The 70570-nt window shown below is 47.6% G+C and overlaps 5 protein-coding genes across 6 annotated transcripts; 4 read left to right on the forward strand and 1 right to left on the reverse strand.

Moving 5' to 3' along the window:
• The first annotated feature begins 11348 nt into the window (after nucleotides 1-11348).
• Nucleotides 11349-19443, forward strand: LOC136497007 (serine/threonine-protein kinase GRIK1-like). Its single transcript, XM_066492792.1, has 12 exons — nucleotides 11349-11641; nucleotides 12227-12641; nucleotides 13442-13516; nucleotides 13593-13637; nucleotides 13977-14062; nucleotides 14993-15081; nucleotides 15194-15303; nucleotides 17388-17483; nucleotides 18285-18351; nucleotides 18626-18741; nucleotides 18822-18900; nucleotides 19025-19443. The coding sequence occupies exons 2-12, from the start codon at nucleotides 12252-12254 to the stop codon at nucleotides 19162-19164; spliced, it is 1293 nt and encodes a 430-aa protein (XP_066348889.1). The 5' UTR covers nucleotides 11349-11641; nucleotides 12227-12251; the 3' UTR covers nucleotides 19165-19443.
• Nucleotides 19444-31265: 11822 nt separating this feature from the next.
• On the forward strand, nucleotides 31266-32096 carry LOC136497428 (indole-3-acetic acid-induced protein ARG7-like). Its single transcript, XM_066493224.1, has one exon. It carries the CDS (start codon nucleotides 31447-31449, stop codon nucleotides 31945-31947), a length of 501 nt encoding a protein of 166 aa, XP_066349321.1. The 5' UTR covers nucleotides 31266-31446; the 3' UTR covers nucleotides 31948-32096.
• Nucleotides 32097-42037: 9941 nt separating this feature from the next.
• Nucleotides 42038-46877, forward strand: LOC136496756 (plasmodesmata-located protein 8-like). Its single transcript, XM_066492517.1, has 3 exons — nucleotides 42038-43102; nucleotides 46502-46603; nucleotides 46699-46877. Exons 1-3 carry the CDS (start codon nucleotides 42352-42354, stop codon nucleotides 46701-46703), a joined length of 858 nt encoding a protein of 285 aa, XP_066348614.1. The 5' UTR covers nucleotides 42038-42351; the 3' UTR covers nucleotides 46704-46877.
• An 82-nt stretch (nucleotides 46878-46959) lies between these two features.
• LOC136496757 (vacuolar-processing enzyme beta-isozyme 1-like) lies at nucleotides 46960-49840 on the reverse strand. Of its 2 annotated transcripts, XM_066492518.1 has the most exons (4): nucleotides 49122-49840; nucleotides 48813-49019; nucleotides 47431-47637; nucleotides 46960-47305 (listed from the first exon to the last, which is right to left on the reverse strand). In XM_066492518.1, exons 2-4 carry the CDS (start codon nucleotides 48966-48968, stop codon nucleotides 47123-47125), a joined length of 546 nt encoding a protein of 181 aa, XP_066348615.1. In that variant the 5' UTR covers nucleotides 48969-49019; nucleotides 49122-49840; the 3' UTR covers nucleotides 46960-47122. The 2 variants fall into 2 exon arrangements, with proteins under 2 accessions (XP_066348615.1, XP_066348616.1); XM_066492519.1 differs by lacking the exons at nucleotides 48813-49019; nucleotides 49122-49840 and adding an exon at nucleotides 47769-48427.
• A 10846-nt stretch (nucleotides 49841-60686) lies between these two features.
• Nucleotides 60687-61603, forward strand: LOC136497260 (indole-3-acetic acid-induced protein ARG7-like). The gene has a single exon (XM_066493058.1). The coding sequence runs from the start codon at nucleotides 60868-60870 to the stop codon at nucleotides 61366-61368; it is 501 nt and encodes a 166-aa protein (XP_066349155.1). The 5' UTR covers nucleotides 60687-60867; the 3' UTR covers nucleotides 61369-61603.
• Nucleotides 61604-70570: the final 8967 nt, after the last annotated feature.

A 70570-nucleotide genomic window follows, 5' to 3' on the forward strand; every position in this document is an offset into this window, starting at 1 on the left:
ACTGGTTCAAGCAATCGGTGCCCTACGTCCAGTCTGAGAGATCGAACTTGTATTCCTTGCACCGAAGTGCTCGTAGTAGGGGGTTACAAGCTAAGGGAGAGAAGGAACTAGTCCCAGGTCTCGGCAGGGTGTCATGTGGGCCGTCGGAGACGTTGCTCTCAAGCGGCTAGAATGTATGCGTGTGTGTGTTCCCAGGTCCTCTTCGTCGTTTTTTTCCTCTCTCTCTAAGTGGCCTAAGTCTTCTCCTTTTATAGTTGAAGGGAGGACAAGGACAGTACATATATTACTATGCAGCATCGTGCCAATAGGGGTGGCACGTCCGAGCCCTGTGGCCTGTTCCTATGGTGGCGTGGTCGTAGGAGTGGTCCGTCCTTGGAGTACTGGGGCGGCATGGTTGTCCCATCAGATCCTGTGCGTCGTGGGAGCCCCGGGAATGCCTCGGAGTGGACGCGGCGGCAAACGTGCAAGCCACTATGGACGGACTATGCGTGAGGCCGAGACTTGGTCGGTGCCGAGGCTTGCACTGCGGTGGGGGGGTCTCGGTAGGCACGAACCCCAAGATCGCCGAGGCCCTGGTGTACAGTGTTGAGGCTTTGAGCAGGCCGCTGATCGTGGGTACAGCGTTAGGACACAGTGGCCGGTAATCCCCATCGTACCCTGTCCTAGCCGGTATGGCGCTGATCGTGGACACAGTGTTAGGACACAGTGGTTGGTAATCCCCGCCGTGCCCTGTCCCAACCGGTATGGCGCTGATGCGACCTCGGGTTGTGTCGGCCATTCTGTGGCATTGAGCCACCATCCGACTGAGATTGCGGGAGTGGTTGAAGTATTAATGAGACGTGACGCGCTGTCGGGAGGGTCGACTGAGGCGGGGGGCGACGGGCTGCAGATGAGCCAGCCTCGAGCGACATGGAGAATGAGGCCTCGCGCGAGACGGAAATCAGGCTCCTTGCCGAGGCCTCGCGCGAGAGGCCTCGCACGATACGGAGAATGCACCTCCTGCCGAGGCCTTCTGTGGAGAGCCTCGGGTGAGGCGGAGACGGCGTTCCCTACCGAGGCCTTCCCTGGAGAGCCTCGGGCGAAGTGGAGTTTGCGTCAGGATGCCGAGACCTCCTGCTCGAGGCTCGAGGCGAGGAGGAGGTGGACCCAGTGGGCTCGGTCGTGGCGGGTGAGGGGCCCATGACTTACCTTCTAGTTTTTATTTTTTTAGATGGGACTTTAGCACCCCTTTTGATGTTTGCTTGGGGTACCCCATTCTAAGGTACCCGATAGCAGTGAGCTCGACGCTAGTCACTCTAGCACCGAGCTCGGCATAGTAGATCTTGGCGCCGAGCTCGGCGCTAGAGTGACTGGCGCCGAGCCTTTAATACCTATGGCCCGTGCCTCTCTTACTTTCTTCCTCTCCCTCTCTCGCCCTAGCATAGCCGAGCTCCACACCACCGCCATCGCCTGCGCCCTTCCTCCACCGGCCGTCCTCGCCCGCGCAGCGCCCGCTCGTGCTCCCTGAGCCCCGCGGCCGCCCAAGGCCACCCCGCATCGTGCCCCAGCAGATGGCCCACACCCCGCCTTGCCGTGGCCCCCTTGCCGCCCTCCACCATCGCCCTCGGTCGTGGCCGCAGTGCCTCCCACGCCCATCAAGCCAGACTCGCCATGTGGAGCCCTGGGCATCCCGCGCCCGCCGCGCGCCACTGCTGTCGTCGGTCACGCCATCGCTGACCTCGCCACCTGCAGCGGCCAGCCGTGCCACCATCGGCCTGACCCACACCCTTCGTCCGCTGCGACTCCATCGACGTCCTTGGATCAGTTGTTGGAAAGGTAAAAATTATGAATATGCAATGTACCTACTTAGTTGGCATTTATTATTTACTAGTTAATGTGATGACTCAGGTAGTTGATTTAGTTAGTGATCTAGTGAGATATATATGTCGATAGATAGAAACATAGATACATAGGTACATAGATATAGTTAGATAGCTACTTAGATATGTAGTTACATATTTAGTTAACTACATATGATCTAGCTATTTAATTAGTACACTGTATATATATACGTAGTTATTATCTTATTTACTTAGTTTGTAGTTAGAAAGTACTTGTTAGGTAATATCTATCGTCTAATTTGGACTAAATAACATGTGTTTCATTACGTGTTTGAACTAGATGGACAACCTAGTTACCATATATCATGGAGGCACTATTGAAAGCGATCGCTATAGATATGTTGAGTTTGTTGACATGCAAAGCATGTCTGTGCTATTCAATGATAGGCCTTCATTTAGTAAGATGGTTGTAAGGGCTCGGGAGGAGCTGCATTGCCTTGGAGATGATGGCATTGCAGTTGATGGTGTACTGCACCTAGGTTCTCCTCTCAACATATTCAGGCGAATGATCTCAATTGGTTGTGCGGATCAGTGGGAGAACTATGTGAGATCAGCTATGAAGAGCCAGCTGCAATGTTTGGACGTAGTTATGCGTCGGGTGTTAGTCGATCCCATCCCTCATGGGTTTACCCTAGCAATGGATCATTAGGCACACATCGACCCTCCTGTTCTGGAACCTTATCTGCATGTGCAGACTGCACCTACGGTTCTCGATGCTCAATCTACGCCTAATGTGGTAGTTGGAGATGGTTGTTAGACTCATGTTTCTATGGCAGATCCTCCTTATGAGATTCCTTTGACACATAATCATCCGAGTAAGTGTTTTGACCACATGGTTTTGGGAGCTTACCCCATTCCTTACATCTATTTCTTTCATTCTTTCCGCATTTCTCTACTGATGTTGTAGGAGACATTCCTGAGAATGTGGATGTGCCCCCTATTGTTGCGCAAGTGCACTTTGGAGATGGATTCCATAGCTCCAATAGTGTTGAAATTATGTATGATTCGGAGCCATATGAGATGGCTAGGGCTCTTGATTCTGATGATGATCGCCCTGCTGGAGAGCTGACGGAGAGTGATGTTGAGATGATGAGGCATATCTTTCCCAGCCGCCGTGATCCTAGAGTTCACGAGTTTAGCGATCTTGCTCATTCTGATCATGCGTTTGTAGAAGGATGTGATGATGAGCTCCTAGAAGCTCCTGAGGCTGGTCCTAACATGGTAATTGAGAATGGGAGGGTGTTCAATGACCTCCCTACTTTGAAGAGGTGGTTGCAGGCTTTTGTAGTGATACAAAAGAGGACTTATAGGGTATTACATTCATATGCAGAGCATCGTTACACAGTTGTGTGTGACAAGGAACGCTGCCCATGGAGGGTTTGTGTAAGGAAGCAATAGGTAACTGGAAAATGGAAGATCACAAAAGTTGTCGGGCCACACAATTGTGCTGACCATGAGCTGACACTGAGGCATTGGCAGTTCACAACTACCCTTATTGTTAAGCGGTTGATGGGAATTTTGCAGGGAGAACCCAACATGAAGGTGAGGATAATTATCAGGACCGTAGAGGCGTTGTATAGAGGATATGTAATAACTTATGGTAAAGCATGGAGGGCTAAGCAGCGAGCATGGAAGATGATATATGGGGACTGGGAGGATGGGTATGAGCAGCTGCCAATTCTTTTCAATGCAATCAAAGTGGTGAATCCAGGCATGCATTATGAGTACATTCCAAAACCTAATGCATGGAAGGATGGGAGGCAGATATTCTTCCATGCCTTCTGGTGCTTGTTGCGTGGTTCAATGATAGACACGCTCATGCATTGCAGTTGCGGAGTGATGGAGAGATATGGGCTCCAAAACCAAAGGCACACCTAGAGAAGGCAAGAGAAAGGGCTGGCGCACATGAGGTTACATGCTTTGACCATGCCATAGGGACTTATCAGGTCGAGCATAGGGGCAGTACAACGTCCGATGGCAAGGTCCAAGAGTCGAGGATACATGTGGTTGTCCTCCAAGATTTCAAGTGCACTTGTGGTAAAACAAGGCAGTACTACTTTCTATGTTCTCATTTGGTGGTAGCAGCTAGGCATCACAACTATAATATCGAGAGGAGGATACCTCATGAGTTCAGTGTCGACACGCTTATGCACGCATGGAGCCCCCGCTTCGTGCCTTTCTGGGACCCTAGAGAGTGGCCTCCATATGATGGGCCAAAGTACATTGCGGACCTAGCTTACCATTGGAACAAGCGTGGATCAAGGCAGAGGACGAGGCATAGGATGGTTATGGATCAGATACCTGGAAGAACGAGGCATAGGAGAGGAACTCCATTTGTTACTGACCCCGAGCAGTATGAGTGCGGCAAGTGCGGTAGACTTGGCCACAATTCACGAAGTTGCCATTAGCAGATTAGTGAGGTGGGACTATTGGTTGATTTTATTATTTTATATTTGTTGTATTCATTTAATTAATTATGCATGTCTCAATTTATGCTTGTACATTTCTAAGTTCATGTTTCATTGTATATTGAAATTCTAATTCATTCACTTTTTTTTCTAGGATGGAGCAATTCCACCTGCTCGACCCGACGTACGAGGCGACCCACCGAGGACGTCTCATAGCGCTGGGGTAGGTAATAATCTTTAAGTTTTGTTCAAAATTTGGTGAGCGTACATGTGTTCATGAAATAACAGGAGACTATGTTTTATTCGATGCAGGACCTTCTGCTCCTTCGTCCTACAACCCACAATGGGTTCTTGGACATGCGGTACAACGATAGGTACACTCCTTTCCTGTAAAGAGCTGGCCTGGATGTCATCTCTTTTTAGGTCCGTCGTGGGTTGCCCAAGTTCAACTCAATGGCCATAACTACGTTGGTTGACAGGTATTAAATTGAATCATTGCCTCCATTCATGGCCATTTGTTCATGCGATTGACTTTTTGACAAGTAATCTTTCTTTGTCTTTAATATAGGTGGTGGCCAGAGACTCACAGCTTCCACCTACCTTTTAGGGAGATGACAGTCACGCTCTAGGACTGTTAGAAGATGCTAGGCCTAAGGATTCATGACAACCCAGTCACTGGGCAGTGCAGGTCAGAGGGTTGGAGAGCACGAGTGGAGGCCTTCCTTGGGCGTGAGCTTGGCGAGCAAGGGGCTCGCACTTCTAGAGTTCCCATCTCCTAGCTACCAGAAGAGTTCGCACAGTGCCCTGAGGAGGCAGATGAGGAGACAGTTGGGTACTACTATAGGGCATGGATCCTATACCTGTTTGCCTGCGTTCTCTTCCCCGACACCACGGGTGACAGTGCATCCTGGATGTGGATCCACTGCCTCAGTGACTGGGACCAGGCGGGTCACTATAGCTGGGGCTCTGTAGTCTTGTGTTTTTTATACCGGCAGCTGTGCAAGGGGTGTCGTCGATCTTTGTCCAACCCATCACTTGGTGGATGCGTGTACCTGTTATAGCTGTGGATGTGGGCTTGTCTTCTAGTTGGTCATCTAGAGGTTCTAGCTCGTCGTGAGTGGTTCCAAGGTCAGCCTCCAAGTCGATAGCCAATGTGGACGTACCTTTGGGACCAGGTCAGGGTTCCATACGTGAGGTTAGACCAGGCGTACATTGAGTTCACGAATGAGCTAGACACGCTGACGGTGTCTAGTGTAAGTAAATTTTATTTTCTATGCTGCTTTGAAAATTATTAGTATACCATCTAACATCCTTTTTGGACATGTTGCAGGTGGAGTGGGAGCCGTACCGTGGAGAGGGCGCACTTCCTTTTCAGTTGAGCAACATTTGTGGGTTCGATGATGACTTCTATAGGATGAGGTGCCCTCTAATCTGCTTCTATGCTGTCGAGTTTCACCTGCCAGATAGAGTTGCACGCCAATTTGGAGTGAGACAGCTTTGGCCTACGGCTCTGTTCTCGACTGGTGTTGACTTACACAAGTAAGTGTTTTGATATTTCAAATGTCTCATGATGGTCCATTTCTATTAATATGGTGACATGTACATGAATTCAAGTAACGATGACATATGTGTAGGTTGGATCATCAGAAGAACAAGAAGATTTTTGACTAGGAGAGGCACCACCAGTCCTTCATTGAGCAATGGGAGGAGATGCACGACAACGTGAATGGCAACAATGAGCCGCACACGAATCGTGAGTTTAGACGGTACCAAGCTTGGTACCAGCGTGCGACACGTTGTAGGCTGAGGGTACAATGGACAGAAGATGACTACATCAACATCGAGTCCTCCGACGATGAAGACACGATGTACGACCAATCGACTAGTGCAGGAAGGCAGGTGGAGGCAGGACCGGTCTTGGACAGAGTGGTAAGCCAATTGCCTTATTTTTCTACGTTAAGTTGCACAACAGTACATTAGATGTTCTTGGAGCGACATTAGGAGTTATCTATTTTAGTTAGTGCCACCTTCGAGCCGTATCACCCTTATAATACGTTAGATTCTTGCACAAAAGAAAACAAAACCTATTGCTATCTGTTCAAAAGTATTATTACTGAGAACTTTGTTGCAGGGCAATACACTCAAATGCTCAGTTGAAGAGATTGAGCGCATTCAGACGAGAGTCAGTGACGACTACATACTTGGCTTCCTAGATGTAAAATTAAAAATATTCTTTCAAACATATCATTAATACGTTAGATTCTTTCAGTTAACATAGTTTTGTACAATAAAGGCTGTCACGTCGTCTATGCCATGCGGCTGGTCATTGTGGTTGTAGGATAGACACGACGCAAGATGTGTACGTTCCTTCCACGCGTAGAGGAGGCTTGGGTTCCTCTAGCCAAGCAGCTACAGGGGACGGGGACGAGGACGAGGAAGATGACGATGATGACGTGGACAAGAGGCACGAGGAGCTTGGCCCCTCTCAGCTCCATGACGCTCCCTCGACTCATTCTACACCGCCTCTAGGCACTAGGCGACGCCGTCCGCGTGACCCTTACACTCTAGGTACGAGCGCTCTGGGTCACAAGGGTAAGGGCAAGAGTAGGAGGCAGTGAGGAATTTGGTACCTATTAGTATGCGCTATTATGGATTTTGTATTTACTTTTCTATAGCTATTTAGGACTGTATGGACTGTGCAGGACATATTATGTTAGTTGTGATGTTCGTTGTGGTTGCATTTTGCTCCTTAGATGATTAAATGTTTGGAATATATAATGATGTCTCTGTTTGTAACTGTGGATGCTCATAAAACAAGGGAAACTCTTGCGAATTTTTTCCGTGAAACATTAATCATACTATACTGCTACAAAGGCATAAATATAGTACACAGATTAACTATAAATTTATTAGAACGTGTATAATCCAAACATACCATACATACGCTTTGTAGATGAATCTAGGGTTACCAAGCAACAGTGAACGAATCTATGCTTTTCAAATAATAAAAATAGACTTTTCAAATACAAGGACAACAGCGATTTATCACATCACTGACATAGTACTGGCATGCAAGGAAGCACAACTCCACTCTATCTCCACCATCCATCTTATGACTGTTTGATCCAAGGGCCGAGGTGAAGAGGCACATGGATCGCTGACATTGCACATTGAGAGGCCTCCATTCCTCCTTTCAACCTATAAATAACCACTCACTCCCTCTCGTTCACACACACAACAAGGAAGAAGAACACTCCTTAGCATTTTCTTTCGTTGCGGTGTCAATGTTTGGAGGGTCATCTAGAGGAAGAGGAAAGAGAAAGGGAACTACCATTAGGTGGGAGGGTCTTCTTGGTCCTGATTTTTTTAAGGAAGCTTTTTATGATAGGTTCCTAGTTGAGAGCAAAAGTGATTTTACCAAAGAGGCACCACTGAGAGGATACGATGAACAGAAAGAAGAGTGACCAAAATGCATGCATGGTGAGGACTGCCTAGTGCAGATGTTCACCGAGGGAATAGATAGAGGTCGTCGTTTCTTCAAATGCCCACGAGCATGGGTAATTGCTATTACTATTAGTTTCTTCAATATGTTCCTCTTGTATATAACTTACACGACATACTTATTGTAGTCTTCCTTGGCCGAAGACAACTATGGGGTTAGTAGGTGGGTCGATCCTTGACCTATTTATCCGCATGCAGAGTATATCTACTACCTGCAGGACCGTATCTTCAATCTAGAAAGGGAAGTTAGCAGCGGTTACAAGGACGACGGACAGGACGACAACAATAATGGTGCCGATTCATAGGAGGCACTCTGCAATGATCTATATTGCACCTGTCCTAACCACAAGAACAAGGGGCCTCCCCCGTCACCCCCGCCACCACCACCAACAACAATGGGAGGCTACTATAGAGAAGGTGCAACACAATTTGCTATGTGGCCACACTACTAGGGCGGCTTTATGTTATTCACATGCCACATCTAGGTGCTTGTTGCTTGGTTTAATTACCTAAGGCATGTTAGGTTTAGTCGAAGAAAACTCTGTACCCAAGTTCGGTACATGTTCTCACATGCCATTTTATTTGTTTCGTGTGTTGAATTATATAATATCGTACGTCGTTAGGTTTTATTTGCAGCACGTGTTCACATTTCAATACGTCCGTATCATTAAGCGGAATATTAAGACCATAAATAATAAAAACAACCACATAATGAAAAGTTTAGTACTATGCCACATTACACAACATAATAATACTAGAAGTACGTGCCAACAGTAGATATAGGGGCAAATGCACTTTCAAATCCTCAGTCTGAAACGTACTGAGTAAGCAACTCATCATCCGAGTACCAGTCCTCTACTACAACCCTGTTGCCGTAGCTTGGCTCACTTGCGTTGCTTTGACCTGCCTGTTGCCTGTAGTAAGCGGTCTCTGCTTTATTTGTGGCCGCTACGGCCTGAGTGAAGAACGCGTCGTCATCCTCCTTCGCCTGTAAGCTCGCCTCTGCTAGACTGATGAGCTCGCTCAGTCTGCCAGTGTCTTCCTCTGCCTGCTCCACCTGCAACCTCGCCTCTGCTAGAGCAATGAACTCGCTCAGTCTGCTAGTATCGTCCTTAGCCTCCTGCGCCTGTAAGCCCGCCTCTACTAGAGCAATGAGCTCACTGAGTCTGCCAGTGTCATCCTCATCCTCGTCCCCCTCATCAGACAACACAATCAGTGATTGAACGGTGTGATCAACTCGCGATCTATGCTCATCTAACTTCTTCTCCTCATACCTTGCACGAGCCAGCTTTGTGGCATGTTCCTCGTTGCAACCAATCCCTTCATGTATAAAATGCAATAAGTTAGCAACGCGATTATATTACATTAAAATCATGCAACGAAAAAAAATACTTTCAAGCACTCACTGCCACATAATGCAACAATATGCTCGTTCAAGACCTGCATCTGTACTCTTGTCTCCTTCCTTGCCTCATTCCTTGCCCTCTCCTCCTCTAACGTCATCCGTCTCTCTAATCCCCATTTGTTAAGCCCAACATCGATCGGGTTACAAATACCGTGTTGTCTAGCAAACTCACGCATCTTTTTTTGTGATGTTTAACGAATAGGTTGACGTAGTCTGGTCCATATCCCCTCTTCCGTGCAATTACTTGCCTCTTCTTCAGTTCATCTAAGAACTTAGCTTGACCATCATAACATTCCTACCTGCATTTCCTAGTGCTCTGTTCAAACGGAAAATTCTATCATATATGTCTTAGCAAAAGAAACAAAATACTATTTCATGTTTACCATAAAAATAACCAACCTCATCATACTCAACCATATGGCCGCAATAATAGCCTATTCCAAGCTCCGAAGGGACTAGACCATAGTTGGATTTAACACCATATTCGCACATGACAGGAGGTGCTTTGTAAATTATCCTTTCTTTCTTCTTTTCCTTAACCTTTCATGGTTCTTTCGGCCGTTGGTTCTTATGACCATATAACCACTCCTTGAAATGACACTTCGCCATTAAAAACACCTAAATAAGTAGACATTAGTACATGAACACATATAGCTCAACATTTCAACACATACACTTTGCACTTACTTCATGCTTGTTTGGACACACAAACTCCAACGTATTCTCGGGGTTTATCACAGCTCGATCTCCACAATCGCACAGAGGAGGTTCCTTGAGTTGTCTAACTATGGCTAGGTGCTTCTCCTTAGCTATCATTGGTGGAGGGTTAGGGGGGAGGAACCCACCGCTTGAAGTGCTCACGTGGATGTCTCCCTCTAAATCAATTGTCGAAAACGAGGTACCTAGGATCAAACTTGTCTGCACCGTCGATCCACTGAAAGAAAAAGCACCTCTCATGGTCCTACACAATGAGATTCCAACATAATATTAGTAGCATACTTATATAAATAAAGAAAAAAGATAGTGGAAATAGTTTCTTACATTAAAATGACTGCATGTGTAGAAGCAAGGCGCCGCTGTGTCTGGATGTTTCGATTGAAAAACATGGGCCGGAAAACCACAGTCACAGTTTGGGATAGGGAGGTTGGAAGGGACGGGGCATCTTTGGTAGACGCGTCGGGGTATAATTCTCGAGGACGACCCTGTTTTCACCAAAACTTCTCCCAAAATATTTCTTGCATCTAACAAAACGGATGTAATTTAACAAACATAAATCATAACATCATAAATAAATGTCAATGAGAACCATAACTACAATACAACCAATTTCGTTCTAAGAACCCAAAGCAGTTAAGATTAAACCATAAACCTAGTGTTTCCCATTTGATGCACAACAATGAACCATAACATAACTACATGCACCTAGGTTTGCTAGCTTTTCCACGCCTTGGCATCATCCTATGATTGTATAATACATATATTGATGGATACAATGAAACCCTAAGTGATGACGATTATTATGTTCAAAAATCTGACTAATACATACCGAATCGATGCGAAAAAACTAGGAGGGGAGCGAGGATACCTTGCTCTCGAAGATCTACGGATTAAATCAAAGTTTCCAAGGTCCAATATGCCGATTCGTGAGGTAGGGTGAAGCGGGGAGAGAAAAAACCCGAGAGGGAGGAGAAAGAAGAGAAAGAACGCTCGGGCAGGAAGGTTGGCCGGGGTTAAATGGCAGTGAGCTCGGCACCAGTCACTATGGCGTCGAGCTCACTGCCATGTCATCCACCGTGCCTAGGAGCTCGGCGCCAGAGACACTGGCGCCGAGACGTGTTAACTCGGCGCCAGCACCAATGGCGCCGAGCTAAGGGTCCATTTTCTGAATCCTTTTCGCCAGGGGTCTATTTGTGAGAAACTTTCAAAAAAAAAAAAAAGAGGTAAAATGTAAAAAAAATTCGGTTATCGAGGTGTGGTGATGGTAGTTGGCTAGTTTTATTTGGTGCTAATTTGTGTGGGAGGCAGTGGCGGGCCAAAAGGTAGTCTAGGTAGGCCCAGAAAAATCTGACCCAAAAACTTTATAGCTCATAAAATATCTGGCCCAAGAAAGATCTGAAAGAAGTCCACATCGCGGTAGCGAGGCCCTGAGGCCGCGAGTCCCAGCGCGACTGCGCGAAACCTGCCGTGTCCCCGAGGCCGCGACACTCGACCGTGAGCCGGACGGCGCCCCGGCGGACTCCACCAGCGCGAGCACTGCCGCCTCCGAGCACCGAGGCCGATTTACGTTTGCGGAGGACTGGAAACGCCATCGGCCGCCCGCCGCCGCCCCGCCTGGCGGCCTGGCGCCAGTCGCCGTTGCGGAGCCTTTGCGCCGAGACTTGCGCGTCGCAGAAGCCGGCCTCCGGGTGCGCTAAGCTGCAGAGTAGCGCGCCAGTGCCCCTGGACCGGTGAGTCAGTGAGTGTGCTTTTGAAGTTCTGAGCTTTCGCAAATCCGAAACCTCGTACCCTAGGGTTTGAAAGCGAGCACTGGACTGTAAATTTGGGCTTAGGGATTGTTTATATGTGAGATTGATGTGTGATTCAATATTATTTGTTAGGGATTTGTTTCTGTGAATGAAATCGGAGCATAGATTGAATAAAATTTCTTGTCATAGAATTGAATGAATTTTTTTGTCATAGAATTGAATGGAATCGGATCAATTTGGTTAGGTCCGCCACTGCTAGGAGGTGGAATCCCTTGACGTTGTTACCGGGCCCAAGTTTAACCCTAGTAATTTTAGGCCGATTACGTGCTGATACTCTTTGTGTTTAAGTACTTCCACCTGGTTAATCTGTGTGGGAGTGGAATGTCTGAGCCTCTGAGGTGTGCCTTTCTGGCATCAAGTTTAACTGCAACGATATTTCTGTTTCTGCATGTATGCTGTTACTGTGGTTTCATCTCATCTGCAGCCCGGTAGCCAGGAAAGTAGCAGAGAAGTGGCTTTCCAATTCCGATGTTTCTTTTAACATTGTTACCTCTGTTGTCATTCTAGGGGTTCTGGTGCCTACTCTTTCTGAATGGCGGACCTTATGGACATCGGTTGCTGCAGTTGCTTTAGCTTTTTAAGGAAGCCCAGTGTACCTATACGTCAACATCAGGATGCTGATGGCATGTTATCTGAAGATTTACTGAAGCGTCAATCAGCTAATGATCCTGATGGAAGTTTCTACACTGGAGATGATCCTGATATAAGCTTTTATAATGGGGATGATCTTGATAGAAGCTTCTATAATGGAGATGATCCTGATAGAAGCTTCTACGATAGAGATGATACTGACTATCTTGAGGGAAGTGATGATGGACCCCCGAGGAAGAGTTCTGAAGATATTATACAGTCAAGAACTCAAAATGGCTTTGCATGTAGAGAGATCCCAGTTAAAGAGACTAAAAAAGTATTTCGCTCAGAGGTACCTCTTTTAAGTTTTCAAAAAAAAAATTCAGCTGTCTGTTTACTTGCATGTCCATATTTGAAACAATGCTATTGAGATCTCACCTATTCTTTCCCAATCTATGCATGGGTTGTCCAACTCATAAGAACCTGGCTTATATAATCATATCAAGCAATTGACATGTGACATCTCCCGTTAGTTTTCGATGTTTTTTTTACCATTTGGCCTTGCATAAATTTGTTTTTTGGAAAAAAAATAAATAAACTTCAGAAAAGTCGTGCCCCCTTAGTAGTTGCACACATTCTTGTTGGAAATGAGCTGTTATTCATGCCCATCAGTAGTTACCGAATGCAGACTGGCTAAACATTTTTGCTACAAGAACTCAGAACTGTACATTGTATCATTCCTACAATCTAACCCTCTTGAAGTGAACACTTGTGATGGATTGCGATAGGTGCATCGTCTTTACATTTTTGGGTGCTGAATAAATTAACCATTTTTTTGGAACGATAAAGAAGTAATGCATCTTTTCCGGCATCCCAATCAACATGTGCATCCTTTATTGTGTGATAGGAAAAGCCTGTTTTTACTTTCTCAGCAAAATCTCACTTCATATGATCTATTTACATATACACACATAACATTTGAGAATAATTGTTCACTGTTCTGATTAGCCATCAAAGAGCTTGGCCACGTTTATTGCCTACTTAATTCTAATAACTGACTTTTGCATGCCGAGTGAAGGCAACAAGTTGTATGAGAGAATATATCTTTTGCATTAAACACTATAATAATGTTGTTACTTTTGGCATGTTAAGGATGAAAATGGTAATAAGATGGTCAATCAATATGTCCACTTGGGAAAGATTGGTTCTGGAAGCTACGGCAAAGTGGTAAGATACCTTGGATATGTTGATATTAAATTTTCCAAATGTATGTCTAAATTCCTTTTACTTTGCTGCTGAACAGGTTCTGTACAGAAACATTAAAGATGGGAAGCTGTATGCAGTGAAGGTAATGCTTTCTGCTACTCTATTTTATGATGTTATCATACATGTCTTTTTATGATACCTTTTCATCATATAAGCAGGCTTTCATGATTACAAATTGTTGTTAAATATCACAATTAGCTATTTTCTACCGGTAGCTATTAGTTATATACTTTGTTTCTTTCTAATATGTTGTACTCTATGTTTTGGCTGATAACTAATTTGCTTGCTTTAGGACTTCGTTCAGTCTCACCATTTCCTTTTCTTTGCTCTCAACACTGTTATTGTTAGCCCTTCTATATGTGCTGGGTGCATGTGCTGATGTCTCACTTATGGAATTTTAGCCTTTGCCCTTCTCTTTCAGGTTCTGAATAAGCCTTACATGATGAAAGTACGTGTTGTACGCACAGAAACCGCCATGACAGATGTTCTTCGGGAGGTGATGATTTTGTCAGCTTATCTGTCCATGCAATGCTCATATTTTCTTTTTGTCATGCATATGTGACTTAGTTTTCTTTTAAAGTTTTTGCGCATGCTTTCAAGACATCTCTCTAGGATCTATCATGCATAAGCTAGCCATTCCAAATGCTAATTGATGCTGTTCTGTCTGATACTTGAACATGTAACTGTAGGGAACTTTTTCTATTGTATCGGTACCGGGAAATCTTGTTTTAGGCTCCCAATTGTTTATGAACTTCCATTTACTTAACAAAAAACCAACTATGAGGTACCTTGCTCATTAGCATATAAGAATGTTTACCTCACATATTGGGAATGGATTTATATGATACAAAGGCGACCAACTACATTTATTTGCAGTATGGTGCTCTTACAGTGATGAATTAATGTTCAGATATTGATAAGCAGTTAACTCGGCACTTTTTGTGCAATAGGACCCCATTTAGCCTCTGAAGAGAAAAAGGACCTAGGGTAGAGTTCGTATATCTTCTGTTTACACAGAAACTATCTGCTTGCTGTCATTGTTAGTTCCTTTTCAGTTTCATTGGCCATATGATTTTTGTAGGACAAATCCTCAGCACAGTAACTACCATGAACAGATTTGTAGCTTCATTTCCTTTCCTGATTGATGAAATTCATTCATAGTCTTGAGCTGCCATAAGAGGTTAAATAGATGGCCCATCGCCAATATGTAGGTGGATTAAGGGTTGAGATATTGTTAGAATCAATGGTAATTTTCTTGTCAAAATGTAGAAGCATAGTGTATTGGTATTTGGTAACTGGCACTATGATAGCCACACTGCATGTGTAGCATACGATCCTGATTTTACATGTTAATAGGCTGCATTTTCTGTTGTGTACAGTATTCAATTGCTTGCCCCCCCCCCCCCTTCATTGTTTGTATTTTTCCTTTTGAGACAGGTATCCGATAATGAAAATGCTGAATCACCCCAACATTGTAAATCTCGTTGAAGTGATTGATGACCCAAACATAGATAAATTCTACATGGGTATGTAATTATGCTACCACTGTTAAACAATTGTTTTTATTGATGACCCATCACATTTCCATTGATGTTCTATCAATTATCATTTACATTTTTTCTTCATTTGCATTGCCAGTTCTTGAGTATGTTGAAGGAAAAATGGTTTGTGATAATGGTTTAGAAGAAGCTACTGCAAGAAATTATTTGCGAGACATAATATCTGGTCTTATGTATCTTCACTCTCATGTAAGCTCTCAGTTTTCATTTTCAATAACTAGTTTGTCAAGATGAATACTCACAGTCAAAGTTTCAAAGTTTAGTATTTAGAAACACGAATAGTATATCAGATGATCGATATTATGTTTAGAACAATTTCTAGAGTCCTGGGATTTTGAAAATTTTATTTGCAGCTCGTTGATTATGCAGCTCTCATATCCAAACGTATTTCTAGGAAGATAACTGTCACAATCCAAGTTCTGGAGAATTATTCAGATTTTGGAGTTTCTAGCTAGAGTGGAACTACAAGACGATGTGGAAGAAAGCACATCTGGTCGGCTTCTGCATCAGGAACCACCAAGTTTCAATTTCGACAAAGACTTTGGAAATCTTGGATACCACCCATAGTGAAATATTTCATTTGGTTAGCTTGTCATAACCGCTGCTGGACTTCTGTGCCGAGGCCTGCCTGAAACCACTGAGCTATTTGTGCCGTCTTTGTGATCAGGTGGACGAGACAATTAAACATTTACTTGTCCCAAATTAGTTGTCATTCTCACTTCCCAATGCACCTCTATCTCTATCTCTCTCCTTCTCGTTTCCTGTGCACTACAACATTTCCACTCCTTAATTTCCGTGCCCAGAGCTAAAACGTCATCTATCATGGGACAGAGGGAGTAAGTTTGGAGATCTTACAATCGATTGGTCTGGTCCAGGTGGTTTGAGGTTACGCTATTAGTTGATAATCATCAGTGAAAAGTATTCCACTCCGGTCATGCTAATAGCTTTGTTCTTTTGGAAACACTGTAACGGATGTGTTTGCGAGGGCAAGAATCCTAGCGTCAGTCAGCTTCTCCAAGAGTGGTTCTGCGGGTGCCTCTGAGTTGGAGTCTCTTTGGGTGCTGATCTTTGTTCGGTCTGGTGGTCGGTTGTTTGATTTGTCCTGGTGCGCTTGTAATCTTTCAGGTGTTTTTTAGTTTGAGTGCCTGCGTGTCGGCGTGTGTTCTGTTACACCCCGTTGGATATTGGCATTGAGATAGGAATCAGGGAATTGGAATTGCATATTTTCAATACCACGTGTTTGGACGTCTTGGAATTCACTCTTCGAATTTGATCTCAAATTCCACATGGTATTGCCATAATTACTAACCGGCCAGTCACAATACCGAGCTGGAGACGTCTGTATTGGTCGGAATCAGCCGAACGAAGCACGACCGCACGAGCTGCTGCCCTGCGCCGTCGTCCGCTGTCGGAGCTGCCCAACATCGCTGCCTGCCGCCGTCGAGCTGCCCAGCGCCGTCGTCCGCTGTCGGAGCTCGGCAACACTGCTTGCAGCTTGCTGCCATCGAGTTGCCCTGCGTCGTCGTCCGCCGCCCGCCGCCGGAGCTGCCCAGCGCCGCCCACCGTGGATCTCGGCAGTGCCAGACACCATGGATCTCGTCCGCGCGCGCTGCCCACCATGGATCTCGTCGTGTGCGCTGCCGCCATGGATCTCGTCGGCGCCGCCTGCCGTGGGTCCCTGCAGCGCCAACCGCCGTGAGCTCGTCGTGGTGGGTCCGCTCCTCGCCATGGACCTCGTGGATGGCTGCCGGCTCCATGAGCAATCCTCATTTTCATTTCCGTTGGACATCCAAACAGATTTTGGTATTGTGTTTGTTCTAGTTTCCACCTGGCCAATTCAGAAGACATCCAAACAACAGAAATGGAATCATAGTCCAATACCATTTCATCATGTAATTGAATTGGTGATCCAATTCTGTTGACCCAATTCAATGCCAACATCCAAACGGACCCTTAGTGATAATTCAAGTAACACCATCTGGCCGTTCCCCTGCATGGTAGCAATCGTGATGCAAACCATGTTTCCTGGCATCCTGGTCCGCATCAGGAAAACAGCACTAAACTCCCAACCATGGTTCACATTTGTGCTTACCTACAAGAGTGAATTCCACAGTTCCCAGATTTCGAGCTGATGATTCTCTACCACATTTTTGGACATATATTTCTTTATACATGTGTTTTTTATTGCCTCTTTTTTCTATGTTATTCAGTTTTGTACTATGTTGTGTGTTTCCCTTGCTTGGAACACTGATTTTTTTTCTTTTGATACACAGAACATTATTCATGGTGATATCAAACCAGACAATCTCTTGGTTACCAGTGCCGGCAATGTGAAGATAGGGGATTTCAGTGTTAGCCAGGTTTTTGAGGTGGTTTCTGTACTCCTGTAACTTCTGTATTTTAGTTATTTTTTTCTTGTTATGGAAATATTGTTTTTTCCACTTAAATGGATCCACCGTTGAAAGGGATAAATTCCTAATTTCGTCTTTCTATCATTAATTGCTCTTGCTCTGGTAAAAAATGGCTCTGTAGATATAGAGTTCCTCAAACCAGGTTTATATTTATGTAAAAAAATTAAAATATGATCTTTGCTCCCTGTCCTCATGAGTAGTTTTAAGATAACTTGAGTTGGAAACAAACTAAGATGCTTTTCTTGTTCTTGTTTTGGATATGTTCATTGTTAAGTAGGTGGCCCACAACTTTATCATTGGATGAAACTTGTTACATTCTTTTAAAAACTCGACCTGCGGGGGGTTATGACGGCCCCCGGGTTTCCCTTTTAAGAAGAAGATCTTCTCACACAGATCGAGAAAACTCCCGAACCCCCGCCCCCATCCTGACGCAGGAGGTGCCGTAACCCTGTGAGAACCGAGCCGGAGCCTTCCACTGTGCTTTGGCACTTGGGGACGGGCGAGGGGATTTTTTTAACCTCAGCCTGAAATCCGCTCCCATGGGGAGTCGAACCCAGGACCTGAGGAGTGCCGCTGGGTCACCTAACCGTTTGAGCTAGGCGCCCTTTGGCCTGTTACATTCTTTTACTCAAGTAAATCTATTCAATCTTTTCAAAGTATGTGTGTTTTTTGTGACAAATTCTTCTGGACTATAAAATTTTATATATTGGTGTTTTACTGATATATTAGTACAGTGATACTTATGTGTTTGCAACGTAGGATGATGATGATATGCTTTGGAGATCTCCTGGCACTCCTGTTTTCACTGCCCCGGAGTGCTGTCAAGGTACAACTGACTACCTTTGATGTTTTATATAAATGCTGCACGTAAAATTAGTCAATCATCAGGTTATCTATGAATATAATGGTGTTTTTTGGAAAGCAACATTTCCTGGACTGTTCCATTGTTGTAGCTATATGATCGCAGAATCACAAATTAACTAAAATGGAACAGCCCAGAGTTTTACTGCCATTAACTTAAATTACTAAATATTCTTTAGCTGCTCGGTATAGTGGACTTGCTAAATATGATAGGAGTATCTCTCTTTATTTCACTGCAGGTTCAGCCTACCATGGTCGGGCATCTGATACATGGGCAGTTGGTGTAACTTTATATTGTATGGTTTCTGGGCATTATCCATTTCTTGGGGATACATTGCAGGAAACTTATGATAAGGTGTAAAAAATGCCTTCCTTCCTTTCCTTTTGCTTTTAATTACTCTGCATTAAACTCACTTGAGTGTCTGCTACAAATAGATTGCCAATGATCCTGTGCAAATACCTGGAGACATGAACCCCCAACTTGCTGATTTGCTCCTAAGGCTTCTTTGCAAAGGTGCCTTTTTGGTCGCTTTCTCACCCTATGATTCTGATAACCTGGAGTTTGCTAAGTTTTTGTGCAAGATGTCCTCTGTTAACGCAATGTCCCTGCCCCCTCCTTCCATGTGCTTGATTTGCAGATCCAGGAGATCGCATCAGGCTGCAGGCTGCGGCTGAGCATCCTTGGGTTGCTGGGAATGAAGGGCCAGTCCCTGAATTCATCTGTAGATGTGGGTTTGGCCGCAGGAAGAGGAATGATGTCCGGGAAGAAGTACAATAACAAAGCATCCTCGGATGGTCTACAGGTCTAGTGTAGATAATTGATGAAGAATTGTCAAAGCGAAGCCCTAACGATGAGTTAGTTTGTTGTTTGGTGTTACCAATTTCCAATATGAGTGTTGGGCGCTTGACTGAACATATTTCTTTTTGGTACATACGAAATACAGAGTGTAACCCTATGCCAGTAAAACCCACCGTCTGCTCTCAATTTTTGGACAGACATTGTCACAAACCAAGGTGCATTAAACCTGCCCTGCCATTGAGATAGTAGTGTCAGAAATTGCGTTTCTGAATGCTGTGTGCATTATCTGGATGTTGGAGTGCAGTACCATTTTCGATCTCTGACGTTCATTCTGTAAATTCTACTGTTCTAATATCGTGTACTGTGCACCGCTATACTTATCGAGTACGATGGATTCATGTTGTAGCTGAAGGGAGCTCGTTAAGTACACCTGCTGCACGCCCAGGCACTGAAAAAATTCCCGAGATGCCTGTTCAGTGCTCACGTTCCTGGATGATTGGAGTGCACCTGCAAAGCAAAAAGGTGCGGCAGGAACTAATGCCAAGTGCCCTGCCCACTAGGAGAGCATCTGTCCTGATCAACGAGACAACCCCTAGATTTCCAGAGGATAATCCAAGGGTCCGAGACCCCCAATTTGCACGGCGCCACTGAATATATATGTGACTGTGAAGTCCGCGCCTGCAGATAAGCAGGGAGAGTTTTTGAGAGGCTCGGGACAAATGATGATGGACATTTCGTCGAGTTTCCATCGAAAATTCGAAAGACGGCCTCATGTTGGTTGTGCTATCCACGTTCTTGTCTCTGAAGTTTATTAAGCAACCGCCAACCGGGCGTCCGGCGTTCAGACCTCGACCAAGACAAGTTGATGTGGCACTGCCACCAACTCAACTAGATCATTCAAAGTCAGCTATCCGTACGGCTCGATCGACGGGTGGGTGAGCGTATCGACGTGCCTGCGTGGAGGTGGTGGGACTGTGGGAGCACGGGCGCCGTACGGCTCTGCCGAATCCGATGGCTCTCCGTCAACTAGCTAGATTGCTGTAGCAATTACGGTTTTTCATGAACTAATTAGGCTTAAAAGATTCGTCTCGCAATTTTATAGAAAACTGTGCAATTAGTTTTTTTCGTCTACATTTAGTACTCTATGCATATGTTCAAACATGCTCTTTTACTGTAGGAGGCAAAAAAAAAAAAATTTGGAAACTAAACAGGGCCGAGTAGCACTAGGCACTAGGCAGTGGTCCAGTGTGGCATTGCGTGGCGCACACCTCTTGCCTCTTCTGTCTGTTGCTGTCTCTCCGTGTCGACAAGAAAAATGAGAGCATCTCCGATAGTCTCCTGGTAGTCTAATATCACTTCCTACGTTTATTGGAGCAGTTGATGTAGCAGTACGTCAATATATTTCTCTTAATACCTATATAAAAGGTGGGTCCTACGGGAGTATAAGAGAAAATATAGTTGAAAAGTGATAGTTGGATGGTTTCCATGGTATTGGAGTTGTATCTCTCCCTTTCTTTGAGGGGATGAGGAGAATATTGGTGGTCACTGGAAAAAAAAAAAGAAAAGGTATTAGAAAACTACTGGAGAAGGAAAAAGCATAGCTGTCTTCGATATAATAGTTTTACGGGGGATAAAGGGAGGTACTGTGAAACTGCTCGAGATGCTCTGATTCCCTTGCTGCTGATCCACGACACTTTACACCATTCCCCAAAATCCAAACTTTAGCACTATGCAAAAAAAAGATTCCCCGTCACATCAAACTTGCGGTATATGCATAGAGTACTAAATGTTGACGAAATCAAAAACTAATTGTACAGTTTGGTTGTACTTTGCGAGACGAATGTTTTGAGCCTAATTAGTCAACGATTGGATAATTATTACCAAATACAAACGAATACTACAGTGGGCTACAATGCGCTACAGTGAATTTGCCACCTCCCATTGGGGCAACTAAACGAGGGCTCAGTATGACTGAGCATGGACCTGCATGCATGCGTTGCTCGCTATACCAGTACATGACCGTACACACAGACTGGCCTTTTATTATGAGCCTTGTGTTGGACGGGCTTGCTGTCCTGTCACATCAATGTTACGGTCCGTGCATCTTAAATGTGACGAAAGAAAAATAATTGACTTGGTGCGCGAGACGTGTTTAGTTAATAGTCATGTTGGGATCTATTTGCCAATAAAAGAATTGCTACCGTAACCCCAAATTCCAAATTTCGCGAACTAAACAATGGCTGAGTGTGACGGGCTTTGCTTTGCACACAGTTCCTGCCCTGTTCTAGTCTTGACTTGTGCCGGGTGTTGCTGTATTTAGCCCGTTCCCATTACCAATTTACCATCGAGCTGGCTTTCTCACTGTGACGTTTTTTTTGTGGTTGGTTACAGGAGCTGACTTTTATCTAAGGAAAACGAAAATTAATTACAGAAGTTGACCTTGCAGAGAGAAGAAGGCGTGTGTATGGCTGTCCGGTTTTTAAGCGGGTGCATCAGAAGCTCTGGGACGTCTGTTGACAAACAGTGGATTGATCCGGCCGCCAACCTTGGACGGTTAGACCTGGCGCCAGCGCCACGCCTGCATGATGGACAGGATGAGAGGACCGTACGGCCCGGGTACGGCCCCGTGCAACGGCTGCACGGAGAATAATCGGGGCCCTGTTGGCTGCTGCTGCGTCAGTACAGTTTCCGTGTTCTCTCCGCGTTTAGATGCCAAAAATTTTTTGGTTTGGGGTACTGTAGCCCGTTTGTTTGTATTTAGCCATTAGTGTCTAATTATGAACTAATTAGGTTCGAAAGTTTTGTCTCGCGATTTCTCTCCCAAATGTACAATTAGTTTTTTTTTCGTCTACATTTAGTACATTAGTTTTTTTTTCGTCTACATTTAGTACTCCATACATATGCCGCAAGATTCAATGTGATAGGTACTGCACAAAATTTTTTGGAAACTAAACAGGCCCAAGCGCGGCTGAATATTCTGGAGCCCAATGCAAGTGGTGCTCGTGCACTTGACAAGTTGCGGTGTGTACTGGTGAGTGGCGACTAGTCCAAGCGTCGTCAGGCACAAGTAGTATGCATATCTGATCGTGGATACGTTTTGGATTTTTCCGCTTGCCTTTTGAATAATTGAATCGCCCAAAGCCTCTCGAGACCGAAAGGGTTGGCTTATCCCGCGGGCTGCTGTTATACTATCTTTTGTACTGCGTGCAAATCTTCAGCTCCAAGTGGTCACCAAGTTGATCCCAACATTTGGGGACCATTGGACGAACATTCAATTCTGGAGCTACTAGACATAGCAGGTATCGAAACTGGGAGATGCTGTATGTGCAAGCAGTATCTAGAGAAGACGACGACCCATATATGATCGCAACTGACTTGATTGCCACTCTACCTTCGTGCATTCGAAGACACGGAACACAGACACACGCTCGGGCAGCAGAAATGCTAAACTGACAACGCCGGTTCCAAACTAGCATCAGCCAGAGTACCTACTTCTACACTGATCTGAATCTGATACGCTCAACCTGAAGAGTCTGATCTGTACTTGCGCCCATCCTCGTCAGCCTCAAAAATAAAAAAACGACTGCGTGACCCCGCCGGAGAAGACAGGAAGTGGACCAGTGCCGCGTTGTCGTTTCTCTGCCCGGGTTGCACTTGGCACAGTGGCACTTTGCCGCCCTGCAGCGAACCTTCGCCATGTTTGGTGTGTTGCGCTCCAGGCCCCGGCAAACGTACATAAAAAATAGTCTCTTCGTCCGTCACCACCACCTGATCTTGCCTCCAATGCCATGTACTCCAGCCGCGCGTAGACACGGCAGCTCTCGTTTTGTCTGCTGCTCCGTAGACCGTGCGTACCATCCACTTGGGCAGCATCCAGCCGCGCTCGCTCGCTTTGTCGGATTGCTAGCTCCGCGCCCCCCGGCGCTGCGGCCGCGGGTACTGCTTGCGGCCGTCGACATCGAGTCGCCCACCACCCCGGCCCCGCCTGATCTGCCTACCTCGGTTGTTACCTACCTCGCCGCTCTTCCCCGCCACCGCAGGAAACAGATGAGATGAGTGGAGGCCCTCCATTCCCCCTCGGTTGCCCGGATTCTGGGTGGATTCGCGGGTGGTCCGCCGTAAAATCTTGGCTCCGACCTCCCTCCGACCCGTAGCTGTAGAGCGCCGGCCCGCCGACCGCGACGCGTGCGCGCAAGGGGTGGCGGGGGCTCGAGGAAAATCGGTGTTTTCCTTCTGGCGGTGGAGCGGGAGTCGTGCGTTTCTCTATGGATATTCCTCGCGGCCGCAAACGTCCTCCGGCAAGCGTGCGGACCGTAAACATCGCGATGGGTGGATTGATGGGACTCTGGGGCGACCAGATATTTCCGTACGAGCGGAAGGGAAAAACGTACCAGCACCGATGATTGACCCAGCAGCGAGCACTGGCTGACTGAAAACGTCCTTGGTACCGGTTGCGAATGCAGAATAGGATTAAAAGGGGCTGATCTCTTCTTCTTTATATTTTTCTTTTATACTCCATCTCTTCTTCTACCTCACCCTCCCATATTTTTATTGATGCACCAGCCGTAGGCGGCTGGAGCCCCTAGCACTCCTTGTAGATCCGTCCCTGAGTACTAGCTAGTACGCACTGGTACATGCCGTGAAGTCATCTGCGTACAAGAGTGATTGTTAACGATGTTTTAATCAGCGTCCCATGTGTCGCTGATCCGTCGCTTGATCCAGCTCAGCAGGAAGACCAGAAATTTCCACCGGGATGTGGATGTGGCAGTCTGGCCCTTTCTATGTCCAGTTGTCTGCGTGACTGCGTCACCTGGACGCCGGCCTGATGGATCGATCATTCATTCAACGCAGGCATCAGATAGATCAAGGCGTTCCAGAACCCGGAACCCGGAGACAGTGGGGTTCCTTCTTCTCAGATCCCACAAAACTGTACTATGCTACGTCCGCGTCACCACGCACATCACATGTAGGAGAAAAATATATACTACCCGCTCCTAGTAGTTCTATAAATCAACGAGGCGTGTTTTTACTCGATCTGCCGACAAAGGCGATCGATCGTCTCCTCGCAATCTTTAACCGCGCGCGGGGGCAGGTGAATATGCTGCCGCCGCCCACCGCGCTCAAAACATTCAACGAGTTCGCCAGGTGGCTGGGATGACTCGCCAATCGCCATGCAGGCAGGCAACAGCTGATGCGTGCAAGTGCTTGTTTAGTTCTAAAAAATTTCTCAAAAAGTGCTACAGTGGCCATCATATCGAATCTTGCGATACGTGCATGGACCATTAAATGTAGACGAAAAAAAAGACTAATTGCACAATTTAGTTGAAAATTGCGAGACGAACGTTTTAAGCCTAATTAATCCATGATTGAACACTAATTATTAAATAAAAACGAAAGTGTTACGGTAATCAAATTCTCAAAATTCGTGAACTAAACCTGCAGTAAATTGGCACTAGCACGTGCCTAAACATGGGTGTCAGGTCAGGTGCCATCTCATTAACAAATCAAGAAATCGTCTACTCCGTACTAGTCCACAGTCCACTGAGCTCGTAGTACGGTCTTCCACGAAAGTTCCATTCCACTTCCACCGGGAGTAGGAGGAGCCGGCACAACCGGACAGGATCCACACGTGACGTGACACACCGGGTGTCTGGTTTTTCTGCCCCAGATGTGGACTACACGGCTCCCGTTTCCGAGAGTTGCGGGGCAGCAGCCCGCAGGCCGTGCTGGGGCAATCTGTGACAACACTTCAGATCTGGGCGATACGGACCATCGACCATCGTATCCAGCCGATGTATCCTTTTGCTACCTGCGCGAGCTGACTGTCCTGTTGCTTCGTAGCAGATTCAGAGCACCTGTGTGCGTGGAATCCGTGGATGCACCCGGATAAGGTCCGTGTGTCCGGTGTCCCTGGTTCCAGAGCAAAAAACGCCACGATTTTCCCCAGGTGAGCTGCTCCAACTCCAAGCCAGTAGTGTGAGTTCACTGCACTCAGTAATCGATTAGTACCTTTTTTTTTCCTTCCGAATGCGGCCAAAAAGTGATTGTCATGCCAGGGAAATGACATTGCAGGCTGGAGAGTGACACCCTGTTCTGCTCATCTAAACACTATTGAGTTCCTATGACGGGCCGCACGAAAATGAGGTGGATTTGGATTCGAGGTTGGGGTTAAATTCTGTGACGTAAGTGTGCTCCGTTTTGTACCACCTACTTTACTGTATAGATTAACTGCTTCCAGGTTACACTTACTCCAAAGAAAACGGTAGCACTAAACAATCTCCACTCCATAGTGAAAAACAACCCGAGCCAGTCAAACAGTCGATTTACCTGATTAAAAATAAGAGACTTTTCCCTGTGTGCCATTATAAAAGATCGTAATCCCCTGTGTGCCCCTGAAAAAATTCAGCGGTCTTCAGCGCCACTACTCCAACTTTTTCGTGTCATCTATGCCACTTCCGTCAGTTTTGGCTCTAACGCCGTTAAACTGCAGGGGTGAAAAGACGAAAATGCCCTTAAGTTCAAATATGTTATTAATTTTTTTTGAGCATCTTAACGACTTCAAATGAAAAAACTCAAAACTAGAAAGTTGTAGATCTCGTCGAGATCTATAATTTTCATATAATTTTTTTTTTCATTTAATTTCGCAAAAAAAATAATATGATTTTTCTAAGATATATTAATCATATCAAATCATTTTTTTTTTGCGAAATTAAATGAAAAAAAAATTTATATGAAAATTATAGATCTCGACGAGATCTACAACTTTCTAGTTTTGAGTTTTTTCATTTGAAGTCGTTAAGATGCTCAAAAAAAATTAATAACATATTTGAACTTAAGGGCATTTTCGTCTTTTCACACCTGCAGTTTAACGGCGTTAGAGCCAAAACTGACGGAAGTGGCATAGATGACACGAAAAAGTTGGAGTAGTGGCGCTGAAGACCGCTGAATTTTTTCAGGGGCACACAGGGGATTACGATCTTTTATAATGGCACACAGGGAAAAGTCTCTAAAAATAACATAAGTACAGCAGGCAGCTTCGACAATGTCATACAAACGTTTTTTCTTCTAGCAAGAACAGGCTGCTTGGAGAACTAGCAATATCAGCATCCGCCGCATTCAGCCATGCGTTTGGAGAGAAAAAAAAAAAGTCAAAAACAAAGTTGTTCGAGAAAACAAATCAGAAAAGCCATTTAGTCCACTGAGTTCGTACGGTCTTCGACGAAAGTTCGACTGGGAGGAGATGCACCCGGTGCAGCTCGGACTGGGAGCGGCGTGCAGCCGGACAGGGCGTGCAGCCGGACAGGATCCACACGTCGTGTCTCTGGCATTCTGCCCCACCCCACATGTGGCCAACACGGTTCTGGTTTCGAACGGAGTCGAAGGTGTTTGATAAATCTGCGACAACAGTTCAGACCTGCTCCATGAATACTTGACATCATTCAGGTCATGGGATGGATAGATCACAACAGCTTGTAGCTCCCCTGTTGCCAGATCTCAGATGCCGCAGATTCGCGGCAACCTGGTCACACGTACGTGTGCCAGATGTCTGCGTATCCCAGGTCCCCAGCAAACGCCGTGATTTTTTTTTCACAGTCGGGCTGATCCGAGGCACCGAATTTTTTTATTTTTTTAGCTTTTTTTTTAAAAAAATTCACAAATATGTCCTTCGATGTATGATTTTAAAATCTAGACCCTTAGCTCGGCGTCCGCTGGCGCCAAGCTTACACTGCTCGACGTCATTGTTGCTGGCGTCGAGGTTTTGGGCTCGACGCAGACGTGACGATGACTTGGCAGGCAGCCCGGCGCCACAGATCCTGGCACCAAGCTTGGTGCCGAGCTCGGCGCCATAGATCTTGGCGCCGAGCTTGGCGTCATGATCTATAGCGTCGAGGTGATGTTTTAACCCCGGCCCCAACCTTCCTGCCCGAGCCTTCTTCCTCTTCTTTCTCCTCCCTCTCGGGTTTTTTCTCTCCCCACTTCGTCCTACCTCACGAATCGGCATATTGGATCTTGGAAACTTTGATTTGATCCGTAGATCTTTGAGAGCAAGGTATCATCGCTCCCCTCCTAGTTTTTTTCGCATCGATTCGGTATATTAGTCGGATTTTTCAACCTAAGAATCGTCATGACTTAGGGTTTCATGCAATTTTTAATATTTGTATTATATAACCGTAGGATGATGCCAAGACATGGAAAAGCTAGCAACCCTAGGTAACCGCAGCGCATGTTGTTATGTTATGGGTTCATTGTTGTGCATCAAATGGGAAACCCTAGGTTTATGGTTAATGTTAATTGCTTTCAGTTCTTAAAACGAAATTGGTTGTATTGTAGTTATGGTTCTCATTGACATTAATTAGTGATGTTTTGATTTTGGTTTGTTAAATTACAACCATTTTGTTAGATGCAAGAAATGTATCGGGAGGAGTTTTGACGAAAACGGGGTCGTCCTCGAGAATTATACCCTCGACGCGTCTAGCAAAGATGCCCCGTCCCTCCTGACCTCCATGTCCCTAACTGCGACTGTGGTTTTCCGACCGACGTGTTTCAATCGAGACATCCAAACACAGCGGACGCGTTGCTTCTACACATGCAGTTGTTTTAATGTAAGTAATTATTTCTACTATCTTTTTTTTATTTATGTAAGTAGGCTACTAATATTTTATTGGAATCTTGTTGTGTAGGACGATGAGAGGTGTTTTTTCTTTAAGTGGATCGATGGTGCAGAGAAGTTTGACCCTAGGTACCTCCTTTTCGACGATTGGTGTGGAGGGAGACATCCACATGAGCACTTCCAGCGTTGGGTTCCACTCCCCCTAACCCTCCGCCAATGACGGCTAAGGAGAAGCACCTAACTGCAGTTAGACTGACTTGAGGAACCTCCTCTGTGCGAATACGGAGAGGGCAAGGAATGAGCCAAGGGAGGAGACAAGATACAGATGCAGGTCTTGAACGAGCATGTTGTTGCATTATATGTCAGTGAGTGCTTAAAAGCCTTTTTTTCGTTGCCTGATTTTAAATGTAATATAATCGCGTTGCTAATTGATTGTATTTTATACATGAAGGGATTAGATGCAGCGAGGACCATGCCGCAGAGGTGGCTCATACAAGGTATGAGGAAAAGAAGTTAGATGAGCACAAAACACGAGCTGGTCGCGCTATTCAATCACCGATTGTGTTGTCTGATGAGGGGAACGAGGATGAGGACAACACTGCCAGGTTGAGCGATCTCATCGCTCTTGTTGAGGCGGGCTTGCAGACGGAGGAGGCAGAGGACGACACTGGCAGACTGAGTGAGCTCATCACTCTAGTAGAGGTGGGCTTCTAGGCGGAGGAGGCTGAGGACGACACTGGCAGACTGAGCGAGCTCATCGCTCTAGCAGAGGTGGGCTTACAGATGGAGGAGGATGACGACACATTCTTCACTTATGCCACAGAGGCCACAGATGAAGCGGAGGCCGCTTACTACAGGCGACACGCAGGTTAGAGCAATGCAGGTGAGCCTAGCTATAGCAACAAGGTTTTGGTAGAGGACTGGTACTCAGATGATGAGTTGCTTACTCAGTATAGTTTCAGACTGAGGAATTGAAAGTGCATTTGCCCTCTATGTTGGTTTTGGTCTATTGATGACATCCAAATTAGGGACTAATGTGATCTTAATGAGATATGTCGCAGCTATTAGTCCCATGAAATATTTAAATAGTTGATAAAGATGAAATGACATCCCTCAATTCTTGAAGTTGTAAAGGCGGAGAAACTCAAAGCGTTCTTCAAATGTTTTATTTTTGTTTTTGAATTTAGGATCCGCCGTACTATAAAGGAGATGCAAACTTAGTTGGTCTAAGGAAGATAGAGTGCTAAAGCATAAAAATAAAATCAAAAGAGAGACACTCTAGCACTCCATGAGCATGTAGAATATTTTTCAGTGACTGTTAGTGTCGGAAGTCCCGACGTAAGCCAGAACTCCCGACCATCGGAAGTCACGACTCATGTCGGAAGTCCTGACGCACAGTCACTTAGCCTGCGCACTGACTATGGCCGTCGAAAGTCTCGACGTGAGTCGGAACTCCCGACAGTCAAAAGTCCCGACCCAAGTCGGGAGTCCCGACACCTGGGTTTTTGCTGGTCGGCTGTCTGCGCCCGTCTGAAGTCTATTTTCATTGTCTGAAAAGTCTAGATTCGTTCACTCTTACTGAAAAGCCTAGATTCATCTACAAAGCGTATGTATGATACGATTAGACTATACACGTTCTAATGAATTTATATTTAATCTGTATACTACATTTGTGCCTTTTTAGCAGTGTAGTATAATTAATGATTCACGGAAAAAATTCGCAAGAGTTTTCCCTTATTTCAAGAGCATCCATAGTTACAAACAGAGACATCATTATATAATCTAAACATTTAATTGTCCAAAGAACACAATACAACCACAACGAATATCACAATCAACATAATATGTCATCCATAGTCCAAATAGTCCACAATGTCCATACAGTCTCAAATAGTTACAGAAAAGTAACTACAAAATCCATAATAGTACATACTAACATCTACCACAAACTCTTACTGCCTCTTAGTCCTAACCTCGGGCCCATACGTAAGAGGGCTTGGCGCCAGAATTGTTGGCGCCGAGCTCGACGCCAAGATCCACGGCGCCAAGCTGGTTGCCATGTCAGCGTCCATGGCGCCAACGTGGCCCCGAGCTCGGCACCAGCAACGATGGCGCCGAGCAGTATAAGCTCGATGCAGCTCGGCGCCAGCAACACTGACGCCGAGCTAATAGTCCAGATTTTAAAATCATACATCCAGGGACATATTTATGAAAAAAATTCAAAAAAAGAGCTAAAAATAAAAAATTCGGTCGGAGGCACCCGTGTGACCGTGTGATCGAGCTCGCCGTCACTCTGCAGTAACTGTCGTAACAGATAGCTTTTCGTTTGCCAAAAAGTGTTTGTGTTTAGCCAATCGCCACCTCGATGAAAAAATGACAGTACAGTCTAGGGACAACCTTTTTTGGCGGGCAGTACGAAAACGAGGTGGATTTGGACTTGGGGCTGGGGTTAATATTCTGTGACATCAGGCCTCAGCTTGTGTACCGTGTCCGTACATACGTACTAGCAAAGACAGATCACATTCCCGGTTACACCAAATTAAAGAAAATGCTATTAGTACTAAACAATCGACAATCGACATGGCCGATAATAAAAGAACAAGTAACTTCGGTAGTAAATACTAGCACTATCGATGGATGAGCGCGTTCCTTCCGCGTTAACCATACCTTTGGAGCGACCACGAAACAAAGTTGTTTGGAAGGAAACCGCACAAAGCAATAGGAAGGTTAACCATACCTTTGTTTGGCTTCTGATCTATAGGAGGGTGCAATGTCGAGTGAATCTTTGCCGTAAGACCGTTGTAGATAGCCCAGTCTGTGAATTTTGCAACCAAGAAGAGGAAACAGGTGAACACATTGTCTTTGACTGCTCGTTTGCTCAAGAATTCTGGCAGCGGCTTGTGTTCCAAACTAATCAACCGTCTTCTAATGGACGTATATGATCAGCGTCCAATGTCCTCCAAGCTTCCCAAAACGTCATTTCAGTACTTTTATGGCCTATGCTATTGGCATATATGGAACGGCGTCGTGTTTAGAGACGAGGCGGCCACACTACGGCAGACATTTTTATTGATAAAAGCTGATGCTAAGATACGGGGGATGCGGTTGCCAAAGAAAGACAGAGCTGTAGCAGATGCATAGTGTCTATACTTAGTACATCTATGTAATTGAGATCACGAACTCTGATGATGTATCTTTAACCTTGATGGGCACCCTTCAAGGGGCCTAGATCAATCAATGAAATAAAGAAATTCAGGTCGGGCAACATGTCTGCGGAGCCAAAGGAATCATGGACCACGCACCGTCCGAGGCACACCAGCCATTACGAACAAACGCCGCCGGGCCACGACGAGAGCCCGGCAAATCCAAGCCAACTGCGATATCAAGCCAGTCTGCCGGTGGGCAAGCAGAGCCAGGCCAAACCGAGCCCCGCACCCCCAAAGTTTTCCACTCGGCGCTCTATAAAACAGCCCGGGTCCCCCTCCGGGTTCACATTCCTTCCTCTCAGGCGGCAGGCCTCACCCTCACGACGTCTCGTCTCGTCTCCTGCGCGCTTCCGTTGCAGCTCCGCACCACACCATTAACGCCCTGCGTCTGCTCTGCTCAACGAAGGAGAGATCTTTCCGCGGTCTGTTCCAATCCTCCTCGCCATGCTAAGGAGGTCCCGCCACGGCGGGGTCCGTCTCGGCCGGAAGCTGCTCGGCCTGTGGCGATGGGCGCTCTGCGGCCGGCGCCGTCGCCGGGGAGGCTATCGCCGTCTGCAGCAGCAGCCCAGCACGCCCGAGCGCGCCGCGAGGAAGCTCGCGCCGGTGCTGCGGTGGGGCCGGTCGTTGGCGCGGCGTCTGAGGCTCCTCGGGTGGAGGGCCGGCGGGCACCGGATGCTGGGCGACGGCCGCGAGCAGGTGGTGACCACGCCCAAGGGGCAGGTGGCCGTGTACGTCGGCGGCGGCGGGGAGGCGTCGCAGTCGCTGCGGTACGTGGTCCCCGTGGTGTACTTCAACCACCCCATGTTCGGCGAGCTGCTCAGGGAGGCCGAGGAGGAGTTCGGGTTCCAGCACCCCGGCGTCATCACCATCCCCTGCCCCGCCGCGCGGTTCGAGCAGGCCGCGGCCCTGGCCGCCGCGGGGAAGAAGGGCTTCGGCAGGTGGTAGGCGGGCACTAGTCGTTAGGGGGTGGGGGGTGAGGGACACAGGAAAGGCCCCTGACCACCGCCGCCCGGCCGGCGGCGGAGGCGGATGGTGTACATGTGGGTGTTTCCATCAGAACGGGGCTGCCTAAGCCTAGCTGACTTTGTTCTTTCCATTCTTGGTCCTGTTTAACTGATGCATCCCATCCGCTACTCTTCTTCGTTCGTCGATGCCTATATTCTTGTCCCGAATACGCCGATTCATCTACAAACCGCTGGAATTTCCCCTGTATGCGATGCGCTTTCTCGCGGATCATCCAACTGTCGCTGACCGAGTGTGCTGAATCCTCCACGTTTTGCCAATCCCAGTAGTACTGGAGTATTACGAGAGCAAATGCTCTGTCTTTTTGTGTGCCTCGTTTGACCGCAAACTTCTCATGAAGCCGATGTCTCTGCTGCCTAGTGAATACGCCAGAATCAGATGCCCGGGAAAGCGTGCCATCCAGATTTCAGCGTGCTCGGGCGGTGAAAACGGTGCGCCAACCACTGCACGAACCGTACCGTACCGTACCCCACGCCGGAATCAGGATGGATCGAGTCGGGCAGTTGGAGCACGCCGTTTCGGCCCCGCGCCGCTTTTGCACGCAGCACGCCAGCGCGCTGGCTGGCCTCGCTAGGCGTCACTGTCCCTGTCCCTGTCCCTGTCCTTCTCGCGAGGAAGCGTGCGTGCGTGGTGACTGGTAATAAGCTCCGCCGTGTGTCCGGCGAGTACAGTGCACCGCCCTGGCCCCTGGCGCTGGCAGCAGGGAGCAGGACGAGATTTCCTGGCGCTTGGTCGACGGGGACGCGCGGCGGCTGCTGTGCACTACCAGAATTCTACCGCAACAATCATGGGATCGTACAAGGAGGCCGCTGTCCGTTCACGGGGCAAACGCGCCGCTGATGGCTCTCGGTGGCAAGGACCAGGGACCTGGTGCTCTCCCTCGCGGCTCGGGCGCGCAGGCAAGGCAAGGCAGATACATCCCGGTACCCGGCAGGCGGCAGCAAAGAACGGGCGCGCTCACCGTTCCGGCGTGGGGGCTGCACGGACGCAATCATGCGGCCGCGCACCACCACGCCACGCAAGCGCAGGCCAGCCTCCAGCCTCCAGAGTCCAGCCGGAGAGAGAGATAGAGAAAAGAAGATAGAGCCGCGACATCTCCCCGGCTTTGCCAAAAAGTTGTGATCGCCGTTTCGCGCGGCGCGCGTGGTGCACTGGCGTGGCGTCCATCACGTCCCTTTTCGTCTTTCCCCGGCCGGTCTCGCTCCTCCGCCTGGGGCCCAGGATTGGCGCTCCGCCGGGCCGGACCACGGGCATATGACATATCAGCGTTCACACACGCCCGGCCCGCCGGGTCTTTCATCAGAGGAAAAAAAAAACGATATCCTGCTGCTATGCATTTTGTTAGGCGATCAAGAAAGCCGAACTACTCCTAGAAAATCTGCCGTCCATCTTTCGGAAAAAGGAAGATATAGGAGTACGTCGTCTTTGCAGGGCGTACGGCTCCTTCGCGTCCCTTTTCAATTCCACCACCTCCGTTATGCTTGACTGTAAGCCAGAAGAGCGCAGCACGATTGGACAAGTGAGCAGACAAAGCAGCAGCTCATCACTGCTTAGATCCCGATGTCAGGGAAGGGTCACGGCAGGTACGAAAAAAATGGAGAGTTTCGTTACGGCCTATGCTATGCGTCATGGCAGATTGACATAGTTGAGCTGGATGATGATGTATATGAATATATCTATATCTGGACTGTGTTAGCGTTGGTTATGTGGTGCTATCCAGATCGAGACTGTATCGTTTCTGCAACACTAGGACGACAAGAACAGGACGACGCGGTGTCCGTACTCGTTGCGGATCGAGTCAAAACACTCCGTTTTCATGTGGTGGTAATGCAAGCTTGGAGTACTTTATTTTGACCTCGACATAGCTAGCTCCGGTAAATGTCAGAAAGAAATGGAAGACAAAGCATAGATAGACCCGGCACCCGGATGCGTGACGACCAGAGAGTATCGCCCCGTTTTGTTTGGGTTTGTTGAGCTTATAAGTCATACTTTTTCAGCCAATAAATAGTATTTTTCTCTCACACCAAATTAACCAACATTACTTTTAGACATAGCTTACCAGCCAATCAAACCCAAACGAACGGGCCTATATTCAGTGCGTCGGTGCTGCATACTACTACTAGCTGCAGGGTACGGTTCAGTCTGATGCGACGTGCAGGGATGGCCCAGCCAAGAACTACTGTTTCAGATTGATGAGTAGTATATAAGCGCAAACTGTACTCTCTGGGGGTGCAAACCGAACTCAGAGGGAATATTTAGGCAGTGTCACACGATATCGTTTATGAAAAAAGACGAGAGCAATCAACTAGGAGAAACAAGATGATGTTGTTTTGTTGTGGCCATGTTTTCTCTGTGGCAGCTCCGCCTGATAATGGGCTGTGATCCGGCCCCAACCCCACTCCAATCCTATGTGATCAATTATTACACCCAGGCCGATCCTAGCACCTACTGATTTGTTTCAGCTCGGTTCAATCCAATCCTACACGTCGCACCATCCTAATCCAGCCCCAGCCCTTTTTGAATCCTCGGGCCGGATCCTAAATGCAATCTGAGGGCTCTCACAAGCAAGCACATGTACAGTAATGCAATGAGTACAAGGCCCTGATTAACCAAATCACGGGCACGGCCACTAGCACTGATATGTTAATTTAATTTAAAAAGACGAAAAAAATAACATGTAGCCGGATCCAAGTTTCTCCATCCATCTGCTACATATGTCCGTGCAAATTGATTTAATTCAAGAAAATAAGAAATAATGTCATGCAAATATGTATTGTCCTTCTCTGAATGACATAAGTCACAATTTCTTACTAACAATGCCATTGTAAGACTGCCAGCTGCATCTTGTAGAACTACCAGTTTTCTTCCAAAATAATTTGATCCTTGCACCTGAAACATAGCAACACTGAAAATCTTATTTCAAAATCTAAAATGCAAGAAACATGTAAAGCATGAACAGAGGTACTCATGCCTATCTTTGTACCAAGAAGACTATTGCCTATCTAAAGTAGCAACAGCTATTGCCATATAGGAGAGTAGTAGAAGCAGCAGCAGCTGTTGCAAATGACAAGAAATGAGTACAAGCACTTAAGCAGTAGAAAAACAGCAAGACATGATAACTTAACTGAAAAAACAGCAACCACCACACCTCACCATAACCAGCCCCACACATTAAGACAACACACATTTGGACATTTTCAGCACACATTAGGCATTGTGTTGTCAAAGCGGCACGGAAGCAGAACGGCAAAGCATGAATTAATTAATCACTAATTAACTGGTTACACACAGCTGCCTCCCAAGAAATAAACCTAAGTGAGCAAGTACATATATGAGCTGAAACACATGCATATATTTTTAATCGGCAAGAGCAAATAAGGATCAGCACAGAGATTAACTCAAAACTTCCAAAAGTACCGCTGATATGCTAGTGACTAAATGAGATCAATACAGTACATATATGCATGCATGCCGAGACATCACGTGAGCTAGCTCAAATGGCTTGTGAATGAACAAGGACAAGACGTTGCTTAGTTCAGTAAATAAGCACTTAAGACAAAATATGCAATAATTATTTAACTAGTGATCATTGTGTCATGGAAATGACAATGCATACAAATGAGTTCATGCACTGCAGTTCCTCTCACTCGAACTGCACCAGGCAAACCTGAAACCAGATCAAAGCTATGCACTGACGTGCTGCAAAATTCAGACAACACAATGCCTAACTGCTGAATGGAGCTACAAAAGAAAAGAGCTTGCATGTACTGAATATATAGAGCAGGAAAATGACATGGAGCTGGTTTTGAAGTTAACATGGCTATAATCACAATTAATTGTGTAGATTATGAAAATATGTAATAACAGTTTTAGTAGCCTACAACCCAAATTAAGAATGAAAGCAAGCATTATGCTCTACCTTAAAAAATTTCATATCACGGTACTAGTGTTGAGCTTAAGAAAAAATCATGTTCTTTACCAACTTGGACAGGACACACATGTTGCTAGTGGAGGACATTTAGCAGTAGCATTGTTGAAGTAACATATGTAGAAGAATAGCTAAAGTAAAATCAAAGCATTTCTGAATATAGGTACATTTTACTATTACAGTTCACAATCAAATCATTGCTGACTACTGAAGCAATTAAACAATGATGGCAACTTTAGAATGCTGATGGTAAATAATAGGATAGGAAACAACGATATCAGCTAGTAGTTGAAAACAACTCATTCAGAGCCACACGGCGATTCAACTATATCTAAGACCTCATCAGTAAGAAAATGCCAGCTAGATACAACTACTCTAGTACTCTCAACTCTGCATATTCCAGATGAGTAAATAACTCCATAGCAGTAGTTGAAAACGACCGGAGCTTGCAATACTTGCACACAGCCTTCTCAATTCCATCAACAATTTCTGAGTCAACATAAGCCCAAACTTTAGCCCTCTTTTTCCCTGACCGGCCTGACTGATCAGTGAAGATAGCATCAAGACTATCCTCAACTTCTGCTGCTGTTGCTGATGAAATCCTCTCCATAATATCAAACACTCAGACTAATCAATTAGAGTCCCCTAAACCAATGAATGACAATCAATTAGATAGGATACTAAAGTAAGACGCAAAGAAGCTGAATTTCACAAAAAATTATAAGCCTAATTTGTTTTCATGATAATAGTACAGCTGACTGCAAAATGTTTGTAAATTTGTTTTCATGATTTACAAACAAATTTACAATGGAGCCACTTCTCTTTGCATAACGCAGCATTGTTGCAACAGATTGGTCATCATGAATATAATCAAGACCATTTTCAAGGTCAAAGCCGGGAATTCTATAAAAAAAATCCATCTCCATTTTGAAACCCTACTTCTTTGCCCATATCTACTATGTCAAAAAATGATGTTCTCTCAGTCAATTTTTTTAAAAATGCTCACTTGGCCACCATCATAAGAAAGTGGGCCTTCTTCTGAAAATGAACCCCCATCATGAATTTTAACTGTGATGAAATCACCGTCCATTCTCTGTGTATCAGCTATTAAAATTAAATAAACCCAGTACTTATTGAATAACACATGTGTAATTGATAAATTAAAAGATATAATAAATGAAAGGAATCATGTAATACTAAAATAAATTTTATACTGATATGAAGATAACTTTGTACAAGAACTGAGAAAACAAATTTTAACCGTGTGCATCACAGCAGATAAAAGCATTGACCAATATCATAGATGGAAGCAGACCAATACAAATAAACAATCCGTTCTTAAGGAGATCAGTCTAGAAAGGTGTAAATAAAATAAAATAATCCATTTAGATAAAAGAAACGAAAAGAACATAAGCAGATCTGCACCTGTAGCTTTTGCTCTGGATTTCTTGAAGACGCGTGCAACGATGATCTGCTAACAAAAAGACAAATGGTCAAGTTCCAATCTGAGGAAATAAGCAGATAACGGAGAGGAGATAAGCTGCAGCATAAGAAAGAACCAGACCAAAGCTGCAACCCGCAACTCGCGAAACGGAGACGGCCTGCCGCCGCCTTCCGACCGTATGCCTGCGCGCACGATCAGAGGACGGAGTCGCAGGGCAAGACACACCCGCCGCCCCTGCTGCGCCGCCTGGATTTTGGTGCCGTGCCGCAACTTGGAGCCTCCGCCGAGGAGTGCTCAACTGCACGAGGGAGAAATTACTGCTTTTGCGGAGCTTTATGAGGAGTTGTTGCCGGAGTGAGAGGGATTTTTGGCGCGAGCTGCTAATCTTTTGGCCCTAATTTGTTTTCATGATAATAGGGCCTGAGGAATCGCTGCTACCGCCGCCCTGAGGAAGCGATGGCAACGGATGGAGAAGCAATGCCGCTGATTGAAGGATCTCGGACACCGAATCGCTGCTGCTGCCGCCGCCTCCTCCTCAACCTGCGCCGCCGCCGCCCCTCGACTGCGACTCTGCGAGGGAGACGCCAAAGGCAGAATCCGTTTCCAGCATCCTCGGGCCGACCCTGTTCAGACGATCCGTGCAACGACTCAGGCCATATCTACAGCCCAACCTTTTTACAAGCCAATCCAATCCAACTCCATCTTTTGTTTACATGACCCATATACAATCCGTAAAATTAGGCCCGTGAGTTGGGGGCCCTTTCGGCCTTTGGATTTACACGATCCATTCCCAGATTTTACTTGTGGGAGAAAAACACTAACATGGCTGATAAGACGGACTAATAAATTCAAGCGAACAAAGCGAAAGATTTCCACATATATAATCCTGGAGTACATCTCAATCTTAAAGATAGCCTAGCACACAAGATGGAGTTAGGCAAAGAAACTCGATACTGCTGATTCCTCGGGAGTAAAGACGATCAGCTGCCTGACTCCATCAGGGCTCAAACGAGTTCGAGCCAGACCCAGACACATCAGACTGTGACATAATATGAGAACTCAACAGTGCCTCCGAAAGGGTGTGAAGATTTTAGCCTGCAGCCCTCCAGTCCTAACTCCGCCAAAATTTTCTATCCAAGCACTTCGAAACAGCTTGCTGCAGATGCTTTCGTTCGGAACTCGGAAGCATGGCTAAATGAGGACCGAAGACCTGGGCCAACCAGCACGGCAGTTTCAGGGCCACAACGTTTTCCCATCAAAACCAGATTTTGGGCCTTACTTCGGGAAATGTACTGGCCCTAATATGAAGTAAATACTGGGCCTCGTCAACAGAATTATTTCATGACCACAAGTCCACAAATCGTGTGGAGGGCCCCTAACATGATTTCATGTCCGTGCAAAAATGAAGCCGAAGATTTCTAAGGCCCAGACTGAAGTATAAGCCAAGATGGGCTTTATAGAGAGAGTAATCCATTTGACCCCAACGCACCCTGATTTTGAGTTTTTGGCAACCGTGTCCATTATCTTCGTGACACCCAAACCCCGAAGCTTCCACTCATCAAAAAAACAAACCCCGAAGCTGTGTACAGAGTACCCGTGTGTGTTTGAGGGGTGAGAACACTCAAGAGCTTTTTTACCTTTTCAAAAAAAAAGGAACTTTGTTTACCATCCAATGGCTACCACAGTCAGAGAAAGTCTATATCCGCTCCCAGCTAGACTTTTTTTCAGAAGGCCGGAGTAAATTGGACACATACGTAAATTAAGAAAATAAAAGAATCTAGGTCAGAAAGCAGTAAGGGACAGAAGAAAACTATTAAAAAAGATTTAGTTAGTTAGAAATAGTTGTGATTCCCAATGCAAAATCGTTTAGAAAGCTATTATAAAAACATGTTGGAAAATAATAAAATTTAAAGTTATTATTTCTTCAGTTAATTTGCTTTCCGAGTCCAGTCCGGTCTCGAGTCCGCCTAGCTGTTGCGCGACTGAATTTTGTTTCCGTGCTCGTATTTTTTTTATCTCGAGGAATCCAGTAAAGCCCGCGCTCGATCGTGTCATCCTGCAATGGAAGGAAACCATAGTGCTCTAGACGCTTCGAAAGTTCGATGTTGCCGATAATGCATGTAGTAGGTGCATCCATCAGAATTCTGACATTAGTAGATGGAAATCCGTCGTCCCCTGAAAAGCACACTGGATCGGTGGATCCCTCCCATTGAACCATACCAACAGCCGGGGATCAGTGCCGGCTTGCTGCTGAGGCCGACCCCAACGCTCCACCCTGTGGTGTGGCCTCAACCAACACATAAGCACTCGGCCTCCACGTCGGTTTGTATAGCAGCCTCGCAGTGCGTTAGAGTGATCTGCAGAGAAGGCGATAGCCCCATCTCACAAAAAGTTCAGACCACTAGTGAAGAGGAGTGTTGGCGCACATTTTAACAGGACCACACCAAGCCTCGTCCAATCCCTGCACGTCATGCCACAAAAACAGCAGATACTTTTCAGTGCATGCAAAACAAAGAGGACAGACGAGTATATTTGGCCATGCAGCCCGTAGGCCCGGCCCAAGCACGGGCCGGCACGGAGGCTAGCGGGCTCGGGCTGGCCCGGCCCGGAGGAGCAGGCCGTGCCTGGGGCAGGCACGTGGCCCGGCACGGCACGGCCTGCTACAGAGCAGCCGACCCACTAGCGGCCTGGCCTGTCGCCTCCCCGTGCCCCCTCTCCGGTCGCCCGTGCAGTCCCCTCCCCCTTCCCTTCCCCGCTTGCCCATGTAGTCCCCTCCCCCACTCTCTCTCTCCCTCCCTCGGTGGCCCTCCCTCTCCCTCCAACCACGCCGGCGACCCTCCTCGCTCCCACCATGGCGACGCCCCTCCTCCCTCCCGTGCAGTCCCCTCCCCCACCCCGCTCGCCCGTGCAGTCCCACCCCACGTGGTCTCGCCCTCCCCCCACTCTCTCTCCCTCCCTCGGTGGCCCTCCCTCTCCCTCCAACCACGCTGGCGCCCCTCCTCGCTCCCACCATGGCGACGCCCCCTCCTCCCTCTCCCTCCAACCACGGCGGCGAGCGCGGCGCGCGTGGGGGCGCGGATCCGCCCCCACCTCCTCCCCGGCGGCGAATCTGGCCCCGACCCCGTTCTCGACGACGAATCCGGCCCCCACCTCTCCCTCGTGGCAGATCCGGCCCCCGCCTCGTCCCCCGCGGCGGATCCGGCCCCCACCTCGTCCTCGGCAGCAGATCCGGCCCCCACCTCATCCCCAGCGGCAGATCTAGCCCCCTGCTCGTCCTCGGCGGCGGATCCAGCATCCTCCTCCCCGCGTGCAAGTGGATTTGGCGGCGGAGATCCGGTGGCGGCGCTTTCTCCTCCCTCTGGCGGCGCCCTCTCTCCTCGGGCACGCCGCACGCGACGGGTGCCCCTTCCTGCCCTTGCACCTCTCTCTCTCTCTCAGTGTGCCTTGGGCTAGCATGGCCTGTTAGCTGTGGCGTGCTTCTCGAGCTGGCTCGGCACGGAAATCGGCCCATAGGGCCAGGCCCGTGGCCCTGTGAGGCACGGCCCAGGGGGCCCGACATGTCGTGCCGGCCCGACCCCTATGGGCCGTGCTTTTCACGTGCCCGGCCCGGCCCGTTGGCCATCTATACAGACGAGCAGTACATTGCGTTGGGAAAAGTATATGTCCCAGATTTTTCTATCTACATGGCATTGCACTTTTATTTAAGGCTAACGCAGCTGTTAGCCTGCGTTGGGGCTGCCCTGAAGTAACCCCTGTATAATTGACGTTAGTGTCACAGTACGTGCCACTGTTATGAGTCGTGGAAGCGATCACACCCGGACGAACAACGATGGGCCTACTAATCCTCTCCCCGGGTCGCCGATCCAGAATCGGTCAGGATACACGGACACACAAATCCTCGAATCACGCGAAAGCAAGTCGCGATCACCATAAACCGATGAACAAACAGGCCATTATAAGTCGGATGAAGCTGTATGGGCCCGACGCTGGTGCAAGGCTTTCAAGAAGCAACGCGACCACGCCGAGATGGCTCACCGGTTCAAGATATTCGAATATTATGCACAGTATGTGCACGACTGGAACACTTATGTTCCTGAAGATCCAGAGGAAGCAGCCATTCACCTTGAGAAAAGAAGAGAGGCCACGTTACTTCTTTCAAAAGGCGAAGACGTCTCACACCTTGATGAGGGGCATGTGCCATATGCATTGGGTCGACTCTCCGACGGGGGAGATCCAGTTCTTCGTGAATGCGATTATGACTTGTTAAAGCTAATCGAAGAGAGGGAATCGAAGCATGCAGTGCTGTCAAAGATGTTATAGTAGAGCAGCTTGCTTAGGGAAACCCCAGACAGACCTTGAATGAGATGATGATCTGAACTCGCCAAATCTCTCTAATGCGATAAGTTCCGCTTTATTTGCTGTTCCATGTACTTGTGCTTCCATATGTGCTATGTTGTACTACTACCATGTCAAGGCGTCACCGGTCTGCGACAACAGTCGGAGTCGCGCCACGCAACTGCCCATGCTGCACTCTTATCTCGCCAGCTGGGGAGACAGAGAAGGAGAAGCGACGGCCGTTCGTTCCCCTGTGCCTACGCCTCGTGTAGTCTCGCTCTCGCCTGACTGACGACGATGATCCCCGGATGGACCGGAGCCAGACCAGAGTCACCGGCCAGCCGTTCGAGCAGGAATCGTCGTGTGGACTCGACTCGACCGACGTATAAAATTTCTAGAGAGGCCGCGCGCGCACCACAAGTCCTCCAGCTTCCCCAAGCGCAACGAAAGCGCGCATTTATTCTGTAAACTCCCCACCACCACCACCTCTCTCCTCACTGGCACTGCCTAGACAAGGAGTCAAGGACTCGGAAAAGCATCGGGCGATCGCCACTGCTCGCCAGCCCCAGGGCCAGCCAGCCAGCGACGCACGGCAAGAACGCGCGCAGTTCCGTCAGTCATGCATCGCCCGCGCAGCCATCTTTGCCGCTCCAGCGTCGCTGCGGTTGTTTTCGCCGCCATCATCATCATCGGGCTCAGCGCGGCGGGCGTCGGCGAGGCGGCCACGGGCACGTTCATCTACGCCGGCTGCTCGCCGTCCAAGTACCAGCCGGGCACCCCCTTCGAGGGCAACCTGGACTCGCTCCTCGCCTCCATCGCCAGCGCGGCGCCCAACGCCGGGTACAACAGCTTCACGGCGGGTGCCAACGGCACGGCCGCGTACGGTCTGTACCAGTGCCGCGGCGACCTGGGCGGCGCCGACTGCGCGGCGTGCGTGCGGGACGCGCTGGCGCAGCTGAGCCAGGTGTGCGCGGCGTCGTACGCGGCGTCGCTGCAGCTGGAAGGGTGCTACGTGCGGTACGACAGCACCAACTTCCTGGGCACGCCCGACGCCGCCATGGTGTACCGCAAGTGCAGCACCAGCAGCAGCAGCGACGGCGGGTTCCTCAGCAACCGGGACGCCGTGCTCGGGGACCTGCAGCAGGGCGTGGGCGGGGCCAGCGGCGGGTACAAGGTGAGCAGCTCCGGCAGCGTGCAGGGCGTGGCGCAGTGCCTGGGCGACCTCGCGGCGGCCGACTGCACGGCGTGCCTGGCGCAGGCGGTCGGCCAGCTCAAGGGCACCTGCGGCACCGCGCTGGCCGCCGACGTATACCTGGCGCAGTGCTACGTCAGGTACTGGGCCAACGGCTACTACTTCCGCCCGACACAAGGTACGTACAGACTAGTATTTTCCAACGCAAATTGTACGCGGTTTTGCCCTTGCGTTTGAGGCTTCGACACGGCAATACCGTGATCGCTGGGCTGGCTGGCTGGGGCTGGGCTGGCCAGCCCCCTCACAAAAACACTGTTTATCAAAATCAGTCAATACTTTTCTCTCGTATAAACGAACCAGCAACGATACGAATCAGCCAACCGAACAGGGCGACTGCTAGTGCTGCTAGTGCGCGGTTACTACGGATCGCAATTTCCGAGTGACCAGCTCGAGTTGCAGCAGGAATTGATTCCAGTAGGCGATAGGTAAACTTCCCAACGTTTGTAACAAAGAGATGGTGCAGAATATGTCCTCTGACACCCTTTTTCTCCCTATGGGCTTGTCAATGGATGGCGATCAGGACGAGAATGTCCAAGGCCCTCGCACTCAAGGCGATTAAGCGAGTAATTCCACGGGAAAGCTCGCTCCCAACGGCTTAGTTTTCAGTTGTCTAGGATCAATCGTGCCTGTTACTTAAAAATCTACAATATTTTTCTCTCACAACAGTTCCTGTCAATTTACTAACCGACTTTAATACCAGCCGAATAGTTTCCACCAATTTACTAACCGACTTATGCCAGCCGAACGTGCTATAGACAGCAGCTTGAACGCGCTGTCCAGATTAGCAAAGGAGAAAGAGACAAGATAGCAATCACTTGACTGCTGACAAGTGACCACCGCGCCGCGCGCGCCATGACGACCGGTGGTAACATTCTCTGTTCCACTTCCACCTCATCAGTCAAATCAGTAGCGGCTCCAGCACGATCCAGTCCAATATATTATGGGGGTTTGGTATGCAATCATCCTGGAGTTTCTAGAGGAGAACCGCATGCGAGGCACAGTTACAACTGGACCCACTATAAGGGTATGTTTGGAACGAAGCTGTTTGGAACGAAGAAATTCAAAACAGGGGAATAGGAAAAAACGCAGAAATAAAATATGATAAAAAATGAAAAACTACGGAATTTTAAAAGATAGGAACAGAAAATTTAGGCTGTTTGAAACACATAAATTTATAACATAGGAATTGTAACATGTTAGGTAAATATGGATACTTAGAAAATATTAAAAGCACCTAACCTCACGTGAACAAGAATCTACTTTGCGTTGGCTGCTGCTTCTCTCTGTAGGTCAGCGCTTTGTCTCAGACTTCACGATAGGAAGAGAAACCAAGAGATCAGAGTGGATTTTCTGATTCCTACGTTTTGAGATGGGAAGCAAACCTTTCCTCAGGAAAGGGAAGTTATAATCCTCCATTCCAAACGGACAGTGACGTCAGAAAAACAAAGGAATGCTATTCCTTTGAAGTTCCTACGAGAAACCTGCAATCCAAACAGGCCCTAATCAGGTTGCAGATGCTTTGAAGCGACAGTAATGAAAGGAGCTGCATTACTTCTTGATCCAAAAGAGAATGACCAAAAGAGTACGTTTGGGTATGCTAGATTCGTATTTCCTGCATGGCTTCATCGAGCATCGTCACCTGCAGATGCAAAGGACTTTCAGCCGTAAGCTAGCCGTCGATTTCTCTTTCATTTGCCGTATATACCGATCCAAAACATTGTCCTGATCCACCAATAGCCACTAAAGACTAAACAAAAAATGCCTATCACCAAGCATATCTATCAGGTTTAGGACTGCGCGGCCGCGATAGGCACGCACATTGTGGGATTGACGCTTGACGGCGGCGGCCAACCACCCCCTGTGCCGATGAATATATTCCCTATAAAACCAAAGGAGCATGAGGCTTTTACCCCGTGCCATTAAAAAAGTTTGTAATTATACATAAGTCATTATGAAAGTTGAACTCCTACGCGTGCCATCGTTCTGAACTTTCTTGCTCTCCAAGTCATTCCGTGTGTGTTATGTTTGTTTTTTACCATTTAGCAGCCCTTAAATATGGGCCTGGTCACTATAAACGTCCAAAATATCATTCTCTGGTCATATCCTCTTGCTTCTTTCTCTCTCTGTCTAGTGGAGCCAAACTGTCAGCGACCCGGCTCCACCTTCCTCCTCGCCGCGCGCCAGCCTCAAGTCGCGCCAATGCCGGGCTGGAGCTCGCCCGCCCGTGCCCGCGCCCTGGCCGCGCGCACCCGTGGCGGCTAGGGCGGAGCTCCCCCCCTGAGCGTGCTCGCGGTAGCCGATCTTGGCGAGCAGGTCGTCGATGGCGGAGAAGATGACGAGCTCGGCCTCGGCACGGGAGGACTCAAGGTCACGCGACGGCAGGATGTAGTGCTGCACATACGGCAGGATCGTCTCCTTCCCGAGCCCGGACCGCTTCAGCAGCCACGTCATGAACCAAACACTGCGCTCGTCGAAGCCCGGGCACGCGCGGGAGTGCTCCAAGAACGTCACGAACGGGACGCGGCAGTTGGGTTTGGTACGAAAGCACGCGAAGTCCACTAGGTACACCGCACGTGGCCGGAGCATTAGGTACTTGAGCTGCGCGGAGGAGCCACAGTGGAGGAGGGCACGGGGAGGCAGCATCCGCGACGCGCGGGTGATCTCCACCGGGCGCGCGAGACGGTGGCTACGGCGAGCTCTACCAGGACTCGTGCAAGACGATGGTCGCCTCGAGCACAGCTGGCAGCTGCGCATGTGGAGGGTCATCCAGACCGGTAGCGCCAGCATAGTCGGGCACGATGCGATGCTTGGCAGCGGCCACGTCGGTGCAAGGCAGCGTGAAGCAGTTAACATGCGCTTCGGCAATGGTGTTGGCAACGACACGATGTCACCGGGGTCAACAGCGTGGACAGCAGCACGATGCCTTCTCGTGTTCGTGCTCACCGTGTCGCGCGATCGCCAATTGAGGGGACGCGAATCGGGGCTCATCGCTCTAGGCGTTGACGTCACCGCGTCTCGGTCGACCTCGGCCTGGGCCTCCTGCACCGCTGAGGCTCGCCGCCACACCAAGCCGGGAGCCAACCCCACCGTCTCTGGCCTCGTCAAGCTGGCGTTCGAGCCTACGGTCGCACCACCTCGAGCACTCGGGACGGCATCGAGGGCGGAGAACCAGGCCGTAGTGCAGAGCTCCCTCGGTCCTTCGTGTACACAGGAAAGAGAGAGAGAAAGCTTGGGTGGCTGACAAACGGACTCCACTGTAAGGTAAAATGGTCATTTCATCTGTCTGTTTGACACCGTTAAATAGAAAAGCGGACGGAATGGCTTGGAGAGTAAAGAAGTTTAGAATAATAGAACTCGTGAGAGCTTAACTTTTTTAATGGCTGGTACGTAATTTCAAACTTTTTTAAATGGCATACGGTAAAAGCCTCGAGGGGCGGAGCACTCGGGCAAGTGCGCAACTTTGCATATGCTATTCTAATCCTGCATCCGATGATCTGATGCTGTCTTGTGGTCACAGATTATTCGCAGGATGATGTCGGGAGGACTGTGGCCATAATCGTCGGCATCTTGGCAGGACTGGCGCTCTTCGTGGTGTTCATCTCGTTCCTCAGAAAAACATGTAAGCCCCCCTAACCTGCTAAGCGTCGTGCAATCATGCACACGGGATCGAGGCCTTGCCTTAACTGACCTCATGCAACTGGTGTCTCAATGCAGGCTAGCTTGGCCACTGGAACGGGCTTCCACTCTCAGACGTTGGCATAGGGATGGGCTCGGAAAAGAGATTGGTCTACTAGCATGGCCTGCAAAATGCTTCGTAAAGCACATGTAATGTAATCTCATTTTGTTAGCAATAGATATGGGCTATCAGAGGAGCACTACCTTGATTTGGGTCATCATTTTTGGTCCACTGATTATGGCCTACTTGCGATCATCCATCGCAACAGCATTCACGTCTGATCTTAATCATTTCGGTAGTTGGATGAAGATCAGATTTGGCATTACTTTACATAGGTACGAACATAAGTACATGATGATATATACAAGTGATCATGGGTTCACACGGTCCCCAGATGATACGAGCTCGCACCCAGGCACAGGGGGCAGCAGACCTCGGGAGGCTTTGCTATTGATCTTATCATCAAGCGCTGTGTCCCTGAGCCATTGTGCTCCACCTCGCCGAGTTGTAGCTGCTGCAAGCGCAGATGCTTGACTCCCTCATTTTCATCTCAGATATACGGCTGTTGCAAATGTTTGCAAACGCTCTCATGTGCTTCATGCCATACTGAGTAAGTGAGCCACACTGGGATTCGAAAATCCGCACCTAGCAAAAGAAATCAAGATGAGATAAGTCCAACAGGGCACTGACTGAATGCGAATGTGCATTAGCAAGGAACTTCATGTGCATGCCTTATGTCAGAGTCGGATAAGAAAAATCAGTATACTCACCATCCTCTTCAAACAATCCCAGTCATCGACTAATGGTTGACCCGAGGTTCTAACAGCCTCAAGCATTGAAGGCCCTTTCTCAAATCCGAAGACAAGCCTCCCAATGAAATCAATACTGCTGTCAAGATGTTTCCTATGTTGAACAGTTTCTTTAATCTCTATAAGAGCCCTCAGCTTCTCTACAGACTCCCCATTTAACTGCTCATACTGAAAGGAAGAACTGAACATTAGGAAACAGGAATAAAAGGAGGCTACTGGCTACCACAAGTGATTGGTAAAACTTCAGCTTGGTATTAGAGGAGTGAGCTTGACATCAAGATAAGTGTACGAGCTCTAACCCTCTCAAACATGGTGGCTATCGCAACAGCCTCTCACCAAGACCACAATTGTATTAGAAAGCTAGTTCTTCCTCCTATCTTCTCTAAGAAGAAGCCCATCTACAAGACTTGTTAAGCCATACCAAACAAGCCACATAGTTTCAACTTTTAATGGTGATAGTGTGAACTTGGAGGAAAAAGCACAACAGCTTTTAGCCAGTGATGGAACAAGCAAAACCCCTTTCTCGAACTGTCTTGTCAATTATTAACTAAATTTCTCTAAAACATACGTATAAAATGTGCCAGCTTGTTTTTCAAATGAGCACTTCAAGGACTTAATTTGCGTGTTCCAACAAAAGAAATAAAGTGGTCATAAAAACTAAAGCATACCGATGTATCATTGCCAACAACACACAATAAAAAAAAAAGAGCCTGATCTTTTGTGTGAAGAATTTCTGGAAAATAACCAAGTAAACAGAAATAAACAACTCTACCAGCTAACCCATAGAAATAGGCATAAGGATGGTTATAAAAGCAAGAAATACAACAACAACAACAAAGCCTTTAAGTCCCAAACTCATCTCCATTTAAGTGGCTAAGTTTTTACATTGGCTCGCCACGCCTAACACAACCCTCCTCCTTTACCAGGGCTTGGGACCTGCTATGCTGGGACACCAAAGGCGCCCCACCATAGGCGGAGTTGTTATAAAAGCAAGAAATAAAATATATTATTGTAACAACACAATGTAATGATGCCATATATATGAAGCAACGTATCATACTTTTCAACAACAAATAAGTATCATTTACAGTGGTTTCATCTGAGAAATCGTTTATGCATGTTTTTACCTGGTGCAACAACACTTCATGTTTGAATTCAACAAAGTAGAGGACAAGAATGCAAAACAACAAACAACCAATAGCCATACTTGGCATGATATATTCCATGAATGTTACTCAGAACGGCATCCATCTTTTTTCTATAATCCGCAAGTCTATATCATTGCAGTTCTTTTAGAGGAACAGTTCAGAGGTAGGGAGAATGCAAGAATAGTTAGGATTTACCCTCTTCCACATGAAGAGAAGATCAGCATCTCTTTGATTGACTGCACCCTTAGGGCCTGGCCAAAGCAGCATGTTCGCGATGTTGGCATTAGCAGGATCAAAACCTTGATAAAGGAAAAGCTTCTCATCCTTGAAGGTCTTATCACCATACTCCATAACATGAGAACCCTCTTTGTACTTATTTGAGTTTGAGGTTCTTGTTTTCACCTGCCAAACAATTTTTTTTTTAAGTTCTCGTTTCCACCCCCCTAACAAAGCAGGTGACTAGCTGATATTAAACAACATGGAGGAAGTGTGCTTGAGACTCACCACTTCATACTGACCCTTGATGGTTTCCTTCTTTAGATTGTGGGTTTGACTGCCAATTAGAATCAGATCAGTTCAAAAGAGCAGGCTCAGTAAGTATAATAGTCATAAGTACTTGCTACCAAGCTTGTATATTCACGCCATATTGACTGAAAGAAAAGAAAAGCATAAAAGCACTATGCATTTACTTGTTAACAGTCCTCTGGTTGCTTGACAATCAATACTTCCCCAACCTTTTCAATTATCTACTGTTTTTTACATGTATTTGCTATTACCACTTAGGACTGAACACTGTGGTCTGCCAATACCTTAAATACTAGTAAAGTGGATGATTATTTGTACTAAATAACAACCGCATATACCCCCTTATGTACTAAACATGTATGTACAAAACTAGAAAAGAATTCATGAATAGGTTCCAAATAACAGTGTTGATGCAAAGTTTAACTGCGTAGAATAAACCAAGTATGATAGATCAAATGGACCAATCATGACAAAAGGCAGTTTGATCATGAGCAATAACACAATAGTCCAAGCATAAAAACACCTAGTATAACTGGAATTGTATCACACTACATAACTAAAAATAGCAAAACAACATATCAAATATGTAGGCTCCATAAGATATACCTTCCACAAGTGTAGAGAAGCTAGAATTTGTTTTGATCTAACATAATATAATGTCGCACAGCAATGGATCTCAAATGAGTTTTATGGTCTTACCTGTCTTCCATCCAAGAAACACTGTACAAATCACCTAAACAGGTAGTGTACTCAGGAGGTGGTGATGGTTCCATCCCAGGGCAGTATGTTCCCCAACTATTTTCAACTGGATTTGAGGCTGTTGTGACATAAATATTTAGATCTTCAGGCATTAATCCCTCAAAGATACTGCCACTTTCACATGCTTCAACATATATAACCTGACATTCAATGTAAAAGCGTATGAATTCCAGAATGGACTTATCTGGAGTGGAAAATAAAATGAAGAACCTTACCATTTTTGAGTAGCTATTGGAAGCATGCTTCTTTTTCAAAACCTTGATGAAATCGCCAGCATACAGATATGGCAAGTTTGGCATACCTAAAATTTTGCTTTGTTAAGTGCCATACAGAAATCAATTGAGCAACATCCAGTATGCAGTACCCCAAAATCCAAACTTTAGCACTATGCAAAAAAAAAGATTCCCCGTCACATCAAACTTGCGGTATATGCATAGAGTACTAAATGTTGACGAAATCAAAAACTAATTGTACAGTTTGGTTGTACTTTGCGAGACGAATGTTTTGAGCCTAATTAGTCAACGATTGGATAATTATTACCAAATACAAACGAATACTACAGTGGGCTACAATGCGCTACAGTGAATTTGCCACCTCCCATTGGGGCAACTAAACGAGGGCTCAGTATGACTGAGCATGGACCTGCATGCATGCGTTGCTCGCTATACCAGTACATGACCGTACACACAGACTGGCCTTTTATTATGAGCCCTTGTTTAGTTGGAGTGCAAAGTCCAAAAAGTTGCTACAGTACCTGTCACATCGAATGTTTACGGTCCGTGCATGGAGCATTAAATGTAGACGAAAAGAAAAACTAATTGCACAGTTTGGTGGAAAATTGCGAGACGAACGTTTTAAGTCTAATTAGTCAATGTTTGGATACTATTTGCCAAATAAAAACGAATGTGCTACCGTAACCCCAAATTCCAAATTTCGCGAACTAACAATGGCTGAGTGTGACGGGCTTTGCTTTGCACACAGTTCCTGCCCTGTTCTAGTCTTGACTTGTGCCGGGTGTTGCTGTATTTAGCCCGTTCCCATTACCAATTTACCATCGAGCTGGCTTTCTCACTGTGACGTTTTTTTTGTGGTTGGTTACAGGAGCTGACTTTTATCTAAGGAAAACGAAAATTAATTACAGAAGTTGACCTTGCAGAGAGAAGAAGGCGTGTGTATGGCTGTCCGGTTTTTAAGCGGGTGCATCAGAAGCTCTGGGACGTCTGTTGACAAACAGTGGATTGATCCGGCCGCCAACCTTGGACGGTTAGACCTGGCGCCAGCGCCACGCCTGCATGATGGACAGGATGAGAGGACCGTACGGCCCGGGTACGGCCCCGTGCAACGGCTGCACGGAGAATAATCGGGGCCCTGTTGGCTGCTGCTGCGTCAGTACAGTTTCCGTGTTCTCTCCGCGTTTAGATGCCAAAAATTTTTTGGTTTGGGGTACTGTAGCCCGTTTGTTTGTATTTAGCCATTAGTGTCTAATTATGAACTAATTAGGTTCGAAAGTTTTGTCTCGCGATTTCTCTCCCAAATGTACAATTAGTTTTTTTTCGTCTACATTTAGTACATTAGTTTTTTTTCGTCTACATTTAGTACTCCATACATATGCCGCAAGATTCAATGTGATAGGTACTGCACAAAATTTTTTGGAAACTAAACAGGCCCAAGCGCGGCTGAATATTCTGGAGCCCAATGCAAGTGGTGCTCGTGCACTTGACAAGTTGCGGTGTGTACTGGTGAGTGGCGACTAGTCCAAGCGTCGTCAGGCACAAGTAGTATGCATATCTGATCGTGGATACGTTTTGGATTTTTCCGCTTGCCTTTTGAATAATTGAATCGCCCAAAGCCTCTCGAGACCGAAAGGGTTGGCTTATCCCGCGGGCTGCTGTTATACTATCTTTTGTACTGCGTGCAAATCTTCAGCTCCAAGTGGTCACCAAGTTGATCCCAACATTTGGGGACCATTGGACGAACATTCAATTCTGGAGCTACTAGACATAGCAGGTATCGAAACTGGGAGATGCTGTATGTGCAAGCAGTATCTAGAGAAGACGACGACCCATATATGATCGCAACTGACTTGATTGCCACTCTACCTTCGTGCATTCGAAGACACGGAACACAGACACACGCTCGGGCAGCAGAAATGCTAAACTGACAACGCCGGTTCCAAACTAGCATCAGCCAGAGTACCGACTTCTACACTGATCTGAATCTGATACGCTCAACCTGAAGAGTCTGATCTGTACTTGCGCCCATCCTCGTCAGCCTCAAAAATAAAAAAACGACTGCGTGACCCCGCCGGAGAAGACAGGAAGTAGACTAGTGCTGCGTTGTCGTTTCTCAGCCCGGGTTGCACTTGGCACAGTGGCACTTTGCCGCCCTGCAGCGAACCTTCGCCATGTTTGGTGTGTTGCGCTCCAGGCCCCGGCAAACGTACATAAAAAATAGTCTCTTCGTCCGTCACCACCACCTGATCTTGCCTCCAATGCCATGTACTCCAGCCGCGCGTAGACACGGCAGCTCTCGTTTTGTCTGCTGCTCCGTAGACCGTGCGTACCATCCACTTGGGCAGCATCCAGCCGCGCTCGCTCGCTTTGTCGGATTGCTAGCTCCGCGCCCCCCGGCGCTGCGGCCGCGGGTACTGCTTGCGGCCGTCGACATCGAGTCGCCCACCACCCCGGCCCCGCCTGATCTGCCTACCTCGGTTGTTACCTACCTCGCCGCTCTTCCCCGCCACCGCAGGAAACAGATGAGATGAGTGGAGGCCCTCCATTCCCCCTCGGTTGCCCGGATTCTGGGTGGATTCGCGGGTGGTCCGCCGTAAAATCTTGGCTCCGACCTCCCTCCGACCCGTAGCTGTAGAGCGCCGGCCCGCCGACCGCGACGCGTGCGCGCAAGGGGTGGCGGGGGCTCGAGGAAAATCGGTGTTTTCCTTCTGGCGGTGGAGCGGGAGTCGTGCGTTTCTCTATGGATATTCCTCGCGGCCGCAAACGTCCTCCGGCAAGCGTGCGGACCGTAAACATCGCGATGGGTGGATTGATGGGACTCTGGGGCGACCAGATATTTCCGTACGAGCGGAAGGGAAAAACGTACCAGCACCGATGATTGACCCAGCAGCGAGCACTGGCTGACTGAAAACGTCCTTGGTACCAGTTGCGAATGCAGAATAGGATTAAAATGGGCTGATCTTCTTCTTATATTTTTCCTTTTATACTCCATCTCTTCTTCTACCTCACCCTCCCTATATTTTTATTGATGCACCAGCCGTAGGCGGCTGGAGCCCCTAGCACTCCTTGTAGATCCGTCCCTGAGTACTAGCTAGTACGCACTGGTACATGCCGTGAAGTCATCTGCGTACAAGAGTGATTGTTAACGATGTTTTAATCAGCGTCCCATCTGTCGCTGATCCGTCGCTTGATCCAGCTCAGCAGGAAGACCAGAAATTCCACCGGGATGTGGATGTGGCAGTCTGGCCCTTTCTATGTCCAGTTGTCTGCGTGACTGCGTCACCTGGACGCCGGCCTGATGGATCGATCATTCATTCAACGCAGGCATCAGATAGATCAAGGCGTTCCAGAACCCGGAACCCGGAGACAGTGGGGTTCCTTCTTCTCAGATCCCACAAAACTGTACTATGCTACGTCCGCGTCACCACGCACATCACATGTAGGAGAAAAATATATACTACCCGCTCCTAGTAGTTCTATAAATCAACGAGGCGTGTTTTTACTCGATCTGCCGACAAAGGCGATCGATCGTCTCCTCGCAATTTTTAACCGCGCGCGGGGGCAGGTGAATATGCTGCCGCCGCCCACCGCGCTCAAAACATTCAACGAGTTCGCCAGGTGGCTGGGATGACTCGCCAATCGCCATGCAGGCAGGCAACAGCTGATGCGTGCAAGTGCTTGTTTAGTTCTAAAAAATTTCTCAAAAAGTGCTACAGTGGCCATCATATCGAATCTTGCGATACGTGCATGGACCATTAAATGTAGACGAAAAAAAAGACTAATTGCACAATTTAGTTGAAAATTGCGAGACGAACGTTTTAAGCCTAATTAATCCATGATTGAACACTAATTATTAATAAAAACGAAAGTGTTACGGTAATCAAATTCTCAAAATTCGTGAACTAAACCTGCAGTAAATTGGCACTAGCACGTGCCTAAACATGGGTGTCAGGTCAGGTGCCATCTCATTAACAAATCAAGAAATCGTCTACTCCGTACTAGTCCACAGTCCACTGAGCTCGTAGTACGGTCTTCCACGAAAGTTCCATTCCACTTCCACCGGGAGTAGGAGGAGCCGGCACAACCGGACAGGATCCACACGTGACGTGACACACCGGGTGTCTGGTTTTTCTGCCCCAGATGTGGACTACACGGCTCCCGTTTCCGAGAGTTGCGGGGCAGCAGCCCGCAGGCCGTGCTGGGGCAATCTGTGACAACACTTCAGATCTGGGCGATACGGACCATCGACCATCGTATCCAGCCGATGTATCCTTTTGCTACCTGCGCGAGCTGACTGTCCTGTTGCTTCGTAGCAGATTCAGAGCACCTGTGTGCGTGGAATCCGTGGATGCACCCGGATAAGGTCCGTGTGTCCGGTGTCCCTGGTTCCAGAGCAAAAAAACGCCACGATTTTCCCCAGGTGAGCTGCTCCAACTCCAAGCCAGTAGTGTGAGTTCACTGCACTCAGTAATCGATTAGTACCTTTTTTTTTCCTTCCGAATGCGGCCAAAAAGTGATTGTCATGCCAGGGAAATGACATTGCAGGCTGGAGAGTGACACCCTGTTCTGCTCATCTAAACACTATTGAGTTCCTATGACGGGCCGCACGAAAATGAGGTGGATTTGGATTCGAGGTTGGGGTTAAATTCTGTGACGTAAGTGTGCTCCGTTTTGTACCACCTACTTTACTGTATAGATTAACTGCTTCCAGGTTACACTTACTCCAAAGAAAACGGTAGCACTAAACAATCTCCACTCCATAGTGAAAAACAACCCGAGCCAGTCAAACAGTCGATTTACCTGATTAAAAATAAGAGACTTTTCCCTGTGTGCCATTATAAAAGATCGTAATCCCCTGTGTGCCCCTGAAAAAATTCAGCGGTCTTCAGCGCCACTACTCCAACTTTTTCGTGTCATCTATGCCACTTCCGTCAGTTTTGGCTCTAACGCCGTTAAACTGCAGGGGTGAAAAGACGAAAATGCCCTTAAGTTCAAATATGTTATTAATTTTTTTTGAGCATCTTAACGACTTCAAATGAAAAAACTCAAAACTAGAAAGTTGTAGATCTCGTCGAGATCTATAATTTTCATATAATTTTTTTTTTCATTTAATTTCGCAAAAAAAATAATATGATTTTTCTAAGATATATTAATCATATCAAATCATTTTTTTTTGCGAAATTAAATGAAAAAAAAATTTATATGAAAATTATAGATCTCGACGAGATCTACAACTTTCTAGTTTTGAGTTTTTTCATTTGAAGTCGTTAAGATGCTCAAAAAAAATTAATAACATATTTGAACTTAAGGGCATTTTCGTCTTTTCACACCTGCAGTTTAACGGCGTTAGAGCCAAAACTGACGGAAGTGGCATAGATGACACGAAAAAGTTGGAGTAGTGGCGCTGAAGACCGCTGAATTTTTTCAGGGGCACACAGGGGATTACGATCTTTTATAATGGCACACAGGGAAAAGTCTCTAAAAATAACATAAGTACAGCAGGCAGCTTCGACAATGTCATACAAACGTTTTTTCTTCTAGCAAGAACAGGCTGCTTGGAGAACTAGCAATATCAGCATCCGCCGCATTCAGCCATGCGTTTGGAGAGAAAAAAAAAAAGTCAAAAACAAAGTTGTTCGAGAAAACAAATCAGAAAAGCCATTTAGTCCACTGAGTTCGTACGGTCTTCGACGAAAGTTCGACTGGGAGGAGATGCACCCGGTGCAGCTCGGACTGGGAGCGGCGTGCAGCCGGACAGGGCGTGCAGCCGGACAGGATCCACACGTCGTGTCTCTGGCATTCTGCCCCACCCCACATGTGGCCAACACGGTTCTGGTTTCGAACGGAGTCGAAGGTGTTTGATAAATCTGCGACAACAGTTCAGACCTGCTCCATGAATACTTGACATCATTCAGGTCATGGGATGGATAGATCACAACAGCTTGTAGCTCCCCTGTTGCCTGATCTCAGATGCCGCAGATTCGCGGCAACCTGGTCACACGTACGTGTGCCAGATGTCTGCGTATCCCAGGTCCCCAGCAAACGCCGTGATTTTTTTTTCACAGTCGGGCTGATCCGAGGCACCGAATTTTTTATTTTTTTAGCTTTTTTTTGAATTTTTTCACAAATATGTCCTTCGATGTATGATTTTAAAATCTAGACCCTTAGCTCGGCGTCCGCTGGCGCCAAGCTTACACTGCTCGACGTCATTGTTGCTGGCGTCGAGGTTTTGGGCTCGACGCAGACGTGACGATGACTTGGCAGGCAGCCCGGCGCCACAGATCCTGGCACCAAGCTTGGTGCCGAGCTCGGCGCCATAGATCTTGGCGCCGAGCTTGGCGTCATGATCTATAGCGTCGAGGTGATGTTTTAACCCCGGCCCCAACCTTCCTGCCCGAGCCTTCTTCCTCTTCTTTCTCCTCCCTCTCGGGTTTTTTCTCTCCCCACTTCGTCCTACCTCACGAATCGGCATATTGGATCTTGGAAACTTTGATTTGATCCGTAGATCTTTGAGAGCAAGGTATCATCGCTCCCCTCCTAGTTTTTTTCGCATCGATTCGGTATATATTAGTCGGATTTTTCAACCTAAGAATCGTCATGACTTAGGGTTTCATGCAATTTTTAATATTTGTATTATATAACCGTAGGATGATGCCAAGACATGGAAAAGCTAGCAACCCTAGGTAACCGCAGCGCATGTTGTTATGTTATGGGTTCATTGTTGTGCATCAAATGGGAAACCCTAGGTTTATGGTTAATGTTAATTGCTTTCAGTTCTTAAAACGAAATTGGTTGTATTGTAGTTATGGTTCTCATTGACATTAATTAGTGATGTTTTGATTTTGGTTTGTTAAATTACAACCATTTTGTTAGATGCAAGAAATGTATCGGGGGGAGTTTTGACAAAAACGGGGTCGTCCTCGAGAATTATACCTCGACGCGTCTAGCAAAGATGCCCCGTCCCTCCTGACCTCCATGTCCCTAACTGCGACTGTGGTTTTCCGACCGACGTGTTTCAATCGAGACATCCAAACACAGCGGCGCGTTGCTTCTACACATGCAGTTGTTTTAATGTAAGTAATTATTTCTACTATCTTTTTTTATTTATGTAAGTAGGCTACTAATATTTTGTTGGAATCTTGTTGTGTAGGACGATGAGAGGTGTTTTTTCTTTAAGTGGATCGATGGTGCAGAGAAGTTTGACCCTAGGTACCTCCTTTTCGACGATTGGTGTGGAGGGAGACATCCACATGAGCACTTCCAGCGTTGGGTTCCACTCCCCCTAACCCTCCGCCAATGACGGCTAAGGAGAAGCACCTAACTGCAGTTAGATGACTTGAGGAACCTCCTCTGTGCGAATACGGAGAGGGCAAGGAATGAGCCAAGGGAGGAGACAAGATACAGATGCAGGTCTTGAACGAGCATGTTGTTGCATTATATGTCAGTGAGTGCTTAAAAGCCTTTTTTTCGTTGCCTGATTTTAAATGTAATATAATCGCGTTGCTAATTGATTGTATTTTATACATGAAGGGATTAGATGCAGCGAGGACCATGCCGCAGAGGTGGCTCATACAAGGTATGAGGAAAAGAAGTTAGATGAGCACAAAACACGAGCTGGTCGCGCTATTCAATCACCGATTGTGTTGTCTGATGAGGGGAACGAGGATGAGGACAACACTGCCAGGTTGAGCGATCTCATCGCTCTTGTTGAGGCGGGCTTGCAGACGGAGGAGGCAGAGGACGACACTGGTAGACTGAGTGAGCTCATCACTCTAGTAGAGGTGGGCTTCTAGGCGGAGGAGGCTGAGGACGACACTGGCAGACTGAGCGAGCTCATCGCTCTAGCAGAGGTGGGCTTACAGATGGAGGAGGATGACGACACATTCTTCACTTATGCCACAGAGGCCACAGATGAAGCGGAGGCCGCTTACTACAGGCGACACGCAGGTTAGAGCAATGCAGGTGAGCCTAGCCATAGCAACAAGATTTTGGTAGAGGACTGGTACTCAGATGATGAGTTGCTTACTCATGTATAGTTTCAGACTGAGGAATTGAAAGTGCATTTGCCCTCTATGTTGGTTTTGGTATATTGATGACATCCAAATTAGGGACTAATGTGATCTTAATGAGATATGTCGCAGCTATTAGTCCCATGAAATATTTAAATAGTTGATAAAGATGAAATGGCATCCCTCAATTCTTGAAGTTGTAAAGGCGGAGAAACTCAAAGCGTTCTTCAAATGTTTTATTTTTGTTTTTGAATTTAGGATCCGCCGTACTATAAAGGAGATGCAAACTTAGTTGGTCTAAGGAAGATAGAGTGCTAAAGCATAAAAATAAAATCAAAAGAGAGACACTCTAGCACTCCATGAGCATGTAGAATATTTTTCAGTGACTGTTAGGTGTCGGAAGTCCCGACGTAAGCCAGAACTCCCGACCATCGGAAGTCACGACTCATGTCGGAAGTCCTGACGCCCAGTCACTTAGCCTGCGCACTGACTATGGCCGTCGAAAGTCTCGACGTGAGTCGGAACTCCCGACAGTCAAAAGTCCCGACCCAAGTCGGGAGTCCCGACACCTGGGTTTTTGCTGGTCGGCTGTCTGCGCCCGTCTGAAGTCTATTTTCATTGTCTGAAAAGTCTAGATTCGTTCACTCTTACTGAAAAGCCTAGATTCATCTACAAAGCGTATGTATGATACGATTAGACTATACACGTTCTAATGAATTTATATTTAATCTATATACTACATTTGTGCCTTTTTAGCAGTGTAGTATAATTAATGATTCACGGAAAAAATTCGCAAGAGTTTTCCCTTATTTCAAGAGCATCCATAGTTACAAACAGAGACATCATTATATAATCTAAACATTTAATTGTCCAAAGAGCACAATACAACCACAACGAATATCACAATCAACATAATATGTCATCCATAGTCCAAATAGTCCACAATGTCCATACAGTCTCAAATAGTTACAGAAAAGTAACTACAAAATCCATAATAGTACATACTAACATCTACCACAAACTCTTACCTGCCTCTTAGTCCTAACCTCGGGCCCATACGTAAGAGGGCTTGGCGCCAGAATTGTTGGCGCCGAGCTCGACGCCAAGATCCACGGCGCCAAGCTGGTTGCCATGTCAGCGTCCATGGCGCCAACGTGGCCCCGAGCTCGGCACCAGCAACGATGGCGCCGAGCAGTAGTAAGCTCGATGCAGCTCGGCGCCAGCAACACTGACGCCGAGCTAATAGTCCAGATTTTAAAATCATACCTCCAGGGACATATTTATGAAAAAAATTCAAAAAAAGAGCTAAAAATAAAAAATTCGGTCGGAGGCACCCGTGTGACCGTGTGATCGAGCTCGCCGTCACTCTGCAGTAACTGTCGTAACAGATAGCTTTTCGTTTGCCAAAAAGTGTTTGTGTTTAGCCAATCGCCACCTCGATGAAAAAATGACAGTACAGTCTAGGGACAACCTTTTTTGGCGGGCAGTACGAAAACGAGGTGGATTTGGACTTGGGGCTGGGGTTAATATTCTGTGACATCAGGCCTCAGCTTGTGTACCGTGTCCGTACATACGTACTAGCAAAGACAGATCACATTCCCGGTTACACCAAATTAAAGAAAATGCTATTAGTACTAAACAATCGACAATCGACATGGCCGATAATAAAAGAACAAGTAACTTCGGTAGTAAATACTAGCACTATCGATGGATGAGCGCGTTCCTTCCGCGTTAACCATACCTTTGGAGCGACCACGAAACAAAGTTGTTTGGAAGGAAACCGCACAAAGCAATAGGAAGGTTAACCATACCTTTGTTTGGCTTCTGATCTATAGGAGGGTGCAATGTCGAGTGAATCTTTGCCGTAAGACCGTTGTAGATAGCCCAGTCTGTGAATTTTGCAACCAAGAAGAGGAAACAGGTGAACACATTGTCTTTGACTGCTCGTTTGCTCAAGAATTCTGGCAGCGGCTTGTGTTCCAAACTAATCAACCGTCTTCTAATGGACGTATATGATCAGCGTCCAATGTCCTCCAAGCTTCCCAAAACGTCATTTCAGTACTTTTATGGCCTATGCTATTGGCATATATGGAACGGCGTCGTGTTTAGAGACGAGGCGGCCACACTACGGCAGACATTTTTATTGATAAAAGCTGATGCTAAGATACGGGGGATGCGGTTGCCAAAGAAAGACAGAGCTGTAGCAGATGCATAGTGTCTATACTTAGTACATCTATGTAATTGAGATCACGAACTCTGATGATGTATCTTTAACCTTGATGGGCACCCTTCAAGGGGCCTAGATCAATCAATGAAATAAAGAAATTCAGGTCGGGCAACATGTCTGCGGAGCCAAAGGAATCATGGACCACGCACCGTCCGAGGCACACCAGCCATTACGAACAAACGCCGCCGGGCCACGACGAGAGCCCGGCAAATCCAAGCCAACTGCGATATCAAGCCAGTCTGCCGGTGGGCAAGCAGAGCCAGGCCAAACCGAGCCCCGCACCCCCAAAGTTTTCCACTCGGCGCTCTATAAAACAGCCCGGGTCCCCCTCCGGGTTCACATTCCTTCCTCTCAGGCGGCAGGCCTCACCCTCACGACGTCTCGTCTCGTCTCCTGCGCGCTTCCGTTGCAGCTCCGCACCACACCATTAACGCCCTGCGTCTGCTCTGCTCAACGAAGGAGAGATCTTTCCGCGGTCTGTTCCAATCCTCCTCGCCATGCTAAGGAGGTCCCGCCACGGCGGGGTCCGTCTCGGCCGGAAGCTGCTCGGCCTGTGGCGATGGGCGCTCTGCGGCCGGCGCCGTCGCCGGGGAGGCTATCGCCGTCTGCAGCAGCAGCCCAGCACGCCCGAGCGCGCCGCGAGGAAGCTCGCGCCGGTGCTGCGGTGGGGCCGGTCGTTGGCGCGGCGTCTGAGGCTCCTCGGGTGGAGGGCCGGCGGGCACCGGATGCTGGGCGACGGCCGCGAGCAGGTGGTGACCACGCCCAAGGGGCAGGTGGCCGTGTACGTCGGCGGCGGCGGGGAGGCGTCGCAGTCGCTGCGGTACGTGGTCCCCGTGGTGTACTTCAACCACCCCATGTTCGGCGAGCTGCTCAGGGAGGCCGAGGAGGAGTTCGGGTTCCAGCACCCCGGCGTCATCACCATCCCCTGCCCCGCCGCGCGGTTCGAGCAGGCCGCGGCCCTGGCCGCCGCGGGGAAGAAGGGCTTCGGCAGGTGGTAGGCGGGCACTAGTCGTTAGGGGGTGGGGGGTGAGGGACACAGGGAAGGCCCCTGACCACCGCCGCCCGGCCGGCGGCGGAGGCGGATGGTGTACATGTGGGTGTTTCCATCAGAACGGGGCTGCCTAAGCCTAGCTGACTTTGTTCTTTCCATTCTTGGTCCTGTTTAACTGATGCATCCCATCCGCTACTCTTCTTCGTTCGTCGATGCCTATATTCTTGTCCCGAATACGCCGATTCATCTACAAACCGCTGGAATTTCCCCTGTATGCGATGCGCTTTCTCGCGGATCATCCAACTGTCGCTGACCGAGTGTGCTGAATCCTCCACGTTTTGCCAATCCCAGTAGTACTGGAGTATTACGAGAGCAAATGCTCTGTCTTTTTGTGTGCCTCGTTTGACCGCAAACTTCTCATGAAGCCGATGTCTCTGCTGCCTAGTGAATACGCCAGAATCAGATGCCCGGGAAAGCGTGCCATCCAGATTTCAGCGTGCTCGGGCGGTGAAAACGGTGCGCCAACCACTGCACGAACCGTACCGTACCGTACCCCACGCCGGAATCAGGATGGATCGAGTCGGGCAGTTGGAGCACGCCGTTTCGGCCCCGCGCCGCTTTTGCACGCAGCACGCCAGCGCGCTGGCTGGCCTCGCTAGGCGTCCCTGTCCCTGTCCCTGTCCTTCTCGCGAGGAAGCGTGCGTGCGTGGTGACTGGTAATAAGCTCCGCCGTGTGTCCGGCGAGTACAGTGCACCGCCCTGGCCCCTGGCGCTGGCAGCAGGGAGCAGGACGAGATTTCCTGGCGCTTGGTCGACGGGGACGCGCGGCGGCTGCTGTGCACTACCAGAATTCTACGGCAACAATCATGGGATCGTACAAGGAGGCCGCTGTCCGTTCACGGGGCAAACGCGCCGCTGATGGCTCTCGGTGGCAAGGACCAGGGACCTGGTGCTCTCCCTCGCGGCTCGGGCGCGCAGGCAAGGCAAGGCAGATACATCCCGGTACCCGGCAGGCGGCAGCAAAGAACGGGCGCGCTCACCGTTCCGGCGTGGGGGCTGCACGGACGCAATCATGCGGCCGCGCACCACCACGCCACGCAAGCGCAGGCCAGCCTCCAGCCTCCAGAGTCCAGCCGGAGAGAGAGATAGAGAAAAGAAGATAGAGCCGCGACATCTCCCCGGCTTTGCCAAAAAGTTGTGATCGCCGTTTCGCGCGGCGCGCGTTGTGCACTGGCGTGGCGTCCATCACGACCCTTTTCGTCCTTTCCCCGGCCGGTCTCGCTCCTCCGCCTGGGGCCCAGGATTGGCGCTCCGCCGGGCCGGACCACGGGCATATGACATATCAGCGTTCACACACGCCCGGCCCGCCGGGTCTTTCATCAGAGGAAAAAAAAAACGATATCCTGCTGCTATGCATTTTGTTAGGCGATCAAGAAAGCCGAACTACTCCTAGAAAATCTGCCGTCCATCTTTCGGAAAAAGGAAGATATAGGAGTACGTCGTCTTTGCAGGGCGTACGGCTCCTTCGCGTCCCTTTTCAATTCCACCACCTCCGTTATGCTTGACTGTAAGCCAGAAGAGCGCAGCACGATTGGACAAGTGAGCAGACAAAGCAGCAGCTCATCACTGCTTAGATCCCGATGTCAGGGAAGGGTCACGGCAGGTACGAAAAAAATGGAGAGTTTCGTTACGGCCTATGCTATGCGTCATGGCAGATTGACATAGTTGAGCTGGATGATGATGTATATGAATATATCTATATCTGGACTGTGTTAGCGTTGGTTATGTGGTGCTATCCAGATCGAGACTGTATCGTTTCTGCAACACTAGGACGACAAGAACAGGACGACGCGGTGTCCGTACTCGTTGCGGATCGAGTCAAAACACTCCGTTTTCATGTGGTGGTAATGCAAGCTTGGAGTACTTTATTTTGACCTCGACATAGCTAGCTCCGGTAAATGTCAGAAAGAAATGGAAGACAAAGCATAGATAGACCCGGCACCCGGATGCGTGACGACCAGAGAGTATCGCCCCTGTTTTGTTTGGGTTTGTTGAGCTTATAAGTTATATTTTTTCAGCTAATAAATAGTATTTTTTCTCACACCAAATCAACCGACATTACTTTTAGACATAGCTTACCAGCCAATCAAACCCAAACGAACGGGCCTATATTCAGTGCGTCGGTGCTGCATACTACTACTAGCTGCAGGGTACGGTTCAGTCTGATGCGACGTGCAGGGATGGCCCAGCCAAGAACTACTGTTTCAGATTGATGAGTAGTATATAAGCGCAAACTGTACTCTCTGGGGGTGCAAACCGAACTCAGAGGGAATATTTAGGCAGTGTCACACGATATCGTTTATGAAAAAAGACGAGAGCAATCAACTAGGAGAAACAAGATGATGTTGTTTTGTTGTGGCCATGTTTTCTCTGTGGCAGCTCCGCCTGATAATGGGCTGTGATCCGGCCCCTAACCCCACTCCAATCCTATGTGATCAATTATTACACCCAGGCCGATCCTAGCACCTACTGATTTGTTTCAGCTCGGTTCAATCCAATCCTACACGTCGCACCATCCTAATCTAGCCCCAGCCCTTTTTGAATCCTCGGGCCGGATCCTAAATGCAATCTGAGGGCTCACACAAGCAAGCACATGTACAGTAATGCAATGAGTACAAGGCCCTGATTAACCAAATCACGGGCACGGCCACTAGCACTGATATGTTAATTTAATTTAAAAAGACGAAAAAAAATAACATGTAGCCGGATCCAAGTTTCTCCATCCATCTGCTACATATGTCCGTGCAAATTGATTTAATTCAAGAAAATAAGAAATAATGTCATGCAAATATGTATTGTCCTTCTCTGAATGACATAAGTCACAATTTCTTACTAACAATGCCATTGTAAGACTGCCAGCTGCATCTTGTAGAACTACCAGTTTTCTTCCAAAATAATTTGATCCTTGCACCTGAAACATAGCAACACTGAAAATCTTATTTCAAAATCTAAAATGCAAGAAACATGTAAAGTACTCATGCCTATCTTTGTACTAAGAAGACTATTGCCTATCTAAAGTAGCAACAACTATTGCCATATAGGAGAGTAGTAGAAGCAGCAGCTGTTGCAAATGACAGGAAATGAGTACAAGCACTTAAGCAGTAGAAAAACAGCAAGACATGATAACTTAACTGAAAAAACAGCAACCACCACACCTCACCATAACCAGCCCCACACATTAAGACAACACACATTTGGACATTTTCAGCACACATTAGGCATTGTGTTGTCAAAGCGGCACCGAAGCAGAACGGCAAAGCATGAATTAATTAATCACTAATTAACTGGTTACACACAGCTGCCTCCCAAGAAATAAACCTAAGTGAGCAAGTACATATATGAGCTGAAACACATGCATATATTTTTAATCGGCAAGAGCAAATAAGGATCAGCACAGAGATTAACTCAAAACTTCCAAAAGTACCGCTGATATGCTAGTGACCAAATGAGATCAATACAGTACATATATGCATGCATACCGAGACATCACATGAGCTAGCTCAAATGGCTTGTGAATGAACAAGGACAAGACGTTGCTTAGTTCAGTAAATAAGCACTTAAGACAAAATATGCAATAATTATTTAACTAGTGATCATTGTGTCATGGAAATGACAATGCATACAAATGAGTTCATGCACTGCAGTTCCTCTCACTCGAACTGCACCAGGCAAACCTGAAACCAGATCAAAGCTATGCACTGACGTGCTGCAAAATTCAGACAACACAATGCCTAACTGCTGAATGGAGCTACAAAAGAACAGAGCTTGCATGTACTGAATATATAGAGCAGGAAAATGACATGGAGCTGGTTTTGAAGTTAACATGGCTATAATCACAATTAATTGTGTAGATCATGAAAATATGTAATAACAGTTTTAGTAGCCTACAATCCAAATTAAGAATGAAAGCAAGCATTATGCTCTACCTTAAAAAGTTTCATATCACGGTACTAGTGTTGAGCTTAAGAAAAAATCATGTTCTTTACCAACTTGGACAGGACACACATGTTGCTAGTGGAGGACATTTAGCAGTAGCATTGTTGAAGTAACATATGTAGAAGAATAGCTAAAGTAAAATCAAAGCATTTCTGAATATAGGTACATTTTACTATTACAGTTCACAATCAAAGCATTGCTGACTACTGAAGCAATTAAACAATGATGGCAACTTTAGAATGCTGATGGTAAATAATAGGATAGGAAACAACGATATCAGCTAGTAGTTGAAAACAACTCATTCAGAGCCACACGGCGATTCAACTATATCTAAGACCTCATCAGTAAGAAAATGCCAGCTAGATACAACTACTCTAGTACTCTCAACTCTGCATATTCCAGATGAGTAAATAACTCCATAGCAGTAGTTGAAAACGACCGGAGCTTGCAATACTTGCACACAGCCTTCTCAATTCCATCAACGATTTCTGAGTCAACATAAGCCCAAACTTTAGCCCTCTTTTTCCTTGACCGGCCTGACTGATCAGTGAAGATAGCATCAAGACTATCCTCAACTTCTGCTGCAATTGCTGATGAAATCCTCTCCATAATATCAAACACTCAGACTAATCAATTAGAGTCCCCTGAAACCAATGAATGACAATCAATTAGATAGGATACTAAAGTAAGACGCAAAGAAGCTGAATTTCACAAAAAATTATAAGCCTAATTTGTTTTCATGATAATAGTACAGCTGACTGCAAAATGTTTGTAAATTTGTTTTCATGATTTACAAACAAATTTACAATGGAGCCACTTCTCTTTGCATAACGCAGCATTGTTGCAACAGATTGGTCATCATGAATATAATCAAGACCATTTTCAAGGTCAAAGCCGGGAATTCTATAAAAAAAATCCATCTCCATTTTAAAACCCTACTTCTTTGCCCATATCTACTATGTCAAAAAATGATGTTCTCTCAGTCAATTTTTCTAAAAATGCTCACTTGGCCACCATCATAAGAAAGTGGGCCTTCTTCTGAAAATGAACCCCCATCATGAATTTTAACCTGTGATGAAATCACCATCCATTCTCTGTGTATCAGCTATTAAAATTAAATAAACCCAGTACTTATTGAATAACACGTGTGTAATTGATAAATTAAAAGATATAATAAATGAAAGGAATCATGTAATACTAAAATAAATTTTATACTGATATGAAGATAACTTTGTACAAGAACTGAGAAAACAAATTTTAACCGTGTGCATCATAGCAGATAAAAGCATTGACCAATATCATAGATGGAAGCAGACCAATACAAATAAACAATCCGTTCTTAAGGAGATCAGTCTAGAAAGGTGTAAATAAAATAAAATAATCCATTTAGATAAAAGAAACGAAAAGAACATAAGCAGATCTGCACCTGTAGCTTTTGCTCTGGATTTCTTGAAGACGCGTGCAACGATGATCTGCTAACAAAAAGACAAATGGTCAAGTTCCAATCTGAGGAAATAAGCAGATAACGGAGAGGAGATAAGCTGCAGCATAAGAAAGAACCAGACCAAAGCTGCAACCCGCAACTCGCGAAACGGAGACGGCCTGCCGCCGCCTTCCGACCGTATGCCTGCGCGCACGATGAGAGGATGGAGTCGCGGGGCAAGACACACCCGCCGCCCCTGCTGCGCCGCCTGGATTTTGGTGCCGTGCCGCAACTTGGAGCCTCCGCCGAGGAGTGCACAACTGCACGAGGGAGAAATTACTGCTTTTGCGGAGCTTTATGAGGAGTTGTTGCTGGAGTGGGAGGGATTTTTGGCGCGAGCTGCTAATCTTTTGGCCCTAATTTGTTTTCATGATAATAGGGCCTGAGGAATCGCTGCTACCGCCGCCCTGAGGAAGCGATGGCAACGGATGGAGAAGCAATGCCGCTGATTGAAGGATCTCGGACACCGAATCGCTGCTGCTGCTGCTGCTGCCGCCGCCGCCTCCTCCTCAACCTGCGCCGCCGCCGCCCCTCGACTGCGACTCTGCGAGGGAGACGCCAAAGCCAGAATCCGTTTCCAGCATCCTCGGGCCGACCCTGTTCAGGCGATCCGTGCAACGACTCAGGCCATATCTACAGCCCAACCTTTTTACAAGCCAATCCAATCCAACTCCATCTTTTATTTACATGACCCATATGCAATCCGTAAAATTAGGCCCATGAGTTGGGGGCCCTTTCAGCCTTTGGATTTACACAATCCATTCCCAGATTTTACTTGTGGGAGAAAAACACTAACATGGCTGATAAGACGGACTAATAAATTCAAGCGAACAAAGCGATAGATTTCCACATATATAATCCTGGAGTACATCTCAATCTTAAAGATAGCCTAGCACACAAGATGGAGTTAGGCAAAGAAACTCGATACTGCTGATTCCTCGGGAGTAAAGACGATCAGCTGCCTGACTCCATCAGGGCTCAAACGAGTTCGAGCCAGACCCAGACACACCAAACTGTGACATAATATGAGAACTCAACAGTGCCTCCGAAAGGGTGTGAAGATTTTAGCCTGCAGCCCTCCAGTCCTAACTCCGCCAAAATTTTCTATCCAAGCACTTCGAAACAGCTTGCTGCAGATGCTTTCGTTCGGAACTCGGAAGCATGGCTAAATGAGGACCGAAGACCTGGGCCAACCAGCACGGCAGTTTCAGGGCCACAACGTTTTCCCATCAAAACCAGATTTTGGGCCTTACTTCGGGAAATGTACTGGCCCTAATATGAAGTAAATACTGGGCCTCGTCAACAGAATTATTTCATGACCACAAGTCCACAAATCGTGTGGAGGGCCCCTAACATGATTTCATGTCCGTGCAAAAATGAAGCCGAAGATTTCTAAGGCCCAGACTGAAGTATAAGCCAAGATGGGCTATATAGAGAGAGTAATCCATTTGACCCCAACGCACCCTGATTTTGAGTTTTTGGCAACCGTGTCCATTATCTTCGTGACACCCAAACCCCGAAGCTTCCACTCATAAAAAAAACAAACCCCGAAGCTGTGTACAGAGTACCCGTGTGTGTTTGAGGGGTGAGAACACTCAAGAGCTTTTTTACCTTTTAAAAAAAAAAGGAACTTTGTTTACCATCCAATGGCTACCACAGTCGAGAGAGAGTCTATATCCGCTCCCAGCTAGACTTTTTCTCTGAAGGACCGGAGTAAATTAGGACACATACGTAAATTAAGAAAATAAAAGAATCTAGGTCAGAAAGCAGTAAGGGACAGAAGAAAACTTATTAAAAAAGATTTAGTTAGTTAGAAATAGTTGTGATTCCCAATGCAAAATCGTTTAGAAAGCTATTATAAAAACATGTTGGAAAATAATAAAATTTAAAGTTATTATTTCTTCAGTTAATTTGCTTTCCGAGTCCAGTCCGGTCTCGAGTCCGCCTAGCTGTTGCGCGACTGAATTTTGTTTCCGTGCTCGTATTTTTTTTATCTCGAGGAATCCAGTAAAGCCCGCGCTCGATCGTGTCATCCTGCAATGGAAGGAAACCATAGTGCTCTAGACGCTTCGAAAGTTCGATGTTGCCGATAATGCATGTAGTAGGTGCATCCATCAGAATTCTGACATTAGTAGATGGAAATCCGTCGTCCCCTGAAAAGCACACTGGATCGGTGGATCCCTCCCATTGAACCATACCAACAGCCGGGGATCAGTGCCGGCTTGCTGCTGAGGCCGACCCCAACGCTCCACCCTGTGGTGTGGCCTCAACCAACACATAAGCACTCGGCCTCCACGTCGGTTTGTATAGCAGCCTCGCAGTGCGTTAGAGTGATCTGCAGAGAAGGCGATAGCCCCATCTCACAAAAAGTTCAGACCACTAGTGAAGAGGAGTGTTGGCGCACATTTTAACAGGACCACACCAAGCCTCGTCCAATCCCTGCACGTCATGCCACAAAAACAGCAGATACTTTTCAGTGCATGCAAAACAAAGAGGACAGACGAGTATATTTGGCCATGCAGCCCGTAGGCCCGGCCCAAGCACGGGCCGGCACGGAGGCTAGCGGGCTCGGGCTGGCCCGGCCCGGAGGAGCAGGCCGTGCCTGGGGCAGGCACGTGGCCCGGCACGGCACGGCCTGCTACAGAGCAGCCGACCCACTAGCGGCCTGGCCTGTCGCCTCCCCGTGCCCCCTCTCCGGTCGCCCGTGCAGTCCCCTCCCCCTTCCCTTCCCCGCTTGCCCATGTAGTCCCCTCCCCCACTCTCTCTCTCCCTCCCTCGGTGGCCCTCCCTCTCCCTCCAACCACGCCGGCGACCCTCCTCGCTCCCACCATGGCGACGCCCCTCCTCCCTCCCGTGCAGTCCCCTCCCCCACCCCGCTCGCCCGTGCAGTCCCACCCCACGTGGTCTCGCCCTCCCCCCACTCTCTCTCCCTCCCTCGGTGGCCCTCCCTCTCCCTCCAACCACGCTGGCGCCCCTCCTCGCTCCCACCATGGCGACGCCCCCTCCTCCCTCTCCCTCCAACCACGGCGGCGAGCGCGGCGCGCGTGGGGGCGCGGATCCGCCCCCACCTCCTCCCCGGCGGCGAATCTGGCCCCGACCCCGTTCTCGACGACGAATCCGGCCCCCACCTCTCCCTCGTGGCAGATCCGGCCCCCGCCTCGTCCCCCGCGGCGGATCCGGCCCCCACCTCGTCCTCGGCAGCAGATCCGGCCCCCACCTCATCCCCAGCGGCAGATCTAGCCCCCTGCTCGTCCTCGGCGGCGGATCCAGCATCCTCCTCCCCGCGTGCAAGTGGATTTGGCGGCGGAGATCCGGTGGCGGCGCTTTCTCCTCCCTCTGGCGGCGCCCTCTCTCCTCGGGCACGCCGCACGCGACGGGTGCCCCTTCCTGCCCTTGCACCTCTCTCTCTCTCTCAGTGTGCCTTGGGCTAGCATGGCCTGTTAGCTGTGGCGTGCTTCTCGAGCTGGCTCGGCACGGAAATCGGCCCATAGGGCCAGGCCCGTGGCCCTGTGAGGCACGGCCCAGGGGGCCCGACATGTCGTGCCGGCCCGACCCCTATGGGCCGTGCTTTTCACGTGCCCGGCCCGGCCCGTTGGCCATCTATACAGACGAGCAGTACATTGCGTTGGGAAAAGTATATGTCCCAGATTTTTCTATCTACATGGCATTGCACTTTTATTTAAGGCTAACGCAGCTGTTAGCCTGCGTTGGGGCTGCCCTGAAGTAACCC

This window comes from Miscanthus floridulus, chromosome 12 (genome assembly GCF_019320115.1).
Source record: "Miscanthus floridulus cultivar M001 chromosome 12, ASM1932011v1, whole genome shotgun sequence".
Lineage (NCBI taxonomy): Eukaryota > Viridiplantae > Streptophyta > Magnoliopsida > Poales > Poaceae > Miscanthus > Miscanthus floridulus.

Bases quoted from the DNA above. Each gene is read 5' to 3' on its own strand.
- LOC136497007 (XM_066492792.1), top strand. From the start codon at position 12,252: ATGGCGGACCTTATGGACATCGGTTGCTGCAGTTGCTTTAGCTTTTTA. The intron at 18,352-18,625 runs GTACAACTGACT...ATTTCACTGCAG, and splicing joins TGCCCCGGAGTGCTGTCAAG to GTTCAGCCTACCATGGTCGG. The intron at 18,742-18,821 runs GTGTAAAAAATG...TGCTACAAATAG, and splicing joins TGCAGGAAACTTATGATAAG to ATTGCCAATGATCCTGTGCA.
- LOC136497428 (XM_066493224.1), top strand. From the start codon at position 31,447: ATGCTAAGGAGGTCCCGCCACGGCGGGGTCCGTCTCGGCCGGAAGCTG.
- LOC136496756 (XM_066492517.1), top strand. From the start codon at position 42,352: ATGCATCGCCCGCGCAGCCATCTTTGCCGCTCCAGCGTCGCTGCGGTT. The intron at 43,103-46,501 runs GTACGTACAGAC...TTGTGGTCACAG, and splicing joins CTACTTCCGCCCGACACAAG to ATTATTCGCAGGATGATGTC.
- LOC136496757 (XM_066492518.1), bottom strand. From the start codon at position 48,968: ATGGAGTATGGTGATAAGACCTTCAAGGATGAGAAGCTTTTCCTTTAT. The intron at 47,638-48,812 runs GTAAATCCTAAC...TCTTCCTTTCAG, and splicing joins TTCTCTTCATGTGGAAGAGG to TATGAGCAGTTAAATGGGGA. The intron at 47,306-47,430 runs GTGAGTATACTG...TTCTTTTGCTAG, and splicing joins GGGATTGTTTGAAGAGGATG to GTGCGGATTTTCGAATCCCA.
- LOC136497260 (XM_066493058.1), top strand. From the start codon at position 60,868: ATGCTAAGGAGGTCCCGCCACGGCGGGGTCCGTCTCGGCCGGAAGCTG.